The sequence below is a fragment of the Echeneis naucrates genome, chromosome 14 (assembly GCF_900963305.1).
Source record: "Echeneis naucrates chromosome 14, fEcheNa1.1, whole genome shotgun sequence".
NCBI classification, from domain to species: domain Eukaryota; kingdom Metazoa; phylum Chordata; class Actinopteri; order Carangiformes; family Echeneidae; genus Echeneis; species Echeneis naucrates.
This window is the reverse complement of record NC_042524.1, coordinates 4936972-5005074: the sequence shown is the minus strand read 5'-3', so window position 1 is coordinate 5005074 and position 68103 is coordinate 4936972. Positions and strand designations below refer to the sequence as shown.

At 40.9% G+C, this 68103-nt stretch overlaps 2 protein-coding genes across 3 annotated transcripts; both read right to left on the bottom strand.

Moving 5' to 3' along the window:
- Nucleotides 1-11301: 11301 nt before the first annotated feature.
- Nucleotides 11302-27069, bottom strand: LOC115054189 (periostin). 2 transcript variants are annotated; one of them, XM_029519267.1, is made up of 23 exons: nucleotides 26951-27069; nucleotides 26129-26227; nucleotides 21742-21806; nucleotides 21473-21630; nucleotides 21231-21395; nucleotides 20983-21129; nucleotides 20692-20833; nucleotides 19638-19850; nucleotides 19413-19547; nucleotides 19057-19205; nucleotides 18502-18638; nucleotides 17886-18016; nucleotides 17649-17779; nucleotides 16512-16614; nucleotides 16349-16416; nucleotides 16202-16247; nucleotides 16080-16115; nucleotides 14392-14622; nucleotides 14274-14306; nucleotides 12647-12691; nucleotides 12321-12407; nucleotides 12194-12229; nucleotides 11302-11930 (listed from the first exon to the last, which is right to left on the bottom strand). In XM_029519267.1, exons 1-23 carry the CDS (start codon nucleotides 27067-27069, stop codon nucleotides 11863-11865), a joined length of 2544 nt encoding a protein of 847 aa, XP_029375127.1. In that variant the 3' UTR covers nucleotides 11302-11862. The 2 variants fall into 2 exon arrangements, with proteins under 2 accessions (XP_029375127.1, XP_029375128.1); XM_029519268.1 differs by having other exon boundaries at nucleotides 14392-14589.
- Nucleotides 27070-31205: 4136 nt separating this feature from the next.
- Nucleotides 31206-51985, bottom strand: trpc4a (transient receptor potential cation channel, subfamily C, member 4a). Its single transcript, XM_029518791.1, has 15 exons — nucleotides 51815-51985; nucleotides 48388-48618; nucleotides 47430-47648; nucleotides 44314-44454; nucleotides 43868-44044; nucleotides 43261-43461; nucleotides 36696-37041; nucleotides 35640-35779; nucleotides 35353-35553; nucleotides 35126-35247; nucleotides 34649-34844; nucleotides 34345-34539; nucleotides 33796-33837; nucleotides 33332-33421; nucleotides 31206-32777 (listed from the first exon to the last, which is right to left on the bottom strand). Exons 2-15 carry the CDS (start codon nucleotides 48544-48546, stop codon nucleotides 32076-32078), a joined length of 2931 nt encoding a protein of 976 aa, XP_029374651.1. The 5' UTR covers nucleotides 48547-48618; nucleotides 51815-51985; the 3' UTR covers nucleotides 31206-32075.
- Nucleotides 51986-68103: the final 16118 nt, after the last annotated feature.

The following is a 68103-nucleotide window of genomic DNA, read 5'->3' as shown; positions in this document are numbered from 1 at the left end:
CTAATCTTGCAGGGGTCTTTATTCTTATTACATTGCTTTTTCTTTTCATACATCAATCATGTTTTAATGGTTAAACAATTCTTTTAAATGTAGCATTTTTAATGGTAATTGCGTATTTTTATAGAGAAATGTAACTCTAAAGCATCTGAATACTTTTCTCTGAATGCTGAATACATTGGCAACTGTCATATTTGACACCAGGAGGTTGTAGTTAAAAGATCAAAACAAAAATGAGAAAATAATGATTAATACCGTCATGTTGATTTTAATAAAACAACAAATACATTTTTATGGACAAGGGCAGCAGGCCAGTGTGGACTATGACTTCACATGACACGGACCTCTAAAGGTACTTCATGTAATATGAAAAATTTTAGGCTTAGCATATCTTATTAACATTAGCATTAGCATTTTGTTGGGGCAACAGATGGCAGCTGGGGCTTGAAAATTGCCCCCTGTCCAAAGATGTTTGAATGACTGAAAATGTTTGACAATCACTAACTAAAAGCAACTGTGACAGTCAAAAGCTGCTGATATGTTCTCCTTATTATTAGGGATGAGCGAGTACATCACTACCTGTATCTGTTCAGCCATCTACATTATCTGTATCCGTATTTGTACTCAGAAGGGGCAGGACTTAAACAGGAAGTGGGTGTGGTGTATAAGAAAGTTGTATTTTTAAGCCTGATATGGGTTGATCAGAAGCTGCTATATTTATTGTAAGCCTCAATATGCATTTTTTAATTTACAGCTTAATTTGTATTACAACGTGGTAAGAGAAATGCGACGCAGGCTGCATGCAGCACTGCTTTTGTTACAAATCAAGTTTTTACCCCATAACCCCATAAAGTGGGGCAGATTTGGGTTATAAAAATTTATGTAAAATGATGATGTAGTAGTTTGGATGTAGCCTTACCTTTATCTATTCAGGGCTGTCCCTCTCTCTGTTACCTGACTGCAGCTGGAGCCCTCTCCGCTCTGTCTCTTCCTTTCTGATGGAGCTACCAAACTCAGCTGTTTCTGTCAAAGATAACGTTTTGTGTCGGGCTTTAATACAAGCTAGGCTAACGGACGTTAGCATTAGAGCTGGACAGTTAGCTTACGTTACAAGCTAACGGCCCTGTTTCTTACCTTGCTCTACGTTTTGTCGTCGCAGCTTCACCGTCACCTCCTCTTCTTTTAAAAAAAAAAATATTTCTAAATTTTCTTAACTCTTTAGTTTCTTATTCTCTTTTCTTTTCCTTTCTGATCACCGGACTGATGCTGACCGGACATTTTCCTACCGAACTTCAGATAACAGGAAACAGGCTAGTATAGCAACAGTAACCAAGGGGGGCGGGGCTTAGTGGAGGCTCGTTAGCCAAACCATTTGTGGGGGGTTGACAATTAGGAAGAAAACAAATAAGAAGCTTATGTAATTCAAATATTACATCATCTTTTCCACAAATAGACTTATTTCGATTAATTTTTGAAAATGATTCCATAATTTAATGAGGGCCCAGATCTGAGTCCCCTTCTACCATCGGCAGGCCTTTTAATTGTACTCGTCTAAAAATTACTATATTCGTACCGGACACTAGTTTCAGCATAATATCAGGGTTTATTTTTCTCTCATCAACATATTAACCAAATTTTAATGGTTAAACTCAGCTTTGTATTGTTAATAGTAAATTAGTATTTTTATAGAGAACTGTAACCCTTTCAGTTAAATAAAAGTTTCAAATACTTTCTTCACTGCTGGGTGTATTTGGGACCAATAAGTCGAGTTCACAAATGCGAAAGCCATGCGAAAACATGTAATGCAAACACTCTCCTCACAACAACTTTAAAAGAATGTGTAATTATTTGCAGAGATTGCAGTGCATCACCTAAGCCTAAATGAACACATGCTATATGTAACTCATTTACTTGGTTTAAAATCAGATGTATGAGTAAACCATTAGTCAGACTTTCAGTCTGTTGGTTGTTATAATTATTGCTCCCACTCTCCAGCAGAGATAAGAGACTTTGGGGGATATTACCGTGTTGTGTTTTGGTTTGCATTGTATGATATTTTCAGGCGGTGGTGTGATTGAAATTCTCTTAATGTCCTGGTGTGAGAATAAATGCATTGACCTCAGCCAAGTTTGATAGTTATAAAGTGACAAATCCTTAAAAGAAATAGAGTATAATTATATCAAACTGCAAGTCGCTGCCCCACAACAAGAAGTTTGATGCCTGGGCCCAGAGCCTTTCTGTTTGAAGTTTGCATGTTCTCCCCATGTCTGTGTGAGTTTCCTCAGGGTACTCCGGTTTCCTCCCGTCCAAACACATCATGTTTGGGTTAATTGGTGACTCTAAATTGTCCGTAGGTCTGAGTGTGAGTGTGACTGGTTGTTGCTCCCCGACTCTGTTTGTTGGCCCTGTGACAGACTGTTAAACCTGTTCAGGGTGTAACCCAGTGTGAGCTGGCCTTGTCTTCAGCTCCCCCCGCGACCCGGGAACAGATAAGTGGTAGAAGATGAATGAATGGTATTGCTGTTATTGGAGTGAAAGTGCCAAACAGACCTTGTATTCTTATGTGCAATGACAACAATAAATTATACTGTATGCACGCAGTTCATTTAGATACTATTTTTGTGTTTATAATTAAAGCACCTTTATGCATCTCTTGATTTCAGGAACCACGCCGCTTTATCTGGTGTGTGAAGTATTTGTATTCCTGCAACAGTGAGTCTAGAGCTCTTTACTTAGACATCTCCAGGCATTTTATTTTACATTATTTTTTAATAATTTTAATAACTCAGTTGACTTAGAAATACAAAACTGCACAAAGTGATATTGGTCCTTTCTGTTCTAAAATCTTGACAGCACAATGTTTTGGATATAAATTGCCCTAAATCACTGATGAAAGCATGATCTTGTTGCTCACATTCACATTCACATCCATCCAGATGTCACACTTATAAATTAATGGTATATTTTTTTTGTCAAAGTCATGCGATCCAACTTCCGCTGGATTAGAGGGCAAAATAAAGTTAATTATTTCTTCAGTTGATGATATCTATAATATAGGTACAATAAAATATCCTGACCTGACCTGCTGATGTGTTTCTCTTGAAAAAAACGCAATGTTGCTGGGATGCATTTAGTGATCTGTCATTAGTTACAAAGACAAAGCAGTGCTTTCTCTGAGATGCTGCTGGTATTCGACTGTGTGGGCAACAGCAACACAGCACAGTTAACTGTCTTATCAAGAACACATGTGTGTATCTCTACCAAGACACCCCAGGCCATCAGCTTTTATGGAAAACTTCAATTAATTCCTGGTTGTTATTCTTTGTATTTTGTATCAAACCATATGAATGACATCATCCTCTAAAGTGAAATCAATGCCAATGAGAAGACAAATCTCACAAAATGACTTTGGAAAATATTATAATTTTCGCAAAACAGACTGTTTAGAACCAATTCCCATTCTTGAGAAGCTGAAAAACAGATGCCACGGAGTAATCACAGACTGGAAAGAAGAGCTCTCCTCCATAAACCTTAAGATCATATGTGTTTTGCTTTAAAGATGAGTAAGGTTGCCTTGGTAGATCTAACTGCAAACTAATTTACATTTCACCTGCCTATCAGTGTTCTGCTCGAGACTTCTGAACTTATTGATGAGGAGAGAAAATCTTTGAACTGAAGTTCAGTGAGGTGTTTTATGAGGCCTGGAATATTAAGCACAACATAAAAGACCAACACAGGGACACACACACATAGAAAACACGTGTGTGTGGGTGAGTGTTGGGTTGCAGACCCCATATGAGTGTAACAGTAATGGATACTCATTCTCATCAGCACTGTTATCCAAACACAAACTCTTGGGAATCATTTGATCAAGTTCAAGTCCGAACTGACTATTACAATGAATGAGCTGAATAAACTTATAAATCATGATCAAAATTAAAACTTTTTTATCTGCATGTTAATAACCCACATTTCTATGGAAAAAATTAGATATATGGGCTTATGACTTATAAGTGCTGCCCACTGAACTGGTTTGATAGAACAATCTACAAGAGTATATTTGATCATTTAACTTATCTTGTTTTGACTGTAATTTATGGCCAATAAAGTCTCAAGTTTATCCTGCCTGCTATTCTCTGCCATTGAGGAAAATTTAACTTTTGAACAATTGCTTTTCATCTCTGAAGATGGATGATTGCTTGACAAGGATTTTGTTTGTCATATTACTTAAGCAGATTTCAAGGGGCTATATAGATCTAAAATTCATAAACATTTCACAATGCTTTTATGCTAAAAACTCTTTTTTACTCTTTTAACTTAAGATGTTCTATTGTTGTGTGTTTTTATACTTCAAATGGTCTGCCCACGTCAAACCCAACTGGACAATAAAGATTGTGAAAAAATGATTGGAAAAAAAGGGGCAATAATTTAAACTCAGTTGAGAAGCAAAGTATTGATGCAATTGTTTCTTGAGTGAAAATCTCATTTTAATGACGTGATAAATCGGACATTCTGTTTGAATCATCATAAATCCCGTTTGGATCCATCCTCCTACATACTTAACTAGACATTAACTGTTTTGTCAATGTTGAAATGCAGTTGATGAATGCCTTTGTTGAATTCTTTTCTCTTTTAAAGTCAGATACAGCCCTTTCATATGTTTGTTTTTTTTTTTTCATGTTTAAAAACACAACCAAGATCGCAAATCACAATTGAGTGATAAAAGTTACACCCATGAATGCAAGCAAACAAGTGACACAAAACAAACGCACACACCCCTCCACTGAGAAAGAAGCAATAACATCTCCGTTGTCTCTGGGAAATAGTATTTCAAAATAGGCTTCGTGCTTTTATATTCACGTCTATCTAGTCTCTGCCTTTATTTTCTCTTGCCTTTTCCTCAGTTTATGTTTTAACTCCAGGTCTAAACATAAAATCAAGCTGTTTAATCTTATAATACAAGCAGAAACCTATTTTAACAGTTCTAAATACAAAAACGATCAAATAATTGGTTTTATTATCGTTCCAAAACTATCACTATCTTTCATTTATTGTATTCCATAGAACTCAGTACTGAGTATTTACTTATTCAATGACATTAAGTAGCATTTCAGCTTAACATGGATGGCTTGCCATCACCAAACTACTTCCATACTTGCACTCGATTCTTCTGTTGTGCTGTAACAGTGTTTCCTGATATATTTTCCTTAATCCACTCAGAATCAATCACTCAATCAATCAATCAGATGATGATTTATCAATCATAAATCAATCTTACACTGCAGTCCTACTTGTGTGAAAATCCTCGTGTTAATAAGTTGCTGCTCACTGAACAGCTTTTATGTGTAATTCTTCACTTCCCCACTGAGGAATGTTTGGACCAGTGCAGACATCAGCTCAGACATTTGCAGCATACATACATAAAACAGATGCTGTGCATGCTGTTCTATATCGTCACTGGTATCAGTGAATGTACCCAGCGAGCATGCAGCCTTCCTCCCTTTGTGTCCTCATATCCTGTGCCGGATGTGTTTTCAGGCTGTCCCTCCCTCATCTGTGCTTCCCCCCTCTGATGCTGCCGCCTCCCTTTGGAAAATCCTTCCTGTGATCATGGCTGATTTTGGATGATGTCAGTGTACATCTTCTGTGTTGGAAACTGGTCAAGGTTAGAGTGAATGCTGTCAGAGCAGATGCCTTTATGTGGCTGGATTCAGCATTTTGAATATTGGTGCACCTTCATAAACAAAGGTAGGGTTGGAGTCTCTTTGTTTTAGAGAGGAAATATTTCTCAAGCTCTTTTTGAAATGGACTGTGCCTTCCTGCACATGGTGATAGTCTGAATTCAAACACTGGAAACTTTGTGCTTGCTTGATCTGGATTTTGCAAAGTCATCTTTGCCTGAAATGAAGCACTATTAATTATGCAAAATTTAACGAGCTGCATTGAAAATCACTCTCACCTCAGATATTAAAAAGCCTCATCATTTGAGTTGGCTGTCTGCGGTGTTTCAAATCCAGAGCTCGCTGTGTGAAAGAAATAAGGAAAAGAGAAAGTCAATAAGTTTCATAAATGAACTGATGCTATGCAAACAGTAGATTTTAGTGCTGAAATAAATATGGCAAAATTTTCTGTGTATTTGAGTCTGTTTCTGCATTCCTCTCCTCAACCAACAGGCATGCCCTTTTAGTTTCAAAGACCCTTTTCTCACCACACAAACACACACATTCACATAGAGGCACAGACGCACAAATTCAAGTTGAGCCTCTGTTGCTCCCAAAGGGCATCAAGCCATGACATCACTCTTTCCGCAGACACACAGATTAAAAAAAAAAAAAAAAAAAAAATGGCTCACTCTTAGAGGAACTACTGGCCAGATGCTCAATGTGGACACTGATCTGCACAACGAATCCCACTGCGCTTTGGCTGCTCGCACATGTTGCTGTCTGTTGAAGCTCGGAAATCAGTCATAGTTCAGTAATGTGAAATAGTTCCAAATGGACCACATCGTCCATTTTCTGAAGTCTGTTGTGTGTCAAAGAGTCAGAAATATGATGGCACCTGCAGTGTTTGTAATAGTTTTCTGTCTTCATTTGTCTTCTCCTCAGTGTTTTTGTCTTTAAAGGATTATAATTATGTTTTGCTTTTCAGCAGCTAATCTCCAACAGTGAAATACTATTGTGTCATTCTTATTTCCTTAATAAATGTAGGGCTGCAGAAGCTACACTGCTTTCAAATCAAAGTTGGTGTCTAATTGTCGTTGTTGTTTATCAAACTGACATAGCTCACAGACAAACAGCTTTATGTGATCACGTTGTTTTATTGTACTTAAGTTATCTCCTCTGTTGCCTCTTGCTGCTAACCGAGTCTATGATACACTAAAGATCCAATCACATTGTATGAGAAAGTGAGAGTGGCATATTTTTAGTGGTTTGATAATCCTTCTGTCACAGAACATTGATCTTGAAGCGAGCCCTGGATGCACTTTGCTGTTGTCTCTGCAGACTAACCTCGAACTCCATAAATTTTAGGCTCCTTGTTACAGTCAGCTGCTTTTAATTTGGACTTGGTCAGACAACGGGGCCTTTTGGCAACAAGCTTGGAGCGAAAGAGAGTAATGAGCCTTTGGGTCAAATCCTGGGAGAGGATGCAATGCAGTCTCAGCACCGTTTGCTCTGTATGTTTATATGAGGCGGTATTACATAATTGTGGTTACAGGTACCACCCAACAACAGACAAGGTCAAAGGACATCAATGAGAACTAAGATGTTGGCACATTTATACACGGTTTGTGTCTGACACAAATGTTACACAAGGCAACATGACAAATAATTAAATAAACAAATATGTTAATCTTGCTCATGATGCTGGTTTTCAAAATGCACACCTCAAAAAAAAAAAACAAAAAAACAAAAACAACTTCAGAGACCTGGGAAAGCAAAATAGCTGGACAATTTACTAATAGCAAAATGAACTAAAGAAGTCAGTGGGAGGAATGTGTAAAGTCATTAGGGAGTCGTTAAGTAAGTGTTGGGATGTAAAAGCAGCTGCAAGAAACCAAAACTAACACTACAGTGCTGTGTGTGGAGGGAGCAGAGTACCAAGAACACCAGCACACAGCTTCACAATAGCCAGAGCAACGTTTTTTTTTTTTTTTTTTTAAATCCCAATCACACTGGGGGCCACCTGAACTCAGGCTTACATGCACGCATGTCCCAGAAAACGTCCCCTGGTGCTGATTGTTTTGCAGCTCTGGAGATGGGAGGCACGGCAACGGGAGTTTGAACCGAGATGGGGGAGCGTCACACCACCACCTCTGCTTCGACAACACAATCCATATGTTTCATGTAGATTTTTATTACGTGGTGAATTGTTAAAAATGTGTTTATCTACAAAACACATTGCTTAGGAAAGCAATCTGTGCCACATGGAGCTGTCAATATTGGTTGAGTTAACGAATAAACATGGACTGAATTACGTTGAAAAATGCATGTTAGGTCGCAGGGGCATTGTGTATACCCAAAGGCTGACAGATTTACAATCACTGATTACAATTGACACTCACAAACCATTTTTCACTGAGCTGATTTCCATTACTTTTGTGTTTGGTTATTATACCCCTTTGTTGTCCTACAATCCTCCAAAAGACTGAGCTCATACTTGGCCAAATGTAATATCTGGAACAAGATGAGATGAACTTAGTCACACTCATGATCTTGGACCAAATGTATCTTTGTGTGATCTACCGGTTTTATGTTTTATTTCCAGAGTGAGTCAAAAGGTCTATTATATAATATCCACAAGTGCAGGAATGAATCTCCTACTGGGAGGATTCAGAAGTCACTACACAATGTGAGGTTTTTGTGAAGTACCTAAACATTTCTCGACAAACGTCAGGTGGAAGGACATGAGTGATAAAAGTGGAATAACATTTATTCCACTCTAGATGTGACCCCCCTCCATTTTAGGCTGTAGCTGCAGTTCAAACGCTAACGTTTGTCCACTTTGGCACCTGGTCGGGCATCAAGTGGGAAAACGGCCAGCATTTTCTCAATCACTTCACTTTTGCCATTGTTTTTTTTTTTTTACATGAAGGACGACACAAAGGAACGGTGAAAATATTATTATTTAAATAGGTTTTTTTATTATATTCTTTGTCCTTTTGCGTTGTAGAAGAGCAATATTTATTTCTATTTTATTATTTGTGTCTGCTGGACATATTGTGTCTAAGCTTTGTTTCCTGGTTGTTACTATTACCTCCTGCTAGACTGGTATTGTGTAGATGCAGACTTTTTGCGGATGCTTAAAGAATTTTCTACTTTAGAGCTGCAGAAACAGTTTGTACATTTTGGTAGACATCTAGTCTTGTATAGTCATTTGTGTCTCCAATATGCCAAGATGTCTGGAGAAGTTGACTCAAATGTGCGGCGAATGGTCAACCAATACCAGCAAAATGTCACGAATTAGTTACAAAAACACAGTTTGAGACGTTTATGGCTTCTCACAAGAAATCGCCAAACTTGCGGGTAGTGAAATCTAGTTTTTGTTCTTTTATCCTCGTCTTTAAAGAGCGGACAAGAAAAGCAGGGAAGGAACCTTTTGCTCTTTCAAACTTTCATGCATCGGTAATGAAGTATTAGAGAAAAGAACTCACCTATTACATTACAATACATGTCAAAATAGGTTGGCCGTGCTTTAATTTCTACTCATACCACCAACTACTAAGACTGCAAAGAATAACATTCCAATTATTGACAGTAAAAACATCATTATACTATGTATTGTAGCACTATTACAATCCGAAAGGAAAAATGCAAGTGTTGTTGAGACTATTTACTGCAGGAATGCACCGTATGTATGTGTGTGTATGTGTGTGTGTGTGTGTGAGACACTGAAGAAATGCTCAGACTCTGAGCGCCTATATTGCATGAATACAGCTAATAGGCTAACATTTACTGTCCTATCTTCTTTTCGCCACCTTGTTATCTACACCCTGTGACGATAAGCCAATGCTTAAAGAATTTTCTACTTTAGAGCTGCAGAAACAGTTTGTACATTTTGGTAGACATCTAGTCTTGTATAGTCATTTGTGTCTCCAATATGCCAAGATGTCTGGAGAAGTTGACTCAAATGTGCGGCGAATGGTCAACCAATACCAGCAAAATGTCACGAATTAGTTACAAAAACACAGTTTGAGACGTTTATGGCTTCTCACAAGAAATCGCCAAACTTGCGGGTAGTGAAATCTAGTTTTTGTTCTTTTATCCTCGTCTTTAAAGAGCGGACAAGAAAAGCAGGGAAGGAACCTTTTGCTCTTTCAAACTTTCATGCATCGGTAATGAAGTATTAGAGAAAAGAACTCACCTATTACATTACAATACATGTCAAAATAGGTTGGCCGTGCTTTAATTTCTACTCATACCACCAACTACTAAGACTGCAAAGAATAACATTCCAATTATTGACAGTAAAAACATCATTATACTATGTATTGTAGCACTATTACAATCCGAAAGGAAAAATGCAAGTGTTGTTGAGACTATTTACTGCAGGAATGCACCGTATGTATGTGTGTGTATGTGTGTGTGTGTGTGTGAGACACTGAAGAAATGCTCAGACTCTGAGCGCCTATATTGCATGAATACAGCTAATAGGCTAACATTTACTGTCCTATCTTCTTTTCGCCACCTTGTTATCTACACCCTGTGACGATAAGCCTGCAGTCTTTGAACTAACTTGCACTCCCCTCTGCTGCTGCTGCTCCTCGGATCATTTTAAATGATGTTGTGAAAGAGCTACACTTCGCATAGAGCCAAACATCCACACTTCTGTTACAGTGAAAAATGTGAATTGTGCAATCAGTATGCTGGTTTTCGAACTCTTCTCACTTCTGTAAGTCTCAGAATGCAAATAAGTTTTGAGCAGATAAATGTGTTTGTTTGAACACTTTCCAGGTGAAGCTCATAAAATTCATTTGGGGATGAGCCATGTGAAGTATGCAGTGTTGCTCTTCTCATCATCCTCTTGTCGTAAATTAATGGTGAAGAGAGGGGAAGAAGAACTCTGGTGTTATACATGTCTTAGAATCATGTGAAACGTGGCAAAATCGTTTGCGAAACACAAGAAGCTGTGAAATTTCGTTTTTTTTTCTAGTTTATATTGAGGTTTGATTTAGAATCAACATGAGAAAAACTAACATTGTCAACTTTTATATCCAATTATCACTTTTTTTTTGCGGGTTCCATAAAAAATCATCTTAATGATTAGCACCTTAATCTCTAAACAATTATTCTCATCGCATAAAGACATCCTGCAAAACATTCTCTGCCAACTGTATGTTGTTAGAGAAGGATGAAGGCCACTATTGGTTTTTAAAGGTCCCATTTGTAACTTTTGCTCTGCCGCTCAGCATGGTTTCTTGATAAGAGCAGGTTGTCACTTGACAAAAACATAATTTGTTCTCCTTTTATGAGACAGTGTCACTTGACAGAAAGTGGCCACTTTGTAATGGAGAGAGCTTTTGTTGAGTAAAAGAATGTGTGATACCGAACTTTCTTTGGGTCTGGTATTTGACCACCTGTTAATAGCTCTTTTAATGTAACTACCAAATAACAATGATTCTAAACTTAAAATGAAAATCTTTTCCAATAACAATAAGCTACAAGACTTTAAAGAAATGCAGATACCGTTTGTTTCTAAGATACGATTACGAAGCATTTTTTGAATAAACCTACATTTGTATGATAAATCACAAAATAAAAAAATATTTTTGTAAATGGAAGCTGCAAATAATGACTGAAAACTGTATAAAAATTCATTGTGTTCTTTAATAACCTTGTGATAATTTACAGTGGTACAATACAGCATCTGATGGTAGAAAAACACTGTTGGACACTAGTTTTTGTCATTACAGACCATCCACTGCACAGAATGTGAGCACCATAAAAAGCATACAAAAAAAAAAAAAAAATCTTCCCAAGCCAAGTTTACAAAGCGACACGATTTCTGAAAAAGCTAACTATTTTTTTAAATCTCTGTAGTAGACTATATCTCACCTTACAAACCTTTTACCTTGTGGCAAAGAAAAAAAAAAAATCCCCATGCACACTTATGTTACTACATGAAGGGTATTCTATTGTGTTTGCATTGCTATTACACATCATGCCTATCACATACAGTATGGGCCAGATGGAAAAGTAAACAATCATTGTAACTGATGATCTGAACAAAGCTAGATTGGTTGGATTTCTTCCTGTTGGTCCACAGTTTTCCAATCCTCCAGCACTCGACCAGGAGTGCTGGAAATGCATTCAGTCTCTGCGGTGAGCCCGAAGTGATTTTGTTTTTGTTTTTTAAACTTTTATCTTTTTAGTTTCTGCCTGATTCACTCCTTGGCTTGTGGTGACGCCTGACCAGCCTTGCTCTTCGCACTCCAGCTGTAAAAGAGGACACAAAGTTAATGGTGGGAATCAGAGGTGTGATAAAAAAAAAACAACAACCCAACCAAAACATGGTCAGTAGAAAAGATATGACACATGGGAAGAATAGGTGGAAAGAGGATACTGGAAAGGAGAAATAAAATGAACCAAGGGAAAATCGAACACAATAGTGCTTATTTTCCTGAAGTTATTATGTGGTTTTTGGCAAACTCTTTTTAGCCCGATCCAGCATCGGTGTTAGTGAATCACTGCTCTCTTACCTGGAGCTCTCCTGGCAGCTCCACCTCTTCCTCCCTCTGTGAAGTGACGAGAGGTCAGAGACAGTTATTGTATTCACACAGACACATACAAGGACGCCACAAAATATCTGCTTTCATGATTATTCACCTTTAATGATTTTGGTAATTCTCTCCGATTCCTCTTCGATCAGATTTGGGTTTCCATGGATGGTGGTGATTTTAGAAAAGTCCGGGCCTAAATGTTTGGAACAAAACCATTAAATCCAGGATGCAGATGGATTTGGCTGTCACAATGAAAACCATATATGGGGTTACAGTTTTAAAAATGATATTCTCATGATATTTTCTGTTCCACCTTGAAGTGACCGTGTTGCTTGGCAAATAAATAAAATGTAACCATGGTTATTTCAAGGAGGAAAGGACAAAATTTTAAGCAACCTGAGTGATAGTGAAGTGTTCATGAGAGGAGCCTACCCTCAATGATATAAGGCTCGTTCAGCGTGGTGTGTCTGGCTCCATCTTCAAACCGGCAGCGGAGAAAGGTGTTGAAAGTCATTTAACGACTTAGCAACTGTACTAGCTGACAGACGACAGACTGACAGGTACAGAAACACCTCCTCCGCTACCACACACAGTCAAGAACAGATGCCCAGTATTTACCAACGCACGCACACACACACATGCAACTTGCACACAATTGCACAGGGGGGCAATGTGTGAGGCAAATTGTTTTCCTTTTCCAGCAGATTAAGCTGCAAGACACCAGAGACACAGCTCCCTCACCCTGCCCCCATACAAGCTGATGACATTTTGGGCCCAGTCGCCCCAAAATGGCACATTACAATGTGCACACTGCTCACAGCTACACATCACAGCTACAGTGAGTATGCAGACAATAGATAACGTTGGGATTCCAACAAGAACATGGACAGACACATGAAGTGAGTAATGAAATGTACAGACATCCAAATCATGGCGCACCATGGTGTGTGCTTAAACATGACAAGAGCTGCAAAAATCAACCTCCGCTGCTTCATTACGGAGTCTATATAAACATCGTAAAGCAGAAGCAGCTTGTGGCGGTTTGACTGGTTTCAGGCCAAAGCTTGTCACATTATAATGATCAGTTCTGACAAACGGAGTGCTCGCTGTGTAAAACACATCCAACTTCTCCATTGTGGCAGAAAACTATTACAGACGACTTGCAACTTTATTTAAACAGGACGCAACATGGCTGCTCCAGCCATTAAAGGATGAATGGCACACTTTTTATGGCTTTGGCCCACTTCCTGAACCACGTCATGAAAATATTGAGTATATATGGGTAACTGAACAGCAGCAATTTATTTCTGTTTTTTGTGGGAGGGTACTGCAGCTATATAAGTTATTCTATCAACACTGAACACTGATCTGGACTGGCACTCAGCCAGCTGCAGTTGTGTGGGAAATAAAACTGTTTGGCTTCTTTGGGCATGTCTTTGAACTTCTATTTACAAGCTAAATTGCTATGTCAAAGATGAATTACTATCTGGAAAGCAATACAGTGCAGTCATGATTGGCAGCATGGCATAGATGTAAATTGTAGTTACAAGGGCTATTTGACATATTATATTTTTCAAACCCTTACCATGCTGCCAGATGGTAAAAAGGGGAAAATTTTCATATTTTGGAATGGTACACAAAATGCAGTGATTACTCTTCTGAGACACAACTTGTAATTTTAGCAAGTTAAATGGGTATGAATACAGGAGCCCACATTTGGCAAAGGTAAAGTGGTGAAGCCAATATAAATGGTGGTCGTGTGTTACAAATACACAATTTCAAATGAGCTACGAAATCTACAAATCATTCACAATTAGTTTCTGTAATGTGAAAATGGAGCCCACCATGATGTGTCTGATGACTGAACTGATGATCACCAGGTAAAATCTGTAATGCCAAGTGAAACTGACTTTACAGACGTTGATTATCAGTTAACTGAGTTCACCAGAGCAGTGGATGCATTCGTTAAAAGAGCTGTTAGAAAGATGAAACTACAATCACCACTTAGATCTGCACTACCATGCATCTCATGGGTAGAAATGCATAAAGAGCAACTGACCTGTTCTTGTCCCCTCTGCATCAATCTCTCCACCTGCGTTGAAGAAATTGTTTCATTGAAGTCCACATTTCATCATCTAATTTATAATGCACACTTAAAACACAAACGACAACCTTACCCTCAATAACTCTTGTAACCTTGGTAATGGTGGGTGACCCCTCGACAACCCTGGTTACCTTGGTGATCGTTGGCTCTCCTGTTTCGATGACCCTGGTTACCTTGGTGATAGTTGGCTCTCCTGTTTCGATGACCCTGGTTACCTTGGTGATGCTTGGCTCCCCCTCAACGACTTTGACCACCTTTGTAACTTCAGGGCCTTTAGAGAGGGAGGGAAAGGTTAAGGGACAGGCTGCAGGTCGACTGTGTGAAGTCGCCAACGCGTGCAGAATAAAGAGGCCGCTGACGTCAGCAGGATATTAGATAGCTTCACTGAGTAGACTCCACACTCCGAAGAGCTGCTCCCTTTGGGCAGATTTACATTTCCTCTCATAGTTGATTTTGACGCGTCACGTTAAACTCTGATTGTCTTAACATACTTTGTACCAAATTTACAAGTTTTGCTGTTTAAATAATTTTGACTTCTGGTTTGTGAATTACAATAAAAGAGAAAATGTGACATGTTACATTTTCTTTGAACCAACTTTCCTCCTCTGCAGGTTTTGAACCCAGTCAATAAATTCCCATCTGGGAGTCAATATCTCTGAAAATCTTACAACTTCTTTTTTCCTGATTCCGCTTCAATACAAACTTCAGCCAGGAACATTCTTTCACCTCTATATATTTTCTGCCTCTTTGTGATGATTTATTTTATGTGACATCATTTATATGAGCCATACAGCAACGGCTGACAGATGCGCTATTCAATCACAGGGATAATCTTTCCGCTGATTCGTGCGCTGACCTGAGAACCACAGGCAGAAGTCACGCTTGTCTTTCAAAGCAGTCAGGCTATTTTGATAAATGTCTGCTTTAAAAACTGTGGCAAATTCACTTTGAGAGAATTTACTACTACAGGGATTTATATGATTTGGATTATAAACCATCCCGCTTTTGATCGAATGATAAAAAGTAATGTTTCGGCATCTTTGTGCACGTGTTTGTCAAAAGTCAGTATTTTATATTTAACGCACAGGTTTACTTTCTATTTAAAGTATTTTACTTAACCAAGATGAACCACTTTTTCTTCTGAGGTAAGTATTTCAACAATAAGAGACGTAGTTCAGTTTGATGTCAGATGATACCACAACATGGTTTCTGAATTAAATAACTGTTGTTTTCATAAAATTATAGCGTAAAATTGCAGCCCTCAGAAATGTTATCTCTTGGTGATCCAGACCTTCAGCTCTATAGTTAACGTATCTGCCTAATCACCTTAGAAGAGTCAGACTGGGTCCCTCCCATGTTACCTAATACTCAGCGGCACGTCCCCATCTGTTTGGAACTGCGCTGGAAGAAGCTCAACTCAATGAAGGGCATTTTCTGTGGCCACTGACCTGTTTTTGCTTTGACAGCATAATTACCTCATCTCGAAAAGAGCTAATTAAATATGCTCCAAGTGGGCTTAAAGTACTGGAGAGAGTGGATCAGAGGAACAAAGAAGGGGCGAGATTCCTGACTGGAGAAATTATATGTAATATGCAGCTGGCTGCAGATTAGATTTCACTGCACACCAAAGTCTAATTTTTCAACAAAGGACATTAGTGAGTTTTACAGGCAGCCATGCTTTTTTATAATCACCACTAATGATAGTGCAAGACATAACTAATTCAAAGCTTTCAGTCATGTGGTTAATAGCAGTGGTCTTACCTGACTCAAAATGATGAGTAGTCGTGATGGTCCTCTCTGAGAAGAAAACAAAATTTGCTTTAACTTGTTGCAAACTAAATGATTATCAGCCATAAAGCAACACTGGCAATGAAGGAGCTTACTGATGAAGGTGAGTGGGATCTCAGTGTAGGTATATCCAGAAACAAACTAAAAAAAACAACAACAAAGTAAAAAGTCTTAGGCAAAAAATACAAAAGGTAGGAAATGCGAGCTGGATATAATCATACACCTGTTTTCTTTTTCTCTACCTTGATCTGGATGTACCTAATCAGCTTCTTCAGGAGGACCAGGAGGTCCTGGCGGCCCACAGGGAGATCTGTAAGTAATCAAAAGAGCGTGACATTGGTCATCCCAGCACAGATCGCACGTTGCACATTGAATATTTGGTTCCATCATTTGGGCTGTTCTCACCTGCAGGATAGAGAACGTTCTTCACTACATGGATCACACCATTTGTTGCCATCAGGTCACTGCCGGGAACGTCCACAGAGTTGACATGAATGGAGTTGTTTACCTGGAAAACCAGAAGCAAATATTGGCTTTATACACAAATTCAACATATTTCTAAATAGCATCAATAAGACAACTCCATAAAATATATTCAAATATTAACTTTTTTTTAAGGTCTATTGAGACTTAACAGATGACCAGAGGGATTGGAGAGTCTCAGTTAATTTGCCTGATGTACTTCCTGTGATTTAAATGTCTCCACAGATGTGAGTGAAGGCGGACATGGTGAGCAAGTAGGGGATAGGTTTTCCTTCTCCTCCGCTTCCTCTCTCGCCCACCCAATAACTCATAACAGTACCTGCCAGAGTCGAGTTTTAATGCCTCATTATCATGAATCTTTGTCCCCTTTTTGTTCTAACGGATTCACGCCTGCTCTTGTGTCGTTAGTGCATTAACCTCTCTGGTGTATTAAGGAAGTCCTGTAGGTCTGAAAAGCTGCCATCACGATAAGAAGGAGAGTGAAGGAAATATTAAGGTAATGGATGAAGCGGATGATGGGTGGGTTAGAAAAATAAAGTGAAAAGAAATGGCAGGTTTGATCGGGGGCTGGGAGTGGATGCCAAGAGTGGGAGTTGATGGAAATGAAAGGAAGCCAGATTTTTTTACCTCTGGCTTTTCTCCAGAGGCATCAGCTTTGAAGTAAGTTGACTAGTGCGGGCTCTTTGATACTATTGTTTAAATGAGAATTTGGAGAAAAACGGTGTTATGTCCTGATGGAGTCTGGTGAAAATGAGGTGGCGAGGAGGAAAACACACGTGTTTATGTCTTGCCTTTTAAAATTGATTCCAAAACATAAACATGTAATTAAATAAAGAATTCTAATATGTTTCTTCTTCACAAAATGCTTTATTTCATTTAGGCTGGCAAGTTGGCTAGATGTAATCACAAAGGCCTGTGCATCTCAGTCTTAATGAGACATTCTTCATTTAGTGAATTTCACATGTTGCTGCAGCTGTTTCATTGTTCCGTAACTAAAGAGGAAGGCGATCAGCATTGTCTCTTTCATTCTAAGGAAACAAACACAACGATTATACTTACAGAAATAACTTGCAGATTTTTGCCCTGCAGGGTTTTGAGCAGATTGGTAACTCCTACTTCTAACCCTCCATTGATGAAGATGCCGTTGCTGAAGTGGTACAGCAGAATGGTTCTCAGAGTGGTTATGTCTCCTGTCAACGACAACACAAAGCTAACATTACATATACATTCCTCCCATATATTTCTTTTACTTTCTAAGAGAACAAATGATCATTTCATTTCATGTGGTGTATGTACTTTTCAGCACATCTAGGTCTTCTCTGGTGAGCCCATCAAAGGCATCATCGGTGGGTGCAAAGATGGTGTAGGAGCCTCCTTCCTTCAGCAAATCAGTCAGACCTGCAGTCTCCATCAGTGACAGGAAAATCCTACATTCATTCAAATTAAATAAAAAAATGAAAAAAAGAAATGAAATTCTGTAAATAAAGAGGACTGTGGGAGTGAAATGAAATGTTACACTTTGTGTTTTGGTTTGTGGAAGAAATGCTGATGCTGTTTTTAGCAGTGATGAGAACAGATTATCATATCGGGGAACTGGCCATGTTTTGCTCCTTTTAGACAGAAGCATTATTGCTTTGGCCGCGCAATGAGGATTTTGGGATTTGTTTATTTACACATCTGCCTTCTCAGTTATTCCTCAGTCTGTACAGGAGCCACTGTTTGTCAAAGAAATAGAGAATTCATAGGAACTGCCAGCATTGCCAACAACGTTTGGTCTTTATAATGTGAATGTTTAAGTTATGAGAGCAAATATATTAAAAATAAAAACACTTAAAAAATTATTAAAATCCTTTTTGATTATCAGCCAGCCACTCGAACCCCCCTAAATAAACAAATAAGTTGACTTTCTCACTTGAATCGTCCGTCAGCAATCAGGAGCTCATACATCGTTTTCTTGGCCGGTGTGATGAGGGACCTCATGAGATGCAGGGCACCGTTGCTTCCCTCCTTACTGCCGCGCACCATGCATGAATTTTCTATACACACAGCCTAAACCAAAAAGTCGGACAATTCAGTGGTAGTCGGAGGTCTTAAAGTCAAAGTCTGATACATATTTAGCTGAGCGAGAGTGATACAGTCAGCACGTCTCATTTGCAATCCGTCCAATACATTTCTTTGAGTAAATTTGACCCAGATGATTCCAATATCTGAACCCCCAGAGCATAAACACACTTAATTTGCCAAAAGCTAATTGGCTATTTTATTGTTATTTGTTTTTTAGCTGAAAGACACCAAAATCGTGTTAACACTTAGTAAGGGGTCTGGTAATGGCTTTCAGATCTCCAGTATAGTAGCCAATTCTCCAGCGTCTGTTCCATCACCTCTTATTTATGTGTTCGACTCTTCAGTGTAATCACCACACACACGCGAACACATGCCCACACACGCACACACACAAAGTTCTCACAGTTCGGTAGATGAAGACCCTGAGCAGTTTGCCAGCCAGCGTTTCCAGCAGCTGTCCGTTGTAGAGCTCACTCAGAGTAACTTTCAACTTCAAGATGTGGTTTTCCAAAATAATTCTAAGCAAGTTCTGGTCCATTGATATCGCCTCATCTGAAAAACACAATACAAGTTACAGATTTGAAATGACTCCGGTGATTAAAGACGCCACTTCTGATAAATGATCTTATTATTTCTCCAATGTGTGCCTTGTGTGTTGGAAATAGTGGGAAAGTTGGGATTTTCACACATTGTAATTTCTCACTGAAGATCTCTGGGCCACCTTGCTTCACATAAAAACTTGCTCATAGACGGACTCACTGGTGAAGGCAGTGTTGAGAGGAGCCAGAAGCGTGTACTCTGTCTTTGGACCCATGGCAGCAGCTAAGCCCAACTCAGACACCATGTCACTGAAAGTACTCTGGGACGTTCCCATCAGCTCGGTCACTTCCTTGGCTGGTGTGAATCACATGAACACGGCTGGTTGGTGATAACCAGGAAAATGACAAAGTTGAATAATTGAAGGAAATATGAGTTGTGTGTTACCTGAGTCGGGGATGAGCACCTGGTCGATGAGGTGGATGACGCCGTTGGTGGCGACGATGTCCTTCTTCAGCACCATCTTGATGCCGTTGACTGTCACACTGTCGCCGTCGCAGCCGATCTCTATGGTGCTGCCCTCTGCCGTCTCATACACTGAGCCTGCCATGATTGCCTCTGAACACTGGACACTGTTCAGCAGGTGATAGTTCACCAGAGCTGATGGCATAAACATGGCAAAGTTGGGGGCGTGAGAGTGAGGCAGCAAGACTGAACACCTTTCTAGACTCTGAGGTGGCCTGGAGTTATTTTTATAATCTGATTACGGATTCCCAAAGCTTACATTTGTGCTCATTATTAAAGACCTGCTCGCCACACACACACACACACACACACACACACACACACACACACTCTCTCTCAGCTCTTTCAGAAATATTTAGGTAATTCTGTCAACGTTCAGATATGGGATTACACTTGCATCTGAGTCCAACTGTCAAACTATGGCCTGAAAACGCATGGCAATCACAGCTTGGGGAGCCCTTCCAAACCCTCTGAAATTCAAATGCAATCAGTGTCGCACTGCAGGCCAAAATCACTGTGGCCCAAACCTTCCGCAGTAGAAACAGCACACAAGGCTGCATGTCGTTCTTACTTCAGTGGGTACTCTAACACGGCTGGTCAGCGGAGATTGTTTGCCGAGCGTCTGAGAATGTATCTGAGGTTTTTGTGTGTTCTCACAGGGAGCCACACGCTGAGGACCCGGCAAAGTGATATCATGTTAATGGACATTCCTGGCTGGTAAGAGACTCAGCAAATAAGTAGCTAATATGTCACAGAGGAGACATGGGATTTCTGCTCTCACCGCTTATGCTTGCGACTGGGTGTCTGTTTCTTTATTCTAGAATATAAGAGATGTGATGTGAATTTATAGAATGGGTTTGAAAAATGGCCTTAGTGATTTCATTAGAATTTTAATTCTACATTAAGATATAATTTATATTTAATATATAATTCAGCACTGCAGCATAGTGGTTAGCATATTGCCGGTCTAATATACCTGCAATGACGGCCTTATTGCCCATGATACGCTCCAGGTAGCCGGGGCTCAGTTTGTCAAAGGCTTCATTAGTGGGAGCGAACAGAGTGAAGTGTCCAGGCCGGTCCAGCTTGTCCATCATACCAGAGGCCAGAGCTGCAGCCTGAGAAAAAAAGACATTACAGAGTGGTTTTTTTTACGGAGCAGGAGCAAACCTTTTGGCAGAAATACTTTGATTCCAGCTGATGCTGAGTCTTGACATTGGAGATGCTTGGTTTTGAACGCGTTTGAACTGCTGTGCATTTTACACACATTAAAGGAGGAGAGCTCATCGTTGACGTCCAAGACTTCCTTGATGTTGTTGCTCACAGAGGTGATGACCCGATCGACAACGTGCACCACGCCGTTTGTGGCCACCTGGTTACCGTGGATGATCCTGGCACAGTTCACTGTCACAACCTTGACAGAGAGCAGCATTTTACATTCAGCGCAATATAGAATGAGGCTAGAAGTCATTTATAAACATTTATCGTAACTCTTCACAGAGTAGATAAACTGACCCCATTTGGATAGTGGTTGATGTACAGTCCCAGCTCATTGTACATGGACGTTTCAGTCATGCCGTCCTTCAAGTCCTTTGTGAGGAGACGGCGGTTCACCATGTGGAAGTGAAGAGCATTGTACAGCTCGATGTTCACGTTGCTCACAAGGGCAGAGCGTATAGCCTGGGGAAATCACAGCATTAATTGTTGTACTTATTTGTGTTCCTCTAGAACTGTTGTGAATGTTCAAATTGACTCACAGGGTCAAGTTCATCCCAGGCATCATTGCTGGGTGCAAACATGGTGAAGGAGCCTTTGCCTTCAATTTCCTCTCTCAGCTTGGACATGTCAGCGTATTGCTGTGTGGTTGTAGCCTTTACGAGGCCCAGGGTGCCATACACGTGGTCGATGGGAGCCACTAGAGGAGGGCAGAACAGAAGGAACGCATGTGCTCAGAAACGGCCTTCTATGGAAGAACAATGAATGAATTGCATGTGTAACAGTTGCTAAAGGGAATCAGAGTACCAACCTGCAGGGCATCCTTTCATGCCCTCCAGCTTCATGTACCCAGGACAGCACTCATAAATGACCTGACTGCCGAAAAAGAAACATAGTAGTCAGACCTCTGAGTGGATCATCATAAAAGAATTATTCATTATTATCAAAGTACAGAATGTGAGAAAAAGAAAACATCCAGCCAGAGAGCAGCGCAGCCCATGACAATGAGTCATTGTTTTTTCAGCATGTAGAGAACTAAACACAGCTCACAGCTGAGGGGAAGAAAAAGGAAACTCTGGAGTATTGATGGAGAAAATGACAAGTGCTTGGAGAGCGGTGCAGGCGTGAAACTGGAGCGCAAGGCTGCACAAAATGTAACTCCATAATTGGGCAAATGGCATTAGAAGGCTAGAGAAGAGATGGTGAGGGTGTAAGAAACCATCCACGAAGGCATGCAAGTTAAAGGAGCTTTTTAAAAAAAAAAAAAAAGACATCAATGTGAAAGTGGTTCATAAACTGGCAGAAGGTTCATAAGTCCCCGTACGCCAGTTGCTAAAAGACAGACGAGCCTAAAGTGAACCAGCCAACATCATCGCTATAAACCCAGCAAATAAAGAGCGAGAATGAATTAAAAAAAAAAAAACACTCATGTAGGAGCCACTCCATCAAAACAAACCCTGAGGTGAGAAAAAAAAGTTAGTTAGACCGACAAAGCTGTGCATCACAGATATCAAAGGAGCGGGAGTTTAAAGGGCGAACCCACAGCCACATAGCTTCAAATGATTTTACATTTATCAGTGAATAAAATATGTCAGGACCAACATCTGCATGCTGACATATTTGTAAGGCTCACCAGGATAGTTTTACAGTCTATAAATGTGTGGAAACTCCAGCTACCACATTACTGAGGGAAGCACAGATTTACAAGCATAAGCTTTACTGTCACAATGATACTGTATGTTAGATTGAAACCAGACAGAGGAATTTACTGCTGCCCTTCTGCACTCTCTCTAGGCCACAGGCAACACTCCAAGAAAAATACAATCTTAATATAAAGACGACTTCTCACGTCCATTTATAAGGATTTCAGGGGTTAGAAGGAGCAGCTTATATTAAAATTTGTGAAAACAGAGCTCAAAGATGTAGAAACATCCCGGCAGGAAACCGGGAGGGCCCGCTAACACTGAGCATGGCACAGGAGCTGCACACCCTCCGACACTGGCGTGTTAAATGAATGACAGTTTAGGATGTGAGAGGACACAGTCAGCCACAAGTCAATATTCCATAAAATTCAGGTTAAATTGAGGAATACATTATGTATTTAAAACAGCTTTTGACTGAAAAAATTAACTATAACCAGACATTTGCCTGGATCTTATCCCAAGTTGACACAAACCTCGAAAACGCAAAAGAGAGAGGGAGAGAAAAAAAAATGACTAGAAGTGAGTCAACATTGGCTCCTGAACGCTGGAATAATTTAATTGCCGTTTAACCTGAAGCCCTTCAGAGATTCCAGTTGGAGCTTTTATTGGGTTTGCTAGAGAGGTTTGCACTGTAGAAGTGTGCATGGACCTTATTAAACATCCCCCGAATTTGGGGTCGAGTTTTAATGTTTCCTGCTTTCTGTTTTCACACAAAAATACTGCATTTCTATATGAACTCTGTGTTTTCTTTCCCGGATGCACATCCAAAACAAATAACTGCTTCCCTTCCTTTTCAGAAATAAATTGTTGTGACACATTATGCAAGACCAAATCACTCCCTTCAAAAGTTACAGTGAAGAACACACATAAAAAAACAAACAAAAAAAAAAAACCACCACCACTCACTTTCTCCCATCAACTCCCTGAAATGACTCACATATATTTGGCAAACCTCGTCAGTCCACATGAATCAGTGTTTATGGAAACGTGTGCGGCGCTACTAAATAGCGTGACTTTATACACACACGTCCGGCGTGTTGATGTTAATTGATAAAATGTAAAACACATGAATATTCATGCGTAGCTGGCTGTGAGGAAGGTGTGAAGTCATTGCTCTCCAGCTGCACTCTGGCAGGATAATGGGTGCAGTATAGACCGGAGACAGAACTGGCCAGTGTGCTGCAACCAGGCCTTTGGCAGCGCAACCACAACCGGCTCAATGTGGCTTCCAGATGAGGTCATTAGTGCACAAACGCGTACCGTACACTTGTCTGGCATCAGATTAAATAAAATGAGTGTTTTCCTGTTGTGCAAACAACAAAAATCGGTCTGTCATCAAACTTTTTTTTTTCTCTTTCCTGTGCCAATGGCTTCCTGAACATGACACCAACATTTTTCTGAGTAACACAACTGTAACTGTAAGTTAATTAAAATGCCACTCTGTGGTTTTACCACACATGGTATTATTTCTGGAACCCTGATTTTCAGCATGTGCCTGCATGCTGCGTTTGTCACCTTAAGCACATCACAAAGTGGAAAAGTGCTTCCACTTGAACTGCCAGCAGCTCACTCCAAGAGCTTTTTATGGAAATTGATAAAATTCATCAACTGAATTTGTCCTTTGTAAAGTTGTGGTTTCTTGGAGATCGCTTCCAGGTATCATTTCAAATGTTGTATTCTCACAGTGATGAAACAACAGCTTGTTCATACACTGTCCTGCAGCATCTGAACAGCCACAGTGGAGGCTCAAAGAGCCGCCCCTAATCTCTCATCACCACCAAATCCAGCGCAGACATAACCACAGCTGGGTGGATTTCCTCCAGTGCAGGCGAACAATGTCCCCACTGTGACCACAGACCGAGGGAAGGAAGACTTTTTGAGGCTTTTGGACAGGTTTTCTTTTTTGGTCTTTTCACCCGGTTTGGTATGGTTCATATTTAGACTCTGTGTGTTCCTGTGCAAAATGCTAATTTGATTCCTTCATGTGGACAGCCAAAACTGTGAAGTGTATAAATCATATAGGGAATTCATTCTATTAATTTAAGCGTTTCCTTCATTCCTTTCCTCATTCCTCCCCTTCATTTCCTCTGCAGCTCTAAGCTAAATAAACTATCACTTTAATTTAACTGAACAAAATCCTTTAAACTTGTTGAATAAGCTTTACACAAAAGACAGAGAAGGCATTTGAAAGACTGAGTGTACCTGAGCAACCAAAGAAACAAAAAACGAAGAGACGCCATAGAAACCCATAATATGTCCCCACTGGGTACCTTCATATTATGTTCTTTTATAGTAATTGCTGGGTGGCTCCATGTAGTATTACCTTTTTGTGCACCATCACTGTACTGAATCACTCTTTCATCCACGATTATGTCTTTATTTTCATTATAATCCTGACTCAGCAGCAGATGTAACGCCTAATTGGAGGACAGAGTAAAAGATATTGTGTGTCAGCATCTGTCTTCTTGTGCGTGCATATGTGTGGATGATTGAGAGCCCCCCCCCCCCGCTACCTACAAGACAGAACACCTCCAGCTGAGCCTTTCACTCCATCACCACAACGGCACTGATATTATGCATATCCCTCCTTAACAACGCATCTCACACACAAAAAAAAGGTGTTTATCACTGAATTCTGAAACTTTTAGCGCTCCAAGACTCAAAACTCCTATCAACCCAATGCTGTCACATTTATCTAAGCAGGAGCTTCTTACAGCTCACCTTAAGATGGATAGTAGTCAAAAAAATAAATAAATAAAAAAAAGAGAGGGCAGGACACAAACACAAATAGTACATATGACATTTCAAAGATGCCAAATCTGGTGAAACTGCAGCAGCAGCATTCTCAGTTTCACTCATATATACATATATGAGCATGTATGTATGTCTCTCCCTCAGAGAGCTGAAATATGTGAGAGGGGCAATTAGTTCGAAATTAATCACTGTTCTGGAAAGTTTACAATATCAGCAGCCCACAATAGTGTGCACCCAACTGCAGGCTACACAAGCATGCTGTGACTTGAAAGGGGGGGAGACAATGACAGGCGGTTAGACTGTGTATATACACAGAGATCATGAGTGTGGGGGAAGAAGTGTGTGCAAACTTGTTCTAAATAGAAATCATGATATATATGCATTAACAAAAACTGAATTATTGAAGCTTGTACTGAAGTTGCGCAGATAAGAAAAGCTTGAAGGGGTCCAGGCAGCTGGGGTCAGACAGAACAGAGGTGATTTCAGCCTTTTGAACCGCTTAAAAAAAAAAAAAAAAGTGGCCAGGTAACATGCAGAAAGTAAACTTTAATAGCTCATTCTGAACCAAGGCATCATTTTGTTTGAATATCTGCATTGGATCAGAGTTGCTGCCTGGACTGAGTATATTTAATGTGATTGATGTGAAGAGGCTGGGAGTGGTTTGTGCTCAGGGTGGAGACCAGCTGGGCTCCATGCAAATACAGTAAAAACACACACATTCATCCATTCAGTCAGACTTACGCCTTTTTGCCACAGATGGAGCCTTTGTACCAGTTCCTGCATGTGCTGAAGTACTTCTTCTTGGTCCCCAGGACCTGCTGCAGAGCACACACGTTGGGTCTGCAAGGGGAGGGGTGGTGGGGGAGGACAAAGAAAGTGAGAAGCAGGAAGGGAGGACAATGAGATGATGGGAGGAGAGTTGTTGAGTGAAGGTATGAAACAGGGATGAGTACATGTTGGAAGGGAAAGAACGGTGTTATATGAGCACACAAAGGCTCACATGAAGCAGAAACAAATCCTTTCCCTTGGAAGAACCAATATTACTTTTCATTCCATCACCAATTAATAAAAATGAACTTCACAAACTGATAAAAGAAATAAAAAACAAACTATCTTGGACTCAAAGTGTAAAAATTCACTTACAAATAGATTCCAAATGATTATCAAACACAAAATGGTGCAGATATATTTATAGTAGAAGAGAAAATGAATGTGAGAGACTATTGAATTTTCCAGTTTGGCTTCAATCAATATTTTCATCAATGTAGCTGACCTCTCTCTGAAATCATGAAGTAGAGATCTGTGCGTAAACTATAACACAACAATAACAGAGAACATGCTGAGCAATACACAATTCTAACAGCTTGTTAGTGATCATGTCATTTACATTCCTGAATCTGCAGAGATACACGAAGGAAAACATGATCAGGATGGTTGAGATCACCAGCCATCTGCTGAAAATCAACTGGTGACGTTAATCTTTAAAATTTGACTCATGTGTTGGTCTCTATCTTCCTCTACTTGTGGATTTCTCCCCGTGACGCCCGTGCCTCATCTTCTTACCCTTGAGTCCTGGCCCGAATGCGACTGTGGGTGACTATCTTGTCATAAGCTGAAGAATCCACGCCGCCCAGGCAGCAGAGCGCCACCAGCACAAAGGTCACCACGGGCAGCTGATGCATCCTGGGGAGTTATCAGTCCTCTGTACTGCAAAGGTGTACACACACACACACACACTCACTCACACTCACAATTATGCCCCCCACCTCCAAAATATGCACAGGAGATGTGGGAGCATGCGTGAGAGAGGGAGCTTTTATACTAACAAGCCTCTGCCTCTCTCTCTTTCTCTCTCTCTCAGACACACACCCATATCTACCCACTCCACCCTCATCGTCTTTTCCATACCATTACGTCTTGCGCTCACCCTCTCACACCCCTCGAGTCAAATCCCTCCACCCTCCACCTCCTGACCGGAGGACGAGCTCATTGTCTCCCCCTCCCTCACGTTGTTTGACATGAATTTCACACGAGCTTCTTCTTTACCACCGTCACATCCCAGAGCACCAAGGACACCCTGAAACTCAGACTTTACCTTTACCACAAATCCCCAGTCACGCTGTGTCTCCCAGCTGTGGACTGTCCTGTGACACTGCAGTTTGATACGGGATATTTTAAGAGGGGGACACTTAAAATTCTCAATCAAAGCAGAAAAAGAAACATGTAAGTAGCACAAAATAAAACAACATGACTATTTCTTAATCCTACCTCAGCTAAACAAACACACACACACACAGAGAGACACACAACTAGCAGCAGCATCTCCCACATGTATCCTCAGGACATTTGACAGTGAATCGTGTAAATAAAACAGATTTAAATGTTTCTAAAGCGGTAGAAAAAGAAAGTAAATCAAATCCAAAGACAAATGGTGATGAATTTGCCTAGAGGATAGTTTTACACTTTGCTTTCCTGAAGCCTGACTGTAGTTTTCGTTTTCTTATCCCCCTCTTGGCATAGCAATCTCCTCCTCGTCACTTTTATGACGTGGATTCATCATTTCCAACAGTCCTTCCTCCACATAACTTTTGCTTCGTCCTCCCTGCTGTCATGCTCATCGTTCATCAGCTCAAACTCTCTCCTCCGTCCCAACAGTTCCCTGCAGCTGTCAACGTCTTCTGGGGTCGAAGCCAGATCTGATACAGCTTCAAAGAAAATATTCATCATGGAAAAAAAAAAAAAACACCACAGATGTCATTATGTACGGTCTCAACTTGTGAGCACGAGCAGGTAGAGAGCTGGGACTTCAGGACTCTCTTGTCCGTTGGCGCCTTGAATTAAAAACGGATTTTAGCAGTTTTTACAGTCAAAGAGCAGCAGCTTCAGGTGAATGTAGAGATCAGGCTCATTTCCTGTTGCATGACTCAAAAATAGAAGTTAGTTTGTGATCAACAGAGTAAAATCAGCATGTTTTCTTACTTGAACGATTGATTAAAAGAGCCCATTGAATAACACACAGTAAATCACAGATGAACTCACATGACCTCTGTGGTTCCAGGGCAGCAACATGGAAGAGGCCGAGCTTTCTCTGACATGATCTCCTTCCTCTGGAGACAGCTTCCTGTCTGCGATGCTATCTTAGCAACGAAAGGGAAAAATAAACTTCACTGACAAAGAACCCACCAACTGCATTCAACTCTGTCTGCAATTTACAGTAATTTAACCTTACCAACGATTGATTTCCTTTTTGTTCCCTCCCAGACACACACATTTACACGCAGATTTAAAATAGACACACAATCACCAGCAGTAAATGATGAAATATGACTGTGATGAGTCACTCTTTTCTTTGTCTTCGTTGCATCAGCTCTCCTTCCTCCGAGATAAACCTTCAAGAAGGTCTCGAAGCCTGCTGAGCCTTGAAGATGGCCGTGGACTGCAGTCCGCTCCAGCCTGCAGGTGTGTGTTTTGGTAATGAAGCAGCAGCATGGAGAAACTCCATCCTATGATAACATCTCCCCCTAGTGGGAAGGGTCTGACAGCACATTCATGCGTGAGGCCTCCAACGTCCCATTTCTTAACTTCTGCCCAGACTCTATGTTAGAATATATGTTGGAGGCTTACATTGTTATGAAGACATCAAAAGTAATTTCATGCAGTGATGTCTTTTGCTTTGAAAGGAGGACTTTGAAGTTCGAAGTGAAAGTAGCGAAAAGGAATTTATTAAAATAATATTATGGGGCTTTTTCCTTTTTTGCTTCACACACATCCTTTGCAGCACAGATCTAGACAGCCACTGAGGTTTAGTGTGAAAGTGTGAAACCCATCACCCGCTCTGTTCCTGGGGCACAGCTAATGGCTGAAAAACGGCTAGACATGTTTATTTGCAGAAGGTGCCACATATGGTGCCACAGTGAAGTAAACCTTTGGCATTTCTTATGTTTTGAATAAATGAAAGCGCCAGGAAAGGTAATAACATGGTGATCAGTTGACAAAGGCTCGGAGAGAGAAAATGGAGAGGGATTACTTTATAGCCAGGATGCATGTATGCTCCCTAAAACACACCGACCACCACAGGCTGCCTCAGATACACCCATCAGCTAGCTGACTGACAGAGACGGATCAGTCCGCGACCTCAGGGAACATTTTTCAGTATAAAATTTCACAACATCTTCATTTTACTCATTAAATTTTTTATCATAGTTTGTGATGGAATACGCCCTGTTCAAAAGAAAGGGACACGTTAGAGGTCACAGCGACATCTGACCTGATCCCATCTGAACGTTTTGTATCTGAGCTTGAAGGAATTCCTTCAAGGCCTTTTTGAGTTGTGTCTTCATGACAACAAAGCTTATGGAGCAACAACCCTGCTGTCACAGCAATGAGCGTGTACCAGCCAACATCTGTATAACATACCAACACTTACACACTTCTGTGCCTTCTGGCCACCAGAGAAGAGTTACACGCTAAATCTGTTTTGGATTGTGAGGTTTGTGTGTTTAGAAATCTGAGTGATGTGTAGAATAAAAGCATGTGATTGTCTGCTTGCGGTGCGTCACGCGTATAATGCACTTTTAAGGCTGATGGAGCCTTTAATACAAGTCATTCAATGCGGAACAAAAAATAACACACTAAATTTAAGATTAAAGTGTCCTCACCGCCCACATGGCCTAAAAGCTCCTAAAAGCCATGACAGGACAACAAAAAGCAGATGTGTGGCAGAATCTACTAAACGGGTATAAAGAATCCAGCATGCCAACTTCTTCCTTTCTTTTAGTTTTCATAAATGTTACACATGTTTTACTTGACAGGATCTTTAACAGGGGAAGAACAAATTCATTCAAAGCATTCTTACAAGGTAATATTTACCACAAATTCATCAATCTCATTAGATCCCAATTCGTTTTGTTAAATAACACGTTTAATCATTACATCCACTTTAACTGTAAATGTTTTTGTATTTTACATTTCTTCTTTCCTGAGGTACTTTTATAGCAGCCACATCAAATTAATTTTTCACTTGAGGGTCATATCTAATCAGCTCAGTCATAAAACTTTATGCAGCACTTCACAATAAAGTGTTTTACAATTTAAGATATGAGTGAGGGAATATTTGTGCGTTCCTAAAACCTGTGACAGCCTGTTTCAGTGCAGCTGACAGATCCATCACAACCCCTGAGGTGGCACCGGCGTTTGATCACAAATGGAGCAGTTTCATCACCTGCTGAATATTTCATTGCTTTTTTTCCACTTGCTTGGTCACTTGTTTGGAAAGAGAAATGAGAACTTACAGGCCACCGCGAAGCACGAGTGGGAAGTTGGTGAACAAAAGTACTTATACTTACGAGTATACGAGTACTTACGCCATTACCCATAAAGTTACTTAGATTTCCTTTTTTTTCCCCACAGATATTGTCTGTTATTTGAATAACATTCCTCACTGATATCGGTGGCAATTTTATGAGTATGAGTACTCATGCCCCGTATCGGACCGATACCGGTATCAGTATCAGTTCATCCCTACAAATAACTAATTTAAATACCTTTCTGTTGGCGCACATGATTTATTTGGAAACATTATCATTGTTAAACAAACCTTTGTTTACTGTAAAACAGTTCCACAATGTAAATTCCTATCAGGGAAACTTCTAAGCATGATCAGGCATCATGACAGCAACATCGCTTTTTGGTGTTGTCTCCATATTTCTCTGTCTGCTATCTGCATTGAACAAAAGAAAAAAAGCAGAGGAAAGATGGTATTTTTCAGTTTATTTCTGCTCTACGTTTTAATCTCTATAACATCATTCATATAAACTAACATGACATCTAAAGGTATCTTTCAAAAACAGCAAGTTCATTTTCTTCAGGAGTGATAAAACACGAATAATATGTTGCTTTAAATGGTTGAAAAGCTGTGTTCATGTTGTACATCTCCCATTGTTCTTTGATAGGCAGACCGGCCACACGCCAGCCTGCGCGTGAATACTTGTGGTGTTGTGAACTGTCGCCGCTTTACTTACGCTCGTCCTTGTCTGAAGGATCGGAATCACAATCCCAGGTTGTTGCATAGAAAAACATTGACAGAGTTGCTGCTGCTTGATCAAAACTTGACACGTCTTTGAGATAGCGACAGTGTAAAGTGTGCAAAGTGCAGAAACAGACAGGATAAGGCAGAAAGTTGGGTCTAAAACTGAACACATCTATTGCTCTGGGGAGATAAGAATGGATGAGATAAAGCGGTGTGGAAACACACGGGAAAGAAAAAGAGGCAGATGAACTGATAAGAGAGCGATGGATAACAGGCAAAGATGGACACGTTAGATAAGAGAAAAAGAGGATGTAAAAAAAAAATAAATAAATAAAAAAAGTGGGGGGGGTGATCAGTTCCAGATAATAATAATTACTTTTGATTTATCTGGGGGAAGAGATAAGATAAAATTACTTTATCCTGAAATGTATATTCTTTACCGAACCGTTCACCTTTGCTGCATCGCATCTGCTAATATCGCGGAACCAAAAGGCCTCCCTGAGTCTCCACAGATCAAAACTGATCATTAGTTTTCGAAATTACTGGAAAAGTTAGACTCTTTTCGAAACAAGCAGTATGTTTCTGACATAATGCATTCCTCATTTGATTGTCTGTATTCGGCGATATGTGGGGTGTGGTTGCATTATGCATCGCCTTGTTTTACGCTTCGTCTGTGCATGTTCCTGTCAAGGATCCATCAGCTGCTGGGTCAGCACAGGAGAGACTCTCCTCGTCATTTTCATTGGTTTCCTTTTCCCCATCTTCATCCAGGCTGCAGTTGCTGTTTGAGTCGTGTGCTGCCTCAGTCACTGCGGCTTCTTCCCCCGTTTCCCCCTTTGAGAGCTCTCTCCCAGGCGCTCCACCAGCTGTATGTTCCTCGACTGGTTCCTCGGTGTCTGAGCCCCCAGACTCCCCCACCTCCTCTGATAAAGAGTACATTTTTCTGAAAATCTCCCCCGCGCCCAGTGTGGTTTCATTCCCGGCCCAGTGGCGTTTCTGGAACAAACCAAATTCAGTGATATCTTTAGGGAAGTTTTTCCTCTGACTTGAATTTTCACTGCGGCTGTCATCAGAGATCAGGGGCAGGAGTCCGTTGGGTAGGCCGTTGAAGGCCTCAGGTGGCCTGGGTGAAGCTGTGGAGCTGCCCAACTTGAGGATGGATGCGGCGATCTTGAATCTGTTGGGTTTGCTTTTCACCTGGCTGCTCTGAGTGCAGGAAGAAACCTTGAGTGAAGAATTAGGGTAAGCGAAATTAGAGTCCACCGAGCTGCCGCTGGCCTTTGCCCCCTGCAGAGCGGGCTTTCCGGGTTTCATCATGCCCAATACCTCGTATCGAAAACTGGAGATATCTTGTTTCAGCTCCTGAGAGAGCAAAACAAAGCGTAAGCTGCTTTGGTGAATCAAGCAACAGGTTTTCATTTAACTATCAGCCCAGTTGCTGGTCTCTGTAGAGCACTCAACAAACTATTGATTGCATTTCAACTCAGTCGATGCCAAGTGGATAAATTTTACTCCATAAAACAATAACACACACTTTCCCAGGTATTTGACCCAGAATACCTGGGTTTCCTGCACTGACTCTCAGAACTGAAGATAGAGATAGAGGACAAAGAAGTTCAGTTGCTTCCCACTGAACACTCCTTGACTTCTTGACTTTGGGTCAATTTTGGTCTCCAGCAGCTCCAGAAAAAAACTGGATCTTTAGCTACTAAATGTTTCAGTGGTTTTCATCATTTGTCTGGTTTTTGGTGCAATATTGGATATTTTCATCTTAAAGGAAAGGGCTGCTTAATACAACCCACTGATGAGAGCGCAAAGAGTGAAACAAGGTTGCGGCCTTGCAAAAAATATAGTTATGTGATTTGCTGTGAATATTGAAGTGCTATTTTTCTTGCTCTATAGATCCTGAGCCCCACCTTGAAGTTCTCCTCAGTTAAGCCCTCCTCTGTCTTGGCATCTCTGATCATGGCAGCCACGTACCGTTTGACCAAGTTCCTCAGCACCTCCTTCAACAGTAAAAAAACAAAACAACCTTTGAATAGCACAGGCTCTAATATTAAATTAATATCTTGAGTACATTTTTAAAGTAATTTTCAAAAGAGATAACGGAAGTATTCACACTAGAGAAAACACATTTTACGCTACAGCTCCGGCAGAAAGCACGAGAATAACCTCCTGCAGATGTGAACAAATAGAAAACACTCAACATCCCGCTGAGTGCAACTATCAGGCCTATTGTATGAGACATTGCTTTGGCATCCTATTGACGAACTGGAACTGAAAAGTGGAGAAAGTCAAAGAGCAGAATACGTGATCTGTAGCAACACGCCAGCAGAGTATGGTGATTCTCTCAGCTGGTTTTGAAATTCATTACACGTACCTGATACTGATGGTTCATCCTCAGATTCTCTGCTGCTCGCCTCTGCACAGAAATCAGATGCCAAAGTTAAAAAGAAAGTTGGGGATCAGATAAGAAACAAAATATATTTAATTTATCTTCATAAAACGTTGCCACCTTTGTGTCTCACAACATATAAATCCCTGAGAGCTGCAGGAGGAAGGATTTGTGCTCTAAATTTGATTTCCATCATGCGAAAACAAAAAAAAGGATTTCATAATTTTCTCTATCAAATGTTTGCAGCAAAACAGTGAAAAACACTCAGAGTGAGTCTAAAAGGAAAGAGGTTTGGTGTCTAATCACAAAAAGAGCAGAAAATCCTGATGTTTGATGTTTGGATAGTCTCTTAATCATTGATCTGATTCACCAATCAGTTCAGATCATGTTTGAGTTTTAAGAAAAGTTTAAGTCCAGTGGAGAAAATAAACACTAATAAATGCTGTAACCTTCCAGTACAAAAACAGACAGTTCATTCCTTTTTGTTACACGATACTCATAAACATGTTTTTAAGTGTTTGGCACCCGACTTACTCCGAGAGATCCAAAGGTTTCAGGGCGCTTGGAGTTTGTCCTTTTGCACACTTGCCTCTTAATCCAACACATGAGGTACCAGAAAGATTTGGGGCTGGGGATGATGTTGAACGGAGCAGGCAGCGTGGCCCCTTCTTCAAAGTAACTCATCCACAGCTTTGTCCGTGCAAATTTCCACTCGATGTCTGCGTGATCCTGAAATCAAGATCAGAGCACAGCGGAAAAACATGTCTCCATCGCGTCATCTATTCTAGACAAGCACACGCACGGTATTTTGTCTGCACGCGTTTGTTTCTGTGCTTACAGCGATGTGCTGATAGGAGTTGTTCATCATGGCTATGAGCATGTTGAGGAGCACCACCAGTGAAATGATGTTGTAGGTGCCGAACATGGTGGCCCCAACAAACTCGGTGAACTGGTGGTCCGCGTCCACGTTGGTCACGTACAGGCTGATCAGGCCGAAGATCGACCAGAAGAGCGACTGCAGGGTCTCAAACAAGCTGCAGTAGGAAGATCAGCTCAGCTAAATGTTGGCTGAATGTTTTAAGAATTGAAGGATTTTTTATTTTATTTTTTCTTTTAAATCTGGAACAAAGCCCGTTAGAGTTCTGTTTATGAAATACTCTTTAAACATCAGATTCTGTTAGCGACGGAAAGTTTTTGTGAGTTTTCACACATTTTGCGACTATGTACAGCAACACACGCAGACACACAACTCGCTCTCCTTCTCTGCAGCTCGATCTCACAGCATCACACGAGCTAAACATCCACGCAAACTCACGTGGAGAAAGCGTTATTCTGCTCCACGCATCGGATGCCCTTGCATTTTCCCTTCTCATCTGAAGCCTTGGTCTCGTAGTAAAAGTAGAGCTGGTTCAGCCCGTTGGCAAAGGCCAGCAGGACCTGGAGAAAGACAGTGCACGCAAAGTATGATGCAAATTTATTTACTGTCCCGCACTGCTGCCCTGTTCATCCTCCTGCAAGTTGTGCAAACATCCGTGTGTTTACCAGGCAGTAGATGAAGAGGAACTTCAGGATGTCAAGCAGCATTCTCCCGAGGGAGATCTGCAGCGGCCCCAGATGGGAGTTGGCGGTGAACAGCGAGATCAGGCGCAGAGAACTGAAAATGTTGGCTATAGCAAAAACTGCCTCAGCTACCAGAGTTGGGTGCCACATTTCCCACTGGTTCCTTGGTTTACTGCCACTGTACTAAACAGGGAAAAGAAGGTGGAGAAGCTTAAGTGAGAAAAGACGAGAGTTGATATGTTCACTACTGCTCGCAGAAACCTGGTTACCTTAGTGTAGGCTACGATCTTGAGGGATATGGTAGCCAAGTATAGAGAGTTCATGACGAAGTCCATCAGGTTCCACCAGTCGTGCACGTAGTCTTGGAAACCGCCATCCCACATTTGCTTGATCTCTGCCCAGATGAATCCTAGAAATACAGAGACTGGCTGATCAGCTGTTCGATAAATAACCTTGGACAGCACTTGTGCTTCTGGAATGCAGCTGTTCGAACAGAGAAGTTATTTTGGGGATACAGAGGCCCAATTTCTGCACACACAACTTTGGGCGAGTGGGAGTCAGAGTGAAGAAGCTTGAGTGGGAGTAAACTCCCCCGACCGAAGCACCACTACAGAAGATAATATCTGGTGATTTTATCCACAGGACGATGAATCTACAGCTCAGAGAGGCAGAGTTTGGACTGCAAAGGTCCGACTGAATAATAACAAAGGCAACATGCCGATGATTAGCACAATAAAATGTATATTAATAATGTTTGAAAATGTCACCATCTCAGTTCAGCAACACTAACCACTCACCAAGCAGAGTTCAGTCAGGGAGCAGGGGGCCCTGGGAACATTTTATTTCCTGAAAGTCCCGGAAGGTGTAGAAGTTTTTCCAAATGGGATGAATTGAACTTCTGCAGTTCTGATAGATTTTTATATATAGTCATCACACCGCATCAAACCATCTGCCCACTGTTTGGCGACTGTGCTTTAGTCATTAAGTTGTAAACTTGTAAAATATAATTTCTCATATCGTTAACTCATTTTTTTTGACAACTATAAATCTTTTCAGACCAGAACCAGCACAGATCAGAGTTTCTCTTACAGATTTATTTGACAGACTCCTGCTATAAACATTTGGACTCACTTCACGAGCTTTAGATGGTCTGAATTATATTCAGAGAACTGATTTATATTCTCCGCACCAATGTCATTTAAAACTCATGGATCATGATGTTTAGAGCCACCTTGAGGGAAGAAAATAAGGTCAGATCACAACTCTAACTTTTAGAAAGTGATCTTGAGTTCTTTGGCCAAACAGCTAAACCACCCTTTACTTACCCAGCACCCAGGGCAGGATCATCCACTCCACAGTGGTCGGTGCGGGGCCCTGCCTGTCCTGCCGGTCCTGCTCTGTGGTGACAATGTGCTGGGAGGCGAGAAGCAGCAGGAACAGAAAGGTCAGGTAGGACGCTGTGTGGCAGATGAACTTGATGAAGGGCTTACGGATGAAGAGGCCGTAGCGACTCTTCGGGGCGATGAGGTAGCAGAGAGCAAACACCGGGTACAGGAAGCCGATGAAGACACAGGTGAAGAACTTCCCCGCCCAGTGCCGCCGCCTCCAGCCGGGGAACTCATCGTACCATCGGGATGCCAACAGCTGCTGGCAGTTCGGCTGAGCTACAAACTTAAGGAAAGAGGAGAAGAGATGGAAAAGTTTCACTGACACTGTCTCAGAGGGACTTCTCATAAACCAATCTGAGGTATGACTGCAGTATGTGAAGCTGCTGCGAGGCAGCATCTTCAGCTGGAGGCTATTTAGTGCTTTTACACAGGACAGAACACCCAAGAGCCCACATAAAGCAGATAAACAGGCAACAATCAAGGAAAGTGTGTGTGCAGAGAGGCCAGAGCAAAGCAATCCACATGTTGTCGATAAAGTGGAGGGTTGTGTTTTTCTATGACAATATTATATTTCTTGTTGATTTTTTTATTTATTTTTTATTTTTTTGACATAACAACACCAGACTGAGACCTCTGAATATAATTGGAACGAGTCTTGAGATGGGAATAGTGTGTCTGAAAGCAAAAAATACTACCTCATTCTTTACCCGCAACTGGAACATAAATCAACATGTGGGAAATATTTGGTTCTCTTTTCTATTGTTTGGTTTGTTTGATGTTTTGTGTTCCCGGGGGTTTGATGCCTTATGCAACTGTCAAAGCAAAAAAACAAAACAAAACGAAACATGGAAAACTTTGCTAAAGTTCCCCTCTTTGTAACTAAGTGCAGCTTTAAAATGATCGGTGAAGATTAACGCAGCTGCAGCTGTGCTGTGAGACTGTCTGACAACAGCCTCTGGTGATGATCTAGAAGTATCTGGGTAAAAGTGATGTAGACTGAACTGGAATACATTTGTGTAACCACATCCACATGCACACACACACACACACACACACACACACACACATGCTTTTGAGAAATGTCATGCTGGGCCTCCATATAAGAGTCAAAAGTGTCAACCTGCACCGGCGGGTGCCAATTCACCAACTCTGCAGCCTGTTACCATGGGAACCAGAGATCCCTGTATGCGTCGGGGGGTCTGGAGTGAAATGGCTCGTTTCATAATTCAACTACGCTATTACCACAAAACTTGAGGGGAATAGCAGAGCATGAATTTCACAGATGAGTGGAGAAGGAGAGGAATAACTTTTACCAGTGAGAGAGAGAGAGAGAGAGAGAGAGAGAGAGAGGATTAAGATAATAGCTATGATCAATGGTACGGCATCAATTTTTGGTATCAGAGACATGTTCTGGTGACAGGAGAATAAAGGGGAAAGAGAAGAACACCCTGTGGATTTCTTCTTTTCTGAAGAATCTTTGGAGCATGAGCCTTGTTACAGAGAAAATGGCTCACCACATTATGTTTCGTCCAAGTCTGCGGCAGCCCCACGGGTGCAGGATAAGTCATGTAATTAAGTATTTCATCCAAGAAAAGAATGAAATAAAACAGTTTGAAAAAGAAAGCTGCTGTTTTTACATTCTGCAGCAGTAATAGATGGAATCGTTCTGTACATTTAAAGAAAGCCTTGATGATTTTTTTGAAGTATTTGAGTTTCTGAATTCAAAAGAAAGCGACTCACAAATGAACAAAAAGGCTTCAATGTTAGTTCGCCACTTTTCAGAACATGTTATCTAATTAATGATAGCAAACAGGAGGTACTTGAGCTGCCTAATGTTGCGTCTTAATCAGCATGAATTAAAACTTGACAGTGATGCTAATGAGGTCACAAATTTGAGTAACAATTTAATTAGGAGGCTTAGCTATGCTAATACACTTGTCTACAATCTAAAATTAGATGAACTATTTTTTGTAAGAAATCTTTTGTTTTGTGGAGACATGATAGATGAAAGCGAATTTTTGCTTGTGAGAAAAAAAAAACAAAACAAAACAATGCTTGTTATCTAATATCTTAATGAATCGCTTTCATTCATTTTTTCTCCTGAAACCTTCTGCGGTCATCTGAAGAGAAAATCAAAACCTCATCACATACCTCTGTTATGACATCCTGCTTTTGTCTGTCATATTCACTTCCATCACTTACTGTCTTGTCTTTTTCACACACCTCAACCAGAATCTGTTCGGCTCTCAAGTCCATTTGGGAAAGTGTCTCTTTACCTCCCCAATAAAAAAAAAAAAAAAAAAAGCACCAGGTAAGTGCTTATCACTGTGCTGCTCTGTGATTATAAGCTCTCCTGGAGCGCTTTCCCACTTTCTCCGTCTCACACTGTTGAGCACACAACTTACAGGTGGCTATTTTTTCAGCTGCTTTTTACTTTGGAAAAAAAAAATAGTTGAAATGCGGCTGGATAAAAAGCCCTGATCAATTCAAATACTTTTCAAAGGAACATTAAAGTGCTTTCCATTTGTGTGGTAATTTCTTCATCCTTCACTCCTGGAACATACTTGCTTGTTTTTGTTGCTAAATGAATTTACTCTCAGCTAGAGGGAAGATTGATTACAAGTTTGTAAATGCTTTAATAATTCTTTTACAAGCTCGTCAAACTAAACGCTACAAAGGTGCTTAACAATCTGCATGACATAGATGCACTCTTACATTTCTGAATCAGCCTCTACACTGATGAGGACAGACACCTGTCTGTCTGTCTGTCCGGCACCTTTAATGCATCTGAACTGGTTCCAAACAGACTTCAAAACCTTAAAATAAAAGCAGGAACACAAAAGCTGGGGCTAAAAATGTCAGATCACAGAGTGCAAGAGATGCAACTCCCCTAGTTTACATGCAAATGGGTGCGGTTCCGAGGCCTGGGGTCATTCTGGAGTTTCCATGTTCTGTCCGTGCCTGCGTGGGTTTCCTCCCTCCGTCCAAAGACAACATGTTTAGGCTAATCGGTGACTCTGAGGTCTGAGTGTGAGTGGTTGTTGGTCTCTGTGTGTTGGCCCTGTGATGGACTGGCGACCTATCCAGGGTGACCCCGCCCCCGCCCTCACCCTCACCCTCACCCAGAGTGAGCTGGGATTGGCTCCAGCAGATGGATAAAAAGTAGAAGATGAATGAAAGAATGAATGAATCATTTGAAATCTGAATATGTCCGGACACTGGAGACTTACTGCAAAAGGCCGATATATGTCACTGTGAATTGCTTAAACAACTGAGAGCTAATGGTGCTTCACAACATAAAACTTAATCTTATTGGTGCAATTTCATTGATTTTTAATGGGAACATTAAAACATGTGAAACACAAAAATTGCAGTTTTTATGAGATGTCACAAGGGGGCAATGTCAAACTGCAGCATGTAAAATTAATGGGTTTCCCTTGGCGCTGCTCCGAAATTCAAATAATAAAGAGACAGTTTGTTTGTTTCCCCCTCTGTGAATCTTCAACGTACTCACCTCCATTTTTTTCTTCTTTTTTGCTGGCACATAATTAAATGGAGGGTAATCCACTGCTGGAGCCCTCGGGGTGATCTCTGCTTTAAAGTGTTTGTGTTACTGCTCACATTTATCTGATTTGACATCCCGCTGCATCAAAGCACAGACTTCTGCTGTAGCTAAGCTCTTCAGGGTTGAAGCCTGTGGAGATTTCTCCGCGGCCAAGTCGTAAATTGCCTTCCTAAACCCTGAGAGCACAGCAGTGAAAAAGCTGAAACCCCCCCCAAAAAACAGAGATGCAAGGATAAACAAAAGCATAATAGGAGTGCGCACACAGAAGGTCAAGAGGAGCATTCAGTGGATTCTCAAAAGCAAGAGCTCCCTGGAACAATCATCGGTAGACAGAACGGTAAAAAAAATATATCACATATATATATTCAGACATTCATGTTGAATGTCAAGCCAATTATTTAAGACTTTGAGTGCTTCTCTGAAAATCGGTGAAAGACAAGTGTGATCAAGCCACAGACAAAGTGCCCTGAACGTAATAACTGGCCTCTGCCCAAACAGCCAAACGAGCCTTTCCAAATGCAGCTAAGTGTCCACTTATTGCTCAGTGCCTCCCACCGTCTGCCTCCGAGCTCATCTGTCACCGGCACAAAGCAATCCCTATAACTACCACTGCATCCGTGCCTGCGTATGTCCAATTACATTTGACATGTCGTTGTGCCTCTCGGGAGTTGAGATGTTGTTGTATCAGCGGTGCTTCATTGAGCCTTACATCTTCTACTGCAAACTCTCATTTAAGCCTCTATGGTCAAAAACTTTTATTGACGTGATACTTCACACAATTCATGTTTCATCTCCAAATCAATGAAAACTTCACTGTAGAGCCTTAAAAGCCACACATTGTAGAGTTTTTTCTTTCATAATACGATTTAGATTTTTTTTTTAATAATTCTAGAAAATATTGTAACACAGTTTCTTCTGCAAGACCTCTGCACATGTTAAATGTTAATGTTAGGTACACAACTGCTTTCATCGTGATAGTGATAAATCAAACCAGCTCTTAATATTGATTCTCTCAGTGCAGTACGATTGCTTGACTCTTCCCAACCGAAATCTAATGCTTGTGTTTGAATCCTGCAGATGTCACTGCAGATGTCACTTTATCACTGAGTTTATACCAGATTTTTTAAATCAACTACAAAATAGGACACGCACACACACTGAGGAAAAAAAGCATTTCCAACAGAGTAACCCTCCTTAAATTATGTTGAAATATCTTCTAACCAGTCTGAGTAGTTTGGGCATTCATCATTTGAAAAGGGCGGCTGTGTGGATTGCGGTTGTCAACACAAGACACTGTCCTCTATCAATGTCGGAGCGCAATCAAATTGGTGTTGTGGATAGGAAGCAGCAGAGGGGCACATTGAGATATCACCTGGATGATTTAAACTCTCCCTGGGATGAGGAAATAAGCGAAAGGAAAACTGTGGCAAAAAAGGGCAAAGGTAAGTGGAGGGGTCGGTGCAGAGGGTCTGAAGAAGCAGACACACAAAGAGCCTGTCCATCATCATGTCTGCCTGAGAACCTCTATTACTCCCACTCCGCATCCGCCAACCTGTTTCTCCAGGTGCAACAGTTGGATGGAAGGCGTAAACGGCAGCATCACACATCAAAGCTCCGGCAAAAGCGCAGCTGCTCCAACAGCCAGACAGAGCTGCACACAGGAGACTGAAGAAGCTGAGTGAAAAAGAAGTCCCAATGCGGGCGTGATGTTTCTGCCTCACTTTTCCACTGAGACACGTGGTGTTCTGTCTATTTGGCCCCTTCCTGCTCCAACAGGTAAATCTGAAGCTAACCAATAACTTTGCATGTCAAATAAATCCAGCCCTCTCACATCTTCCATGCCTGAGTTGAAGGATTTCTTTTTCTATACGCCCACTGCACCGCCGTTTTAGCAGGTAGAGACGCCAGCCTCCACTGAGTAGATCAACAAAGCAGTAAATGCAGACGGATTACCTGAAACACTCCATCACACTTATCAGTTGGGATGCAGACTGAGCTTAAGGAGGGTAAAGTGCCACAGAAATCAGAAACATATCTCTATTAATTATGCTGAACGACACTTTGTATAGCAGGAGCACAGATGCGATAACATCCGCCCCAGGAATTAAACATTAGCGTTTGATTAGCGTATTTTTATACTCATTGTTCCTGTTTATCATGTGTTCATCATGCATGAAGAACAGCGGCGGAAAATCACATATTGTTTCTGAGTTATCAGGTTTGTATCATTTCCTTTATAATTACTAATCGATCCGTTTATATATAGAAACCACAACAGGTGACTGTCTCCTCAGTGGCAGAATCAGTGACATGAAGTGAATTTGTGACATTCTACAAAAATATGTGAAGTCAGTAATCATCCTGAATCTCCAGCTGCACATCGAAATCTAAGAATGGAAGTATTACCTTGCAGCTGTAATAGTCTGATAATGGAATTCAAGCTTCTCGCCATCAATCTGTCATCAGTGTGAGCTGCCATAGCTGAAACAGATAAAATCTTTCCCAAAGCAGCATCTGGCAACATTAGAAAAGAGCTTGATGCTAATCTAACATCATTACAATTGGTTCATTTCGGCTGGCTGTGTCACCAAGGAGCGGTACGGGCTAAAACTTGGCAGTTCTACCCAGGAAATACACAGTGAAAGCTGCCTGAGGCAAGTGGCATCGCTACTCACACCAAGCTGTACTGCAGATAATGTAGGAAACAATGCAGGACAGGAGGAAAGGGAAAAGGCTGGGAGAGCAGAACCAAGATTACATATTACACACTCCCCTGCTTCCTTCCAATTACTGCTCCCTCCCCGCAAAAAAAAGGAAAGTTATGTGTACATGTGTGATATACTAGGTGGGCGAGTGGATTTAAAATTAAGCACAGATTTCAACATAAATCTTAAGGCTGATAAATGATCCGTATTAAAATCCAAAATTCCCGCTCACCTCTTTTTGGTGGTACTTGATTGCTAGTTTGAGTCTCGCCAGGTCATTGTTGCCTTCCTCCTCCAATAAGTTGGAATCATCTCTGTAATTGAGGATCATCTCCAGCTCCCTGGAGCTCCTCGTCTGGTCAAGGAGATCCTTGGCAAACTGTTTGCACTGCTGAGACAGCTCCTCATACTCTGATTTGAACTCGTTCTCGACCTGAAAGACAGAGGAGGTACACATCGTACACATCGTTCGCTCATCTCTGAACATCTCGGAATCCGGGGGGGGGACCTGGAGGCCAAAAATTGAAGCAATATGGAAAAGAAAATCTCAAGGAATAGACATGCTGAAAAAGCTGTTTTTCAATAAAACATTAAAAGCATCTATTGTGAAGGTTTCAAGCAATCAAACAAAATGGTTCTCATAAACTTTCATATTATCTTATTCTAGTCGGCAATAGCTGGACCAGTGTTTATTTTGTTTAAATTAAATGAAATTTCATTTCATATTCAAGATTGTCTAAGTAAGAATGAATGTCTTAATTGTGGTATTATTAAAGGGCACGTTGAGGTTAATCCATTCACATTTTTGTTGTGTTTTTTGCTGCCTCTCTTGTTCTCACCTTGCTGAGCTCTTGCAGCTCCCAGCTGAGCCTGAACGCAGTGAGGAAGGGGTCCTCGCTGGACAGAGCAATTAGCGAGGGACTCGACAGCGCTTTGTAGATGTTGAGGCGTGAGCGCGAGTGTCGCAGGCTGTCAACGTCTGAACTCGACACGCACTCAACGCAGTTACAACGCACCTGCAGCACCAAAACGAAGCATGAAAACATCCTGTAGAAGCTCCGCTGTGTTTGATAAAAGCGCTGAGACACGTGCCACTGTATTATGTCAACTGAGTGCAGCAGGAGGCCAGCGCACATTATTAAATAGACACTTTGTTGAAGAGGCCTGACCTTCAGGGTTTATAAAATACACTCAGGCTGAGCCGTAGAGGAGGCTTTTGCTTATCTGCTGAATGGATGTTGACATTTTATACGCGCCAGAAATTAGAGACATATGGTTTACCCACCTCATGCGGCTGTGGCATGGAGACACCTTTCTGCACCAGCAGCTTGATAATTTCATAGTTGTTGGTGTGTGCGGCAAGTATGATGGGAGTGATATCAGGGGTGAAGTCAGAGAACTGTTTGTCCAGTAAGATAGGAGGAACCTGTCCAGGGAAAGGAAAAAGCATTAGATTCAGTGACACTATTAAATCAAGCACCTGTCCTCGGGTTTACAACATCCACTGCCACGTCACGCACGTCTGGGTGCTTCTTTCCCCACCTGTCACCTGCAGTTCAAAGGGTATTCATAATTTATACCAGCAATAAGTTAGAAAAGTTGTAGCCAAAATGGCATCCATAAGAAGACTCAAGAAAAGGATATAGTCCAGTCCAAAGAATGAGTATTTCATTTCAGAGGGAATCATTATGCCGAAAAAGAAACTCATTCCACCTAACCCTCTTATCACTGACTCAGTTAAGCCGTTTTGCTTTTCCCATGTCATTCAGAGGGAATACATGGCTGCGGGCTGCAGGGGAGCGAACCGGCCCTTTTCACTTCTTTTAATCAAAAGCCTATTATCTGATTCGGTGGTGAGGGAGCAAAAAAGGAGAGAGTGAGAGAAAGGAAGGGCGGTCAGAGACAAGTGGAAGGATAAACATGTGATAGGTAAGGGCCAATTTAGCAAGCAAATGCAAAGGGGAGGGCGAGGAAGAATAAGGGGCTCGAGTTCCTGCGAGACAGCCTAACAAGACTCAATTTAGTCTTCTGGTACATTTATTTCAGTCATACTGTAATATTTTTAGGCTAAATCGTGATTCAATACAACCTGTATGTCAAAAACATTTTCTTTTGAGTGGTTTATAATTTCATGTACATGATACAGTCGTCTACTACCCACGTGGATGCTGGAATACTTTGGCCTTATTGGATGTTTCACTCACCCCTGGCTTCGCTGTTGGGCGCGTCTGTAACAAATCATAAATTGTCAATTTAATCTAATTCATTATTTGGATTTAACAGACACTTTTTTCCGAGGCCTGGCATAGGAAGTAATTTTAAAAATAATTCTCTCTTAAATTCTCTAAAATATACAATTTTGAATAGAAAAGAAAGAGCACAGTAGAAAAACATGAGGAATTGTTATGAAGAGGGAAGGTTTATTTTCTCAATGGCATCCTATAATACAGATTACACCCTGGAGTCATTTTAAAATATGGATATTAGCTACTTGTGTAGCGTATTCTCAATAGCCACAGTGCAGCAGTAAGTAAAAAAGTGGCACAGAGCTGGGAGTCTGAGTGCAGTCATATTTCGCAGAGGAGGGTGATCTAATAAGCCATATACTCTGCTCTTCATGTGGGAGGAGGAGGGATATCAAATAGTCTACATCAAACAGCCTTGGCCAGAGCCCAGGCACAGAGCAGGAGGAGTGCAGGCTGGGAGATGTGAAGTTATGACAATAGTGGAAAAAGAGATGAAATTATAGCCCACTTGTCCATGTAATGCATGTTTCTTACTCATACTTGAAAGAAGGCGTCCACCGTCAGCATATTGACTAAAGATGCAACGTTAGCATCTGCTGGGTGTTTGACTTGGGGGGGGGGGTTTGCCACTGGACACTGAGCAGATTAATGTGTTTGAAGGACATTGTGAACAGGTCTCTGTGTCCACAGCAGGCACGATACTATTGTCTTCCACCATGCTCTCTGTCGTATGTGGGAAGCAAAGGGATTCCCTTACATAACTACTGGCTCTCTGCGTGCACATGGTGTGCAGGTTGCATAGAAACTCGGAAAATGCAGACTATTAAAAAACTGACAACACCCAAAGGCACTTTTAATTGAGAAACATTGTGAGCACCAGTGTTGGTGTCACCGACAGATGTATATCTGCACTGAGAGGATAATATATGAAGAGGCTTAAAGAGCTGATATCAAAGGTGCTCTTCAGCGGAAAACAAAACGCATCAACACTGTAAGACTATTGCAAACACATCACTCAGATGGCCCACAAAGCACAAAGACCAATACACACAATTGCAGCAAAGCTTAAGATGAATCTCCTTATTAATATATCTCATAAAGTCGGTGATGGTGGCCACAGAAAGGACGCACATCTCCCGGTAAGCCCTTGAATATAATCAATGCGGTCCATTTTCACCATCTACTCATTTGATTTGGACAGACACTATCTTACAAAGACATTAAGGCAAAGAGGAAATGCAGAAGCTGATAGAGGTCACGGCCGAGGAGTTTGGACTGGAAATATTTGGCCTCTCTGTCTACGTACCCCTCCTCCATCCCATCCCTGCACATACATCTCACAGACAAGCTCGGCTGTCCCTTGTATTTGGGCTCTATTTTTTGCTAACTTCCCTTTATCCTCCAATTTCTTCTTCACTATTCTTCACTTTTCCTCAGAGTTTCCTCTAACACAGAGTAGGAAGACTTGCAGTATAACGGATTATTGTTGTGGTTTACAGTGCATTACTGATAGGAAGAGGATGAAGGCGTACCTGTGGTGGGAACAAGTAAATGAAAAGAGCTGAACAATTAGTGCAAAGAAGTATGAATCTCAAATTAATTAGACTATTAGCTTTAGATCACAGTAATTAAAGAAATAAAACGGGCGGTTTTCATCAACTAGATGGAGGGATTTGCTTAGAGGCAGTAGTGTTGCATTCAGAAACTAATCTGAATCCTTTCAGAAAGAAAAATACTTATGAACACGTTAACCTCCTCCAAACAAACTAAACATAACATTTTCCTCTTGGTAAATATATTCATTTTATCTCTCTCTGTTAAACTTGTACCTTTTCCAGAAACACAGACAAAGGCTTAGGAAGACAGCTTTTGTTGTTGCCAACAATGTTGGGTCAGTTATTATGGATGTCAAAAAAAGCTGCAGGCAGCCACACTGCAGTCTTTAACTGCATCCTATCATTCAGCCATATCTGAAATTCTTCCTGTGATCCGGCATCTTGTTTAAACTTAAGGTGGGAGCGTTGCTGACCTCTTTGCTGTACAGAAATAAACACTGCGGTGCTGTGTTCATTTAGAAAAACATCTGTCCACTGCTGGATAACAAGAAGGTCATTGAGCTTTTCCCAAACACAAGCGGCGCAGGACTTCTCCTCACCTGCATGCCGCCGCTCGGTTTCTTGTGATTCAGCAACAGCTCCACAGCTCCCACCACTTCCTTGCGGATGGCGTGCAGCAGGGCATCGCCGACGTAGACGCTGAAGCTCAGCAACAGCTCGATGATTTCAAGGTTCTCGTTCTCAATGGCAATCAGAAGAGCCGTGCGGCCGAGGGGATCGATGCAGTTGATGTTGATCTTGAAGTAGATCTCTGCCTCCTGATAAGGTAAGGTCGTGATTGAGAGCATGGCTCTGTTTTAAGAGCTATTCTGGGATTTAGTTTGAACATTTTTTATCATTGACTAAAATGGAGAACAGCCATTGACACAGACCACCCATTGATTTCTGAAAGGAATGTCTTCAGATCTGACAGATCGACTCAGTGGCTTTGTTTGCAGCACTAATGACCACATGTTATCAACCAAACGATATCAGTCGAGGTTAAATGGGAACGCCAACCAATAAAACTGTGCCTATGAATCTTAGAGGTACTATTGCATCTTGCATATTGCATAAGTATTATGAAGCCAAGAAGACATGATAAATTGCCTGAAGTATTGCCACTTCAGAGTTGTTTGGGGCCGACGACTGCAGGTTTGTGAGATTACACTTTCTTTCAGTCGTGCATGAAAAAAAATAAAATAAAAAAAAGGGAAAAATAGGGAAGGAGCCATCATTTAAAAAGTATATTCTGCTACTCTGAGAATGCAGCTAAGGTTTTAAAAGGTTTTAAAAGTTTATTTCATTCCACACCAGATCGCATTACAAATGAGGAGACGATCATCATGGCTACATATTCTAGTCATAAATTGTTTATTATTATTATTTTATTGTGGATTTAATAGCCATCCATTCATCAGGCGTAATTTAGATTGTCAGTAGCTGCATTCGTTCATATATTCAGCAGTGAAATCATCAGTTCTTTCATAGCTTTCATGCATTTATTCTCACACCAACCTCCAGAGCCTGTTTGACACTAGCAAAGTCTCCCTTCTCCACCGCTCCGAGATAGGCCTTCTCCAGGGGCGACAGCTCCGACTCGGCCCGCACAATTCTCAGCGGGATGCGGTCCCGGTATGAGGAGCTGTCAGTCCGCCGGTAGTAAAGCTGTGACATCTCCCCTGGACTTCAGCTTACCAGCAACCTGCTAACACTGCTACAGCTGCTGCCAGGCAGGCGGAGTTCACACTTGGAAACACAAAGACAAAGGTGTTAGAGAAAGAGGGCACATGTCAAGAGATTTTCCCAGGCAAGAAATTACAGAAAGAGATGACGCTGTACTGCAATTTACATGTCTAAGAACACCTGTTTTAAGTCTTTACCTTTTAGTTTTAATTGACATATGCAGATAGAATAAAAAGAAGTTGTTGTTTTGTTTTTGTATTCATGAATCTTCAAGTTTTCGGGTGCTTTGGAGCATTTTCTGTACAGCTTTTTATTTCAGTTTTTTTTGACAAGCACAGCATGCACCAAAAGAATAACAAAATGTAAGCGGAAAAACATCTCCGATCGCTGCATTGTTTTCACTGTTGTACCATCAAAGAAAAGCAGTTAGAGGGGATAACTCAGAGAGCTGACATCTCTGCAAAGGCCATATCAAAAGACATGCACCAGGACTTCTGAGAAAGAACTCAGCTTCATGGGAAATGGTCCATATCTGCACCAAAAATGTAATGGATTTTTCCCTGGCCTGTGCCCTATCCCTCCAGTAAGGAGCGTGCAAATTGGTTCAGCCCTTTTTCAGTAATCCTGCTGACAAATAAAAAGACACAAGTGAAAACATAACCTTGTATAGCTGTAGTATAAGTAGAGGGAAACTTGTCAGTGGTGGCTGCAGCTAAAAGCCACAAAGTGACATCACGATCCAGCAGCAGACTTTCAGCTTTGGAGCTGAAATAGATGACAGATTTAATTCTTGAGTTGCTTATGGCTTTGGCTGATGACATTAACTGATGGGCAGCGATTAATTTTTGGTTGCCTGGTGAACGTAATACGATATATACGCAGGTTTGCTGCTTTTGAAAACAAAAATGTTTACGTATGGCTCCTAACAAGATGATGAGCCGGGTCTCAGAGGTTCTAATGAATACAGCAGGTTCAGCCCACGTGGCTAAAACTGATTTATTCCAACACAGCGGTCGTATCATACGTCCTCTCTGCATGACGACTGTATGCCGAGTCAACTTTATCCTGATTCCAGAGGCTGTAGTTTATTCTTCACGGTACAGTTGAACTGTTTATGGTTTACTTACAGGGCCAACTGATTTGTAGTATCACATTCCAATGCCCTTTAGAGGATTGAAAATAATGGGGGAACTGAGTGGATGAGAGAGCAAAGGAGTTGAAGATAAAGGAAAAGATTCAAAGTATAAAAAAAAAGCTTGAATCCGAGTAGGCAGCGCCTGATCCCCCGTCTCTGTCACGCAGCACTGTCACAGGAGAACTCATTACCTCTCCGTCTCCATCCTATAAATAATGTGCGGATTAACAGATTCACAGCAGGCCAATTACTTAATAAGAACAAGCAGGGAAAAAGCCATTTCTTTTATCAATGTGTCTTAAACTGTGTGTATTTCGCCAAAAGCGCTGTGTTATAAAGTACCATTTTTAGATGAATGTTTAATACTTAGGGAATCTCTGCTTTCTTGCTCAGAGTTAGATCTAAGATTGATGTCAATCTTGTGTTTATACGAATTTAGAGCCAGCGTGGGCTAACATAGCTAAGCACAAGGATTGGAAACATCTGTATTGGAAACAAAATCCCCCGAAACATACTAATTATCTCTTCTTAATTTAATCCCTAAAGAGGCTGAAGTGTGCTTGTGCTGAAACACTGCCAGGACAGTAACTTCCCCAACTCTCTACATTGACCTGAGGCTTCAGACAGTAGGTGCATCTCATTGGGTGGACTAAAGGGTGGCATGTTGATGATAACCACTTCAAAAAAATGTAAATATTCATATTGTGTGAATAATATGTGGCTGATATTGGGGAGCGTATCTTTACTAGTTGCCTTTTCATGATCCATTAGGTGCAATTTTTATTTGGGTTACAGACAAAAGACAGTAAGTTACAGATGAATTTGAGACTGAGGTCATTGCTTGCTTATTTTTCTAAAATGTTGTATAGATATGAAAAGAACATTGTTATCCTGGAATATTTTTGTCCATCATGTGGTGGATGTCTGATATCCAGACACAGCGTAGACAGAGCCAGGCTCACTGTGACCCCTGCTTACAGTCTTTGGAGTGAAGCTAACTGGCTGTAGCTTCATTATTCACCACACAGGCATGAGTGTATTATCAAACTTTTCATCCAGCTATCAGCGAGAAAACAAACAAACTCAATTCCCTCGGTGACAAACTTTTCCTCTGATCAAATAACCACAGTACATCCAGTGTAGTGTTTCATCTTTAAGTGCATTAGTAGTTCTCTCAGCCTGCAGGGATGTAAGATGGCTGAAAGGCACTTGTTGACACCAAAGTGTAAAACATTACTCTAAAGATGAGTGCCAATGCTTTCGATGTGTTCCTACTTTGCTGTCAGATGTCGCCAGTCGTCTCCTCTAATTGCCAAGGTGTTCTAATTTCCCACCACGAAAGAAAAACACCATAAGAATAAATCTCTCTGCCACTTTACTCTCCCATTGGAGCAGCCCTTTTAATGGCAGCATTTCAACTTTAAGATCCCAGCCATTAGTTTGATGTTGTGGAACGATTTCACTTTGAATCAAAAGTACCTCTGAACTGGCCCCACGGGGACTCAGCAAACGCTGCCACTGAATAACTTCAATATCAAAAAGGTGGAGTAAAAAAAATCCTGAAGAGAAAGTGTAGAAAGCACAGAAATGAAGCAGGATTCGACGGAAATACAGCCTCACTTCTTTTTTTAAATCTTAATTTTATAGTGTATTGCACTTTAAAGTGCGTCTCTGGTGAGATTTTTGGGAGTCGTCATTTCACCAGCAGGCTACAGACGGATTTGTGTTTGTTCTGCAGATATCTGTGTAAGCTATTATTGAAACCACACACACACACACTGATTTTGGGAAACACTACAGCACAGCTGAGGGAGCTTGTGCTTACTGGAGGGTAAAACAACCATAAAATTGTCAGTTTCCTAATTAACACACAACAGTTCTGTGTAAATTGAGAACGGAGCCTGTGCAAACTCATAGGTGAGATTTTTTGACATTTTTATTCACGTGTTTGTGAGAGAGAAACGTTCCCGGAACAGGATGGATAACAATAAGGAATGGTTGTGGTTGTCTCTTTGGAGCTGAGGTTGGCTCCTCATTACATTTTTTTCTCTGATTCTTGTCTCTGACATGATAAAAAAAAACAAAAAAAACATTTCATGTCATTTTTTTAAGCAGATCACTAACCTTTGTGATGCTGTTCATTGAATCTCAGGGAGCTCAATGTTCCTCCTCTTGAAAATATCCAAACACCTCATGAGTAATAATAAAACAAGAAGCTAAAAGGAAAATCACTCGCCTAAACTTCTTGAAATCATCCTCCAAATGTGGAAGCTGCAGTCTGGCTCTGCGTGAAGACTTGCTTGTTGGTGCCCTGTGGAGCCAGTCCTTCTTTCTCTTGTGATTTCTATCTTTTTTTCCCCCAGTTTAACCTGGAATCTCCTTCCTGGTTTATGCAGTCTTATATGTATGTAGATCCAGACTCCAGTCAGTTTCTATCACGACTTCCATCCGGTCTTATTTGGCGAAAAGACGCAGAGCGGCGCGCTCCGCATTCAACAAGATCCTGGAGACCAGAATAAAATAAAACAAAACAGACAACAACAAACAAAAAAAAAAAAGACTTCAAAGTTTCCTACACTCGGTCCTGCAACGTGTCCAAATTCCCCGGGGGAACTCATCCACCTGTTGGGGGGGGGGGGAGACTGAGCGAGCGGCGGCGGAGCAGCCAGATGCCCGGCAGGCGGACTGCGGAGCGCCGCTGCAGATTGGTCGTGCGCACTTGGCGACGCATTGAACACCGTGGCACCGCATAAAGAGGAGGGGGTGGTGGGTTGGAGGGGGGGCAACAACAAGACACTCAACCAAACCACTCAGCCTCCCTGCAAACGAGCGACCACCACGCACTTCCAATTCCCTCCACTCAGCTTCACTTGTCTCAACAATCACACCCGCGACGAGAAGCTGCGCGTCGTCTCAGCGCCATTGGCGACTCCAGCTGCCGATCTGCTCTCTCAACACATTGACTTGTCCTCTGACCGCCCCGCTTGTTTTCAAGGTCATTCGATTTTTGGTTCAAAACAATCGAGCACATTTCTGCGTGCAAAAGCGATGTAAAAACTGAGGGACATCTAGTGAACAAAGAAAACATGACAGGTGGAATACAGCGAAGACACTCAGAAGTATTCTGCTGCACAGTATTTAAGAAACTGACTTTTTCACAAGCTGGAAGAAGAGATTTAAAACAAGTTCGACACTGGTGGCTTTTGTGTGTTTGCTGTTATCAAATCAGCTGTAAATAATGTTGTAAAAGTGTCATCACGGATTCTTCTGGTTATTACAATCATGTGGTGAAAGTCTGACATTGGTCTGAGGTGAACTAACTGGCTGCAGCTTCATTTTTCACCCAACAGGCATAAAACTTTTCATCTGACCCCCTGCAGGAAAACAAACAAACAGATTTGTCATCGAAATGACAAACATTGATTTGTTTTAAGAATAATCTTCCCAGTTTTCAGTTTATGATTCCATCTTTAAGTTCATATTTTCTAACTCAGTAATCCGGCTGTTCAGATTTTAAATAATAAACCCTTCGGTTCTCTCAGCCTCGGGGGAAGAGAGATGGCTGAAATGCTCATAATGAAGATATTAGAGGAGCGCCAAACCGCTGTTTTCCCTCCATGAAAGAAGATTAAATATTAGCATAAGACAAGAATTTTCACACAGCTTCGACTCCTTGAATATTGAAGAATCTGACAGCGTCTTATAACCTGAAACAAACAACGTTAAATCTCTGCTGCACTCATTCAAAGATCTTGATCTGACTGATGTTGTGGTTTTGAGTGGGATGACATCATGGAAACTGTAGAGCGGTCTCGTGGTCGTTGGTTGATCGGGCTTAAAGCTAAAGTTGCAAGTCGGACCAACCGTGTAAGAGGAGTGAGTTGAACTACTGATGAACGGTATTTATGAAGTCAGGTGACATTTCCGAAGTTCCACACTCATATCTTCTAAAAGAAGAGTTAAAAACACATAGACTCCCTGCTTCAGTCTTTCTTTCTCTGATTTATAAGCCTGTTGATGCTGTAAATTCTTCCTAATAGTGTGTAATGCTGTAGAATATCCACTGACATGTTTATAGAGTCTCCAGGCCAGGCTCATTCCTTGTGTCTGCCTTTGTGTGTGTGTGTGTGTGTGTGTGTGTGTGTGTGTGTGCCGTTTTATCTTGGCATAGCCTGCATTTAAACTGCAGCTCCTGTCACAGTGAAAAGTGACCGGGGACACATTTTTGGAAACACGGAGCCTTTGATTACTCTGGGCTTGCATCTGTCAGAACGGAGATACTGAGAAATTAAATTGTGTTCATTGGACAGAAGATGGATTTATGGATTTGCACCGGGGCGCTTCCACTAATGCTCTGTCTGCTCTACCTCATTTGTACATAATGAAGCTAATTATTCTAAAGCTATATGCACTTCAGCATGATTTTGCGCGAATGTGTTTCCGTTCTATGTACAAACATCGCAAGTGATTTAAAACGTGCACTGTAGGCTTCCAATTAATTATCACTGGACCAAAAAAAAAAAAAAAAAAACAAAACAAAAACCTTGGACTTTTCTTAATGATGCCTCTAATTTTTCTGATGTACTCTAAAGGTCATTAAATGGGTGGATTTTAGGGTTCCCTGAAGCTCAGCTCGACTCCTGCGTGTCGACTTCTCTTGGGTGTTTCCCTGATTAGTGAGCACATGAATTAGTCCAGTGATTCTAATCTAAGAGCACACATACTCAGAGAAATGCAAAGCAATAGTGAGTTGAATCGACTGATGTTAAAATCAATGTGACGTATTAGTGATGCACTAATCAGCTCTGTGACAGTGAAATAAGGTGAGCTAATACATCAATAAGCCTCAGCTCAGCTCAGCTCATTTAAATTAAGGCTAGTGCACATTTATTGTTTTTGCAGCGCGTTAGAATGAATTCCTTCATACTGCAGAGCACAGTGGGCTAGCTGGCTGGTCAGGAAATGTTATCAACGCTACAAATGGTCATGAAGCTAATTCTTCTAACATACTTGGGGCTTTAAAGGGGATTGATTGGAAATTGCGACATTTAAAGAAAAACTCTGACGCGATACGAAGAAGGGTGGGGGGGGGGCGACATGTTAAAAGCTGCCTCGTGATAACACGGGCCCTTTTGTTGTAATGGAGATAGCACTTCTTGCAGTGGTTGATAATATTTGGCCCAGAGGGGGAACACAACATGACTTTTGCTGCAGAGGGATGTGGAAGAAGTGAGGGGGGGCTCATCCTCTATTTTTAGGGCCTCTATTAGAAAGTAGTATTAGTTCAGTTGTTAATAAAACAGCTACAGTGTATTGCAGAGTGAGCATACATGAGCTGTGATTGCTTTTTTTTTCTGATAAGACTGGATTTCACACTATTGATTTCTGGGACAGGATTTTTTTGGTCATGTGCTAACTTATAAACAACTGGTGACTGGCCTTGGCGTTAACAGTTGCATGGGTTTTAACAGATGGTGCAATTCTCAGCGAGGTAACAAAGCAAACAGACCCCCTCCCTGCCTGTGATATTCCAGTGTGAACATCCAGTTGGCAGTGACATTTCCCTCTGTCTGCCCGGGCCTTCCCCCTTTTTCTTGGTCCTATCTCTCGCCCACACTCTTTCACACAGCGGTGGGTTAAACCTACCTCTGCTAGAAGCTTGGCAAAGAGTTGGACCCACTCTCTGTGTGTGTATCTATATATATATATAATATATACAAACACACAAACGTGTGTGTGTGTGTGTGTGTACTTGGTGGAATCTAAACTTGCTTTCTAACCCAGTTTGTCTCTTTCATGAAGTTAAACCACACAACCTGGCAAACATCGCGCTTCTAAAACGTAAAGGTTTTAATAACCCATCTTGTCTTCTGGGTGCTGTGTTTGGTCGCAGTGGACCTGGTGGTTTCCTGAGGTTAGTGTGACCACCTCAGCTTTTTAAATCCCCATAATTCTCACGCTCTGAGAAGCCATGGGAGTAATTAAAATTGATCCGTCTCTTTCCTCCCTGGAGACACACTGAGGCTGATATTGCCCCCCTTGACTCCCCCGCACACAATTCACATCAGAGAGGTAAGAAACTTTGGAAAACTAAAAGAAAATCTATCAAAAACACAGAAACGTTATCTCAGGTAGGTGTCCAGTGAATGGCAACGATTTTGTTGTGTTTTTCTTATCTTGTTGTCACTTCTAGATACCTGCAGTGTGTTTCATTTCCTGTCAGTTCCTATTCACAGAAACAGTTTTTGATCTTTGGGAAACATTGTGGCTTCAAGTTTAATGCTAAATATGTTCTGTACATTGATTTACTATTTCTATTTTACCCAAGACCCGTTCTTCCCCACACCGAGACCAGAACATAAAAACACCTGCAACACGACAGATGTTGAACATATTAAAACAAACAAACTGTTTTCTGAGAAAGCTGATTTCAGGAAAACATGATGTCACATCAAAACGTGCAGCTATTGATGGTGAATCTGGCTTGGCTTGGTTTATGGCAGCAAAGACTGCTCTGTTATGACCTCACAAAGTTAAGAAGGTTCTGATAACTCCAGCACAGCTTTTGAATACTTATTACTTTGCTTTCTTTTACTCTTAAAATGAGGTAAACGAAGGATTGCATCTTTTTCATACTGAATTAAATGTGAAAATCAGCCTTTGTTAAGTCTAGTATCTCCAGTGATGTATCTCATTTGTTACAGATGTGTCTTTTTGGATAAAAACACGACAGGCTAAGGAGCTTAAATTCCAGTTATTCTGACATGAAACACCAAATTTGTTTCACTCCATGAGTGATGCCAAGCGTTTCTCAGTTCTTCCTGAGAAACCAGTTTGTAGCAGCAGCAGCAGAAATGACTAACATTGCAGGTCTATCCCTGTCCAGTCCCCGGAGAGCCTAAACAGATCGTCTCAGAGTAAACACGTGTCCTTTTTAAGCGTATCCTGAAGCTATGCTCTACTGTGCAAGATGTTCACCAACGCTGACCCTGATGAAAGAACACACTTTGACTCCACTGCAGACATCTATCACGGACCTGGCAGTTATCTGCAGTCATCCTTTATTTACGTAACATTCAGCAACGCTTACATTTTTTTTCTTTATGTCTGTGAAAGAAGAGTTTCCAGAGAGCTGCAGGATTTTTTTAATTTTTTTTTATTCATTAATTAATTTAATTATTTTTTACATTTCAAAAACCAACGCATTGTGATTCTTGTTTGGGTGATTAAAACTGTGATAGACAAGGAGTGGTAAAACTGTGATTGCTGACTGATTCAAAGAAATATTTTATGCCTGGATCCTTCAAAAGGAAAAGGAACAATTATCTTTTTGTTTCGCTTGACTGTGCTTTTTGTTTTGCAGTAACAGCGCTATTATAATCAACATGCAAATGGAAGTGGTTGCCCTTGAAATCTCAACACAATACATCTACAGCATATACCTACTTCCCCTTTATCCGTCACCCTCGGCTGTAGCTTTGACAGTGGCTAGGATGGGTTACTAAATTGGATGTCTGCTGTTGGCTTTTAAAGTTAATTTGCAGGAGAAATAAAAGGTTGGTATTTTAGCATTGGTTAAATTTTCCATTCGCAAAAGCAAATCGGTTTTAAAGCTTTTACCCCACAGGACAGTAAAATAACTTAACAATGGTGAATAATAAAAGGGTAAATAAAAAGGGCTTTTACTCTGGAGAAAAGTTTTGGCATACCTTCACACTCTGAAATGCAACAGAGTGCATCGCTTCACACTTACAAGAGACAGGATGTTTCTGTTTCTATTCATGGAATACATGATGATGTCCTCAATAAATTTTCTCCCCCATTTCTTCCTCACCTGAAGTTTCCTAAGTGCAAGGAAGGAGCTGTTAATTGGGTTCAACTGCATGAATTCAATTCAAAACAGTGTTTTCATCTGGGATAGAGCGTAAATGCTGACCAAACAAAGGTCTTACTCTGAAACTCACTTGTATTAATAGTTGACATATCACCTAATAACGTGCAGGCACACAGTCCTATTTGGTCCATACTTGGCATAGTTCTAGATTTCAATGTGTGCACTCTTACTAAATATAATAAACAATTAAGACCATAGTAGTTATTCAGAGTCTCCATAAAGACATTTACTAGCTACTGATGAGACAGCAGCTTGCAGCACTTGTCCATGTTTATAATGTACATGGCAAATTCCTCTTGTATTAATTAAGAGTAAACAAGCAAGTCAGGTGTTTTCACAAAGTCTGCAATGTCAGCATATATAAGGGAAAGGATTCCATTGTAAACACGGTCTAGCACCAATTAAAGTGCAGAGATGCAATCGAGTGTATTAGCATGCAGCAGTGAATTGCGTAATTGGCCTCAGCCTACAACCTCTGATGTTAATCCAAGAATGTGAAACCAGCTGACGCTCTCACGTCCTTGCTGTCAGAGTGATAGACTGAGCAGATGTCTTTAGCCTTCATTTGTTTCACGATAAAGTCTCCCACCCCAGACCCAGGTAACCCAACAGATCCATTGTACGGTTGTGTACACTGTTTCCACCTCAAAAACAATGTTGATGTCACAATCAGTATTTTATTTCTATTTGCAAACTGGCAGCATTTAATTGGCAGAATTCACTATGCTGCGCTAATGTTTGGGTAAAACAAGGATTGACATCAAATTTACCTCTTCGGCGGCACAAACCTGCGCCCGTATCCTGAGGTTTTGTGTGCGCTGCTATCTTATCTGTAGCATCAGCGTACAATGAGCCATGTACAATGGTTTGACCACCAGGGCAGTGTAATCATCAAGTGTATGACAAGTCCTCAGTCCAGCTGTTTCCTTTTCTGACCTTTTTTTTAAAGGACAAAATAGAGAGATTTTCTAGAATTTATGAGATAAGTTATTTATCATCGTTTTCATTCAATGTTATATTGCAAAGATCTCGCCACTTTACTTTTCGAACAAATCTCAAGCGCATTTGCAATTCAGCTGTAAATGTCAGGCTTTGACTTTGTCTGAAATATTATCAATAGTCATTCATAATTAACATAAACAGTCCATGTAGGGACAGCAGAAAGGATCATTGTAATAGATGCGTGGCTACTGAAACATTCAACATCTGAAGATATCAAAACTCCCATAAGACCTAATTTACTGCGCTTCTTTTCTCTCCTGTCAACAATTCATAGTATCATGTATTGCCCACACGAGGGAATAACCTCTGCAGAGCTACTGGACGATGTACCACAAAGAAATCACTGGAGGGCTGTTAATGAAGAAACCTACACGTTTCTCCTCCTTAAAGATATTTTTTTGTCCATATTGTGATAGGTAGTAATTATCCGAAATGTAATTTATATAAAATTACTGGTTGCTTTTTCATGTCACTTTTCTTGTTTTGTTTTGTTTTTTTGTTTGGTTTTTATCACAGGTGTGAAATTGGTTTTCACAGGCTGTTTTTTCCGCCTTCCTATTCTCAAACAGATGCAAATCATTGGAGCTGGGTGCTTGAAAAGGACCCATTTGTAATGATCTGTCTGTGTCATCCCTTTAATTGACAGGCAACCAGTCCTGAGTGTTTTTCTTCTCAGTCCAACAAAGATTCAAGGACAAAAAATTTGACAGGTGTACTTTTTTCTTTTTATAACCGGAAACCACTTAGAGATCTGAAAGGGCTGCTACTCTAGGAAATATCTTGTGAAAAGCAGCAAAGCATCTCAGGATGATTATGTAACTCTGACAAACTCAAAATTATAAAGACACCGTAAAATTTTAACTTTGAGCTGCACAAACAGAATGCATGCAATGAGTTTAAATGTCTCTGTGTGTCAGAAAAGTCACACGGGGAGAGGATGCAAAAATGAGGGGTGAAATAGCTGGCACACCTCCTGTTGCCAAGGTGACTGTTGTCCCTCGAGCTGCAGCTTTGTGTGTCCGTGTGTGTAGCTGTGACGGTGTGCCCATATGTATGCATTAAGCATCGTCGTGTGCGTGTTTGATTTGATGGCAGATCCTCGCACTTTAGCGAATCATTGTGTGTGCGTCTGTGCCACAGGGGAGGCGCTGGAGACCCAGGTGTTCACAACTGACCCCCTCGATCGAGGTGGGGGGGGGCAAACAGAGATGACAAAATGTGTTGACACGTCTGAAGTGCAAAAGGAGGAGACTCAAGTTAAACGCCTTGTGCATGTGTGAGTCTCTTTGCTTATGATACTGTCTGTGATGCATATAGTGGACAGACAGACAGACGCACACGCCGCCTTCCTCCATCCTCCAACACAATTATTGATTTCCTGTGATTGCCCTCCTCCCACTTCCCTTTCAGCCTCAGATTTTAAGACAAAACATCATTTCCGCTTGAAACACAATTTGTTTTCCAATCACCGGATACTGATTTACTTCCTTCACTGGCTGTCCGTCAGGTACTGCACTGGAAATAGTACAGTGGATTCTAGTTGCAATGCATGTGATCAATAAGGGGTCATTCTGAAAAAAGATGAACCCACTGAAACTACAGATTATGCAAACAAAATGGAAAGTGCATTATAGCCAAGGTCTACTTGTGTTTTGACAACTAAAGTACTGAGTTCCTGTGAAAGAGCCAAATAATGGAGAGACTACATTGCTGTAGGCAGAATAAAAATGTTCCTTTGATGATAATCCCAGCATGCTAATATGCTTGAAAAAAAAATACAGCATAATTAGCAGTAAATGGAAATTAGTCCCCAATAACAATGTCGTTAGCTTTTTGTCAGCTTGAACAGATGATGAGGATTGTGTTGATTTAAGAGTTAAAGCTACAGAGGTATGGTGCTACAGTTAGGGAGAAGTAAACGTTGGCTTCGGCCGCCCCGGTCAAAGGTATTCTACGATGCTGGAAGGGAAAGGAAGCTTTAAATCAGTTTGTTCCAATTACTTAAGTTCTTCAGTTGCTCGCAATTACAATTTACTACTGCAGACATGCAATTAATGGTGTTTAAATGAAATGCTGCGACTGCCCTTGCCCAGGGTCTTTTCACAGGTCTCAGGTCAGAACGGATCTCAACAAACATTCATTCAGCCTCTAGTTCGCTGTTGAGATGTTGTTTGTATATATCACAGCGTGCGGTGTGCATGTGTGTCTGTCTGCGTTGAACAAGCTGACAAACTAAGAAGTCCCAGGTTACTGTGACTCTTAGCCTTAGTGCAAATCTTTTATTTATTTATTTTTTTGGTAAACAGCGTTGGTGCTGTCGCTGCCACAACGTTCCCATAGACTCTCAGCTGTAATTAGTCGAGAAGGGGCTTATGAAAGCTGCGTTCAAGAAGCAAAAAAATTAATGCCTTAAATGGAAAGGCACTACTTTGAATTCAGTTTTGTTTTATTTTTTTATTTATTTATTTTTTTCAAACTTTCATAAGGCAGGGAGGTTAATTGGACAAATTAAATTTCATGTCTGAAACGTTCAAAGTGTTCAAAGTTAAAAGACAATTTGGTTAATTGGTGTAATTAATTCTGATATTTTCCAGCGTGGATAATTCTGATGGAATAAATTGAATAGATTCCAACACTCAAAACAGCCTTAATGCCCAATACACACATCCAGGCTTCTGAATCATAAAAAAGTAGGACATATGCAGCAGGACTTGGATTGGATTGGACTGGACTACTGCACTCATCATATTTGCTTTGATTAAATACAATGAAATAACGTTCCTTGTTACTATGTGGGGGATAACACAGCAGAGTGTTTATTATTTGTTCTTGTGAACCTTCGAACTTATCCAAAATCCAAACACAAGTTTGTGCCATTTGTCAATGAGAAAATTAGAAAGCAGCCTTCCTTCAGCCCGGGGGAGTGAGTGTGTGTGTGTGTGTGTGTGTGTGTGTGTGGAGGGGGTGGGGGATACCTTTGATTTTGTGTCGCCTAAAACTACAGAGTGATGGTACTTCACGTGTGCCATTTTCTCTTTATTGTTTTTCCCTTTGGGCCTGACGCACTGAGATTTAACTCTGGGTGCACACATGGCTTATAAATGTGGTATGCTGGCTTGAATATTGATTTTTTTCGAGGTTTAACAAGAGCACCCTTTATAGTTGACTCTGCGACACCAGAATTACTTTTCAAGGCCGAGCGCTGCCAAGAAAACATTTAACGTGGTGACGGTCTGATTGCAATACTGACATCACTGATTCTATGACCATGAGGTCTCCTCGCAGACAGCTACTAGAAAAAGTGTTCAAAAGCTTTTTTCTTTTTATGTTTTCAATCGTTCTTCCCCTTGTTTGAACAAATCATTGCTCGGCTCAATAAATATTGTGTTGTTCCTCATCCATTGTTTTCATTTCCAAAGTGAAATTGCATTATATTCATAATGATAATGTATCCTGGATTGGCCCACCATTGCTGGTTGTGCTAGCTCTAGAGGTGAAAGAGCAAAGATTACCAAGATGGTTGGCGTTGGAGAACAAAAAACTGGGCAGATAAGGAGTTTGTTGAATCAGCCATTGAGTCACTACATTTAAAAAGGTAGACATATTGGGTTGTGATGCTTTCATCCCTGCATATTTATATAAAAGCAGTGAGTTAGATTTTCATCAAGACGTTTTTTTTTGTTTTTTTTTAGAAAGCACTGAAGTCAAGCTGAGTCTTCATGCGGCATATTGTACCTGCTCTGTTGTACTGTAAACAAACACTGTGGCCCTTCTCCTGTCAAGTGTTTCTTCCACTCTTTTGCTCTCACTGTTCTGGAGTGAGTCAACTGTTGATCTGATTGTTATCTGCCCACCACACATGCACACCTCCCCCCCCCCTGCCGCCTCTGGTCATGCTTGTACTAATGCTTCAGGAGGCTCGTGGTAATTAGCCTTATCGACCTCTCCAGAGGTATAAGGCTCATGGGTTTTCGGACGAGGAATCCAATAACCATGCAAATAAAGGTAAGTTGGGGAGACTGATGGGTGTCATGTCATGAGTTGTTTTTTATTTTTTTTCCTCCCTCTGGCCTTAGGCAAAAAAAAAAAAAAAAACAAAAAACACAAGAAAAGAGAGAAATCCAATTATGAGCTCAAACTGCATTGATTGACCCTAATAGGGTTTTAGGGAAAACAGAGAACAGGAACTGCAGTATCTACCACACAAGAAAGGCTCATCTCAGGCAGCACTGGGGAAGACTTTCACGCAACAACACGAGCAATCAGGCGCTTTGTCATCAAACAGACATTTTGTTTTCTCCAACGCTTCACAGGATCTGCTCCTTTGATTATCACCCAACGTTTGAACCAGCTGAGCAATTATACCTGCCATATGTGCCAAATCACATACGGCGTCTGCAACAGAAATCAGACACTTGTGCCATGTCGCACACGAGAAGAGACGAAGCACAAATGAGACAGTAATGACGGTTTATAAATGAGGGTCTGTGTATCGCATGCAAGGATGACAAGTCCTGGGTGTGCGACCAGCCACATCAAACGCACAACCCATGTAGAAATCAAAAGATCATAAATGAAAAAAATTCAGTTACTTGCTATCGCAACAAGAAAGAAATGCAATAAGGGACTGGAGAAGAAGAGAAATATGGCCATGTGACCACATACTATATATGTGTGCTCGATATGTACTTCATATATCGTCAAATATTAACACATTATATGGCAGCTCACACTTCTAAACTAACCCAAGGCTGATTTTTTTTGAGTTTGATGTTTTCTTTGAGGATCTCCTCTGTTGCTGTGTCACTCAAGTATTTCCAGTGCTGCAAAAGTCTTCAGGCACATTATATGACCATCACGAGGACTGCTGAGGATTTGGTGTTAAAGCGACTCTTTTAATACCAAAAGGAAACCTGAAAACAGTCATCTTCAAACTTTGTCTGGTGGTGAAGGTGGCAGCATTCAGAGCTAACACTCCAAATGTACAAATACTGAGTTGACATGTCTTATCTCATAAAATGTCCAGTGGAACTCGTTCTTATATTTATTACGTATTGGGAAAAGATCTCCCTACTGTGGTAAATCCCTGCCTTCCAAATGCTTTCCCAGAGCAAAATAGATGCAAGTTAGGAATTCTTAGCAATGTTTCAAGTTTATTGCCACTCCTCTGGGGCTGCACAGCAGTTTCCCACACCTCTGAAATGATCGATTTCCTCGGGGGAGCAATAAATGACACTGTGGCCTTATGGTATTGACAGGCTTGCATTTATATTATCTACAGTCATGAGTTTCTCTCTTAACACAATGATTTATACAGCAGAAACTGCAGTCCCAGGCTAAGTGAGTGGGTCAAAAAATATAAAAGCAGTAGTAGGCCTGTGGCCTCTGCAAGGAGTGAAACTTCTGTGTTTCTTATATTCACACCTGTCCTCTAAAGAAACCAGCTTTTGAAATTTTATGAGAAGAACTCAGTGTGCTGGAATAGAAATACTTGACAACTTCCTCCTCACCAAATGCACAAGTGCGGTGGAAACATGACTGGAGGTGCAATAATGGATAAAAAAAAAGATAGAAAGAAAACTAAAACTGTGCACTGGACAAAAAGGGGAATTAAGATAACACAGGATAACTTTGTATAATTTCCTAATTGATGAAACTCATTTTTAATAGTGTGAAAATACAGCACCAAAAGCTGTTTTCATTTTATTTTTTTTTTAGTTTTAAACTATTTACACCCACAACACACAGTTCACATGTAAACTTTTGGTACAGAGCTTTAGAAGATTGTGTGTCGGGGGTCAAGTGGCTCGCTTAGCAGTACCTCTGCAATAATAATTTAATCATTGGTTTGGGGGTGGGGGGGTGAGCATTACACAAAACAAATCCGAGTTACATAAGCACAGATGGGAAGAAAAAATACACAGAATAATAAATCAAGGCAAGAAAACAGAAGAGCGAGCGAGCTGAGGAGTCCTTAAATGGCTAAAGTGCGAGCAGAAACCGCACACTGTTTGCAGTGATTCAACCTTTTTGGCCCCTGATGCCAATTTTTTTTGATGAACTGGTAATCTGCAGGGCTGCGTTATAGTCAACATTTCAAATAAAAAGTGCCTCAGTGTGACATTCTAGACAATTTTTTTTTTTTATACGAACACTTTCTCTCTTCAGTCAGCATGCAGAAGACTGAAAATGAACATGGCCTGCTGGCTTTACTCCTTCCCTTCACACCCATCCCATTAAAACTGCACGCATCTCTCCGAGAGTCGGGGGAGCCATCACAATAACCAAACCTTATTTTCACCTCGCATGATAGATTTTTAATCTCTAGTTTCTGGAGATGGAAAATGAAACAATTGCAAAAATGCTTCAAAAAGTGTAATCTAGCACCTTGGGAGGAGAGAGCTTTCCAAAGCCTCTCTGAGGACACCATCACCATGGAAATGACCGGTCTCTGAAAATAACAGGAATGATCAGTGCAACTGTAATTATAGGTGCAGAAACGTGAACTCCATAATTTATTTATCACTGTGCTCGTACTTTGGAACAGATCTCCATTTGAAAGAAGAAAGAAAAAAGTACAGGTTGGGGATATTATTTTTAAGGATAACTCACAGAGCCCTTTGCAAGAATACATTAATTGAAAACAAGATGCTCTGCTTTTTGAATCTCATATGGCCTCGTTAATTACAGTACCAAGCCATGTTCACTGCTGATTCGTGTCTTCTCTGAGGTGTTTGTCTTCAGGAAAGTATTAGCTCTCAATATCAAGCATAACATTATAGTTTGACCTGACGTAAACCAACCGCAGCCATATTGCTGCAGCCTGTCGGTTCCATCTTTGCTGTGCGATTAGTTTCACAGTGTGGCTTTGAAATTTTACATTGCATCTCTAAAATCTGAGGTGATGCATCAGAACGTATCTCACTTATTTTCATTGCTATCATTCAGAATCAGGACCAGTCTTCACATTTTTAGCAATTAGCAATTTTGGTTTATTCCGCCTGCTGGGTAATCTTACGTATTTCAAAATCAACTGTTTCATCAAAACATATACGTCATATATTTGGACATATATAAAGTTCTTTATTGTCGTTAGGAATTCCAGTAGGTAAATCGACATTTACTCGTTCAAAATGTTTTGCAGTTTTACATTAAAAGTGATAGGTATAGAGGTATAGAGGCTCAAATGTTATGGACTGAGATCCCCTGCACCTCAGGTGAAGGTTAAAGGTTTAAGCTTGTAATTTTGTTCCTGCATATACAAACTGACTGAAGGTGGTGAGGCAGTCTTTTTTTAACTGTGGGTCACATCTATGAAACAGCGTCCCTGAAGGCCTCAGGGCAGCAGAGGATGGGAGCTAGGATCGACCGTTTCAGTAGCCTTTTAAGATAATTTCATTCATTTTAACTCCCAATTCACATTTTTACTGGTACATATTTCTTTGCTTTATGATCATATGCCCGCCGCCATTTTTAGTTTCTGGATCTCATTTAAGTAATTTAAGCGCTGCTTGTCAAGCAAATTAAGTTATATAAAATTCTGATAATCAAACTCAAGTTTCCACATTTCAGTAAAATTAAAGAATGTGATCGTGAAGTTTTGTCTTTCAAGATAAATGAAAGCAGCATCAGATGGAAGCTGCTGCATGCTTTCATCTTGTAAATCTTAGACTTAATAAAGATTGTGAGGCAACAAAGCCTCTGGATCTGTGCTTCCGTTAATTGTTAGTTAATAGCAAAGTTAAACAACTTGATGATGAGCTGATAGAGTCAGCAACATTTCACTGCAGTTAACCCGGGGGGAAAAAAAAAAAAAAAGGTGACAGTGAGAAGATTATTGGGCGAAAAAGCTGAACTTGAAAATGCAGCAGGAGGAAATGGAAAGAATGGGAGAGGAGGGCACAAAGGAAAGTAACAATGAACAGACAGCAGCCGAGTGTGGTCACCTAATGTCTAATAGGGGAGCAGAACTCCCAAGCCCCGGAGCGGGGTTATCTACTGAATGTCACTGCATTCAGCTTCACATACTGCTCAATAGCAGTTTTTTTTTCTTTGTTTGTTTTTTTAAATACAATCTTAGAACAAAAAGTCTCTGGAGTGGTGCAGTGCACATTTCAGACAGAGGAGCAAAACCACATGTGGGGAGGAGACATTTCTAATATAATAATTAATTCTTCTCTGCTCCTCAGTCCACTGAAGATTATATGTATATACATATGCACACTGTACTATAAACTTAAAATGAACTCAGCGAGATAGATAATGAATCTTACTCAAATGACTCCGGTACTAAAGGAAGATATTTAGATATTATCATCAAGATCGTATCATCTGGTTTAATTAAAATGACCTTGTGGATTAAAAACGCTGCTGTTCTGCAAGTAGAACGTGACATATCTGAGAATATTTCATTTACAGAGAGCATGTGTTTTAATTTCCCATGTTAGATTTGCATGTGGAGGCGATGCCTACATGTGTAAGGAAAGGGAGGGAAGGAGAGAGAAAGCTCACAGCTTCGCTCGGTCCATTAAGGCCAAAAACATTTCAGTCAAGAGCTTCAACAAAAACACCACGGGGAGCCTGTACCAGACAAACAAAACCAAACAAAACAACTAAGAAAAATACCACAGCGAAACAACACCATGCCACTTTATACATGACACAGCTGTGATATTCTAAAAATGAGTCGTGTGAAGTTGCTTCACTGCATGAGAAAACTGCTGTAAACCAGGAAGGCGTGCTTTGAAGAGAAACTTCTCAATGTCAGTTACACACTGATGATGTCTATTGTAATAAATACACAAATGCTGTGTCTATATGCCTTCCTCCACCTGAGGGTAGGCTAACACCGGCGCATCGCTGTCATGTAAAACATCGTGAAGTGGCCTGCCTATGCATTTAAAGGTTGTTGAACAGGTGGTGTGGTGGTGGATGAAGAATCCTTATTGGCTTTGTGATTACACTTAGACCAATTGTGCCGTCCTCTCTGTGTGTGAGAGAGAGGCAGAGGGAGAAGAGGCTGGCGTGCTGAATGTGATCAAGTTTCAGCTGGTTCATTTGGCTCAGGTGCAGAGCTTTTGAAAACCTGTGTGAATGGAAATAGTTAGAAAAAAAAACTGAAAAAAGAAATCAACAACATTTTTTTGTAATTCTAGTTCATTGCATTTCAGTCCACCTTTTGCACTGCACGGGACCACATCACAGCGATGCTGAAATACAATGGATGAGTTTGTGGCGATGAAGATGCTTACGATGAACTCTTTACACTTCCAGTCACTCAGTAAACAGAGAATTTCAGCGGACAATCTGAACTGAATGCTTCTCAGCTCCATTCACTAAAAGAATGCATTGATAAACAACTGCACAAAACCCATCATAAAAAAATGCTTTTGTTTGGAATGAAGGTCACACTACACTAAGTGTAAACCATCAATTCACCAGCCTGCATTAAACATTATTGGAAGTGCCCATTTTCTGTGACGCTGTGAGGACTGAATGCTAAGAAAGTGTTAGGTGG

Excerpts from the sequence above, each read along its gene's own strand:
- trpc4a (XM_029518791.1), bottom strand. The coding sequence starts at position 48,546 with ATGTCACAGCTTTACTACCGGCGGACTGACAGCTCCTCATACCGGGAC. Across the intron at positions 47,649-48,387 it reads GTGTCAAACAGGCTCTGGAG|GAGGCAGAGATCTACTTCAA; the intron begins GTTGGTGTGAGA and ends TTACCTTATCAG. Across the intron at positions 35,780-36,695 it reads GATCCTGCCCTGGGTGCTGG|GATTCATCTGGGCAGAGATC; the intron begins GTAAGTAAAGGG and ends CTGTATTTCTAG.
- LOC115054189 (XM_029519267.1), bottom strand. The coding sequence starts at position 27,069 with ATGCATCAGCTGCCCGTGGTGACCTTTGTGCTGGTGGCGCTCTGCTGC. Across the intron at positions 26,228-26,950 it reads ATTCGGGCCAGGACTCAAGG|ACCCAACGTGTGTGCTCTGC; the intron begins GTAAGAAGATGA and ends CTCCCCTTGCAG. Across the intron at positions 12,408-12,646 it reads CGAGCCTTATATCATTGAGG|GCCCGGACTTTTCTAAAATC; the intron begins GTAGGCTCCTCT and ends CCAAACATTTAG.